This window comes from Pristiophorus japonicus, chromosome 25 (assembly GCF_044704955.1).
Source record: "Pristiophorus japonicus isolate sPriJap1 chromosome 25, sPriJap1.hap1, whole genome shotgun sequence".
NCBI classification, from domain to species: Eukaryota; Metazoa; Chordata; class Chondrichthyes; family Pristiophoridae; genus Pristiophorus; species Pristiophorus japonicus.
Genome location: NC_092001.1, coordinates 31029481 through 31101569, shown reverse-complemented (window position 1 = coordinate 31101569; position 72089 = coordinate 31029481).

The following is a 72089-nucleotide window of genomic DNA, read 5'->3' as shown; positions in this document are numbered from 1 at the left end:
TGATGTGTTGGATGATGTGTGAAATGATGTGTGCAATGTTGTGTTAATTATGTGTGGAATAAAGGGTGGAATGAGGTTTGGAATGATGTGTGGAATGATGATTGGAATGAGGTGTGGAATGATGTGTGGAATGACGGGTGGAATGTGTTGTGGAATGATGCGTGGAATGAATTGTGGAATGATGTGTGGAATGATGTTTGGAATAATGTTTAGAATGAGGTGTGGAATGATGTGTGGAATGATGCGTGGAATGATGTGTGGAATGATGTTTGGAAGAATGTTTAGAATGAGGTGTGGAATGAGATCTTGAAAGAAGTGTGGAATGGGAGGGGGAATGACGTGTGGAATGGTGTAAGGAATGAGATGTGGCATGAGGTGTGGAATGATGCGTGGAATGAGGTTTGGAATGATTTGTGGCATAATGTGTGGCATGATGTGTGGAATGCGGTGTGGAATGATGTGTGGAATAATGTGTGGAATGATGAGTGGAATGATGTGTGGAATGATGTGAATGATGTTTGGAATGATGTTTGGAATGAGGTGTGGAATGATGTGTGGAGTGATGTGTGGAATGATGTGTGGAATTATTTGTGGAATGATGTGTTAATGATATGTGGAATGATATGTGGAATGATGTCTAGAATGATGTGTGGAATGACGTTTGGAATGATGTGTGGAATGATGTGTGGAATGAGGTTTGGAATGATGTCGGAATGATGTGTGGAATGAAGTTTGGAATGAGTTGTGGAATGATGTGTGGAATGATGTGTGGAATGAGGTGTGTAATGACATGTGGAATGAAGTGTTGAGTGATGTGTGGAATGAGGTTGGAATGATGAGTGGAATGAAGTGTGGAATGATGTGTGGAATAATGTGTGGAATGAGGTTGGAATGATGTGTGGAATGATGTGTAGAATGACGCGTGGAATGAGTTGTGGAATGATGCGTGGAATGATGTGTGGAATGATGTGTGGAATGATGTGATAAATGATACGTGGAATGACTTGTGGAATGATATGTGTAAAGATGTGTGGAATGATGTGTTGAGTGATGTGTGGAATGATGTTTGGATAGATGTGTGGAATGATGTATGGAATGAGATTTGGAATAATGTGTGGAATGATGTGTGGAATGAAGTGTCGAATGATGTGTGAAATGATGTGTGGAATGATGTGTGGAATGAAGTTTGGAATGATGTGTGGAATGATGTGTCGAATGGTGTGTGGAATGATTTGTGGAATGAGGTGTTGAATGATGTCCGGATTAATGTGTAGAATGAGGTGTGGAATGATGTGTGGAATGATGTGTGGAATGATGTGTGAAATGATGTGTGGAATGATGTGTGTAATGAAGTCTGGAATGATGTGCGGAATGATGTGTGAAATGATGCATGGAATGTTGCGTGTAATGATGTGTGGTATGATGTGTGGAATGAGGTTTGGAATGATGTGCGGAATTATGTGTGGAATGACGTGTGGAATGACTTGTGGAATGAGTTGTGGAATGATTAGTGGAATGAGGTGTGGAATGAAGTAAGGAATGATGTGTGGAATGGTGTGTGGAATCATGTGTGGAATGACGTGTGGAATGGCGTGTGGAATGATGTGTGGAATGATGTGTGGAATGATATGTAGAATGAGGTGTGGAATGATGTGTGGGATGATGTGTGGAATGATGTGTGCAATGATGTTTGCAATGGTGTGTGGAATAAAGGCTGGAATGAGGTTTGGAATGATGTTTGGAATGATGATTGGAATGAGGTGTGGAATGATGTGTGGAATGACGTGTGGATTGTGTTGTGGAATGATGCTTGGAATGATGTGTGGAATGATGTGTGGAATGAGGTGTGGAATGATGTGTGGAATGATATATGGAATGCGGTTTGGAATTATGTGTGGAAAGATGTTTGGAATGTCGTGTGGAATGATGTGTAGAATGACGGGTGGAATGAGTTGTGGAATGATGCGTGGAATGATGTGTGGAATGATGCGTGGAATGATGTGTGGAATGATGTGTAGAATGACGGGGAGAATGAGTTGTTGAATGATGCGTGGAATGATGTGTGGAATGATGTGTGGAATGATGTGTGGAATGAGGTTGGAATGATGTGTGGAATGCAGTGTGCAATGATGTGTGGAATGATGTGCGGAATGATGTGTAGAATGACGGGTGGAATGAGTTGTTGAATGATGCGTGGAATGATGTGTGGAATGATGTGTGGAATAATTTGTGGAATGATGTGTGGAATGATGTGTGGAATGATCTATGGAATGATGTGATAAATGATACGTGGAATGACTTGTGGAATGATATGTGTAAAGATGTGTTGAATGATGTGTTGGGTGATGTGTGGAATGATGTTTGGATAGATGTGTGGAATGATGTATGGAATGAGATTTGGAATAATGTGTGGAATGATGTGTGGAATGAAGTGTCGAATGATGTGTGAAATGATGTGTGGAATGATGTGTGGAATGAGGTGTGGAATGATGTGAGGAATGAGGTGTGGAATGCTGTGTGGAATGATGTATGGAATGCGGTTTGGAATTATGTGTGGAAAGATGTTTGGAATGATGTGTGGAATGATGTGTAGAATGACGGGTGGAATGAGTTGTGGAATGATGCGTGGAATGATGTGTGGAATGAGGTTGAAATGATGAGTGGAATGAAGTGTGGAATGATGTGTGGAATAATTTGGGAATGATGTGTGGAATGGTGTGAGAGATGATGTTTGGAATGATGTTTTACATGATACGTGGAATGATTTGTGGAATGATATGTGTAATGATGTGTGGAATGATGTGTTGAGTGATGTGTGGAATGATGTTTGGATAGATGTGTGGAATGATGTGTGGAATGAGATTTGGAATAATGTGTGGAATGATGTGTGGAATGATGTGTCGAATGAGATTTGTAATAATGTGTGGAATGATGTGTGGAATGATGTTTGGAATGATGTGTGGAATGATGTGTGGAATGATGTGTGGAATGATGAGAGGAATGATGTGTGGAATGATGTTTGGATAGATGTGTGGAATGATGTATGGAATGAGGTTTGGAATGATGTGTAGAAAGCTGAGTAGAATGAGGTTTTGAATGATGGGTGGAATGCTGTGTGGAATGATGTGTGGAATGATGTGTGGAATGGTGTGAGGAATGAGTTGTGGAATGATGTTTGGAATGATGTGTGGAATGATGTGTAGAATGAGTAGTGGAATGATGTTCGGAATGATGTGTGGAATGAAGTGCAGAATAAAGTGTGGAATGAGGTTTCGAATGATGTATGGAATGATGTTTGGAATGATGTGTGGAATGATGTGTGGAATGCGGTGTGGAAAGTGGTGTGGAATGATTTGTGGAATGAGTTGCGGAATGAAGTGTGGAATGATGTGTGGAATGATGCGTGGAATGATGTGTGGAATGACGTGCGGAATGAGGTGTGGAATGATGTGTGGAATGATGTGTGGAATTATATGTAGAATGAGGTGTGGAATGATGTGTTGGATGATGTGTGGAATGATGTGTGCAATGTTGTGTTAATTATGTGTGGAATAAAGGGTGGAATGAGGTTTGGAATGATGTGTGGAATGATGATTGGAATGAGGTGTGGAATGATGTGTGGAATGACGGGTGGAATGTGTTGTGGAATGATGCGTGGAATGAATTGTGGAATGATGTGTGGAATGATGTTTGGAATAATGTTTAGAATGAGGTGTGGAATGATGTGTGGAATGATGCGTGGAATGATGTGTGGAATGATGTTTGGAAGAATGTTTAGAATGAGGTGTGGAATGAGATCTTGAAAGAAGTGTGGAATGGGAGGGGGAATGACGTGTGGAATGGTGTAAGGAATGAGATGTGGCATGAGGTGTGGAATGATGCGTGGAATGAGGTTTGGAATGATTTGTGGCATAATGTGTGGCATGATGTGTGGAATGCGGTGTGGAATGATGTGTGGAATAATGTGTGGAATGATGAGTGGAATGATGTGTGGAATGATGTGAATGATGTTTGGAATGATGTTTGGAATGAGGTGTGGAATGATGTGTGGAGTGATGTGTGGAATGATGTGTGGAATTATTTGTGGAATGATGTGTTAATGATATGTGGAATGATATGTGGAATGATGTCTGGAATGATGTGTGGAATGACGTTTGGAATGATGTGTGGAATGATGTGTGGAATGAGGTTTGGAATGATGTCGGAATGATGTGTGGAATGAAGTTTGGAATGAGTTGTGGAATGATGTGTGGAATGATGTGTGGAATGAGGTGTGTAATGACATGTGGAATGAAGTGTTGAGTGATGTGTGGAATGAGGTTGGAATGATGAGTGGAATGAAGTGTGGAATGATGTGTGGAATAATGTGTGGAATGAGGTTGGAATGATGTGTGGAATGATGTGTAGAATGACGCGTGGAATGAGTTGTGGAATGATGCGTGGAATGATGTGTGGAATGATGTGTGGAATGATGTGGGGAATGATGTGTAGAATGACGGGTGGAATGAGTTGTTGAATGATGCGTGGAATGATGTGTGGAATGATGTGTGGAATGATGTGTAGAATGATGTGTGGAATGATGTGTGGAATGATGTGTGGAATGATGTGTAGAATGAGGTGTGGAATGATGTGTGGAATGATGTGTGGAATGTTGTGTAGAATAATGTGTGGAATGAGGTTTCGAATGATGTATGGATTGATGTTTGTAATGATGTGTGGAACGATGTGTCGAATGATGTGTGGAATGATTTGTGGAATGCGGTGTTGAATAATATCCGGATTAATGTGTGGAATGAGGTGTGGAATGATGTTTGGAATGATGTCTGGTATGATGTGTGGAATGCAGTGTGGAAAGTGGTGTGGAATGATGTGTGGAATGATGTGTCGAATGGTGTGTGGAATAATTTATGGAATGAGGTGTTGAATGATGTCCGGATTAATGTGTGGAATGAGATGTGGAATGATTTTTGGAATGATGTCTGGAATGATGTGTGGAATGATGTGTGGAACGATGTGTGGAACGATGTGTGGAAAGCTGTGTGGAAAGAGGTGTGGAATGATGTTTGGAATGATGTATGGAATGAGGTTTAGAATGATGTGTGGAATGATGTGTGAAATGATGTGTGAAATGTCGTGTGGGATGAGTTGAGGAATGAGGTGTGAATTGAGGTGTGGAATGAGGTGTGAAATGAGGTGTGGAATGATGTGTTGACTGATGTGTGGAATGATGTGTGGAATGAGCTGTGCAATGATGTGTGGAATGAATTGTGAAATGATGTGTGGAATGATATGTGAAATGATGTGTGAAATGACGTGTGGAATGAGTTGTGGAATGAGGTGTGAATTGAGGCGGGGAATGAGTTGTGACATGAGGTGTTGAATGATGTGTGGAATGGTTTGCGGAATGATGTGTGGAATGAGGTGTGGAATGATGTGTGGAATGAAATGTGGAATGATGTGTGGAATGATGTGTGGAATGATGTTTGGAATGAGCTTTGGAATGATGTTTGGAATGATGTGTGGAATGATATGTGGAATGATGTGTGGAATGATGAGTGGTATGATGCGTGGAATGATGTGTGGAATGATGTGTGGAATCAGGTTTGCAATTATTTGTGGAATGATGCGGGGAATGATATGTGGAATGATGTGTTGAATGAGATTTGCAATTATTTGTGGAATGATTTTTGGAATGATGTGTGGAATGATGAATGATATTTTAAATGATACGTGTAATGATGTGTGGAATGATGTGTGGAATGAGGTTTGGAATGTGGTTTGGAATGATGTGTAGAATGATGTGTGGAATGATGTGGGGAATGATTTGTGGCATGATGTGTGGAATGATGTGGGAATGAGGTGTTGAATGACGTGTGGAATGGTGTGTGGAATGATGTGTGAAATGATGTGTGGAATAATGTGTGGAATGAAGTGTGGAATGAAGGGTGGAATGAAGTGAATGATGTTTGGAATGATGTGTGGAATGAGGTGTGGAATGATGTGTGGAATGATGTGTGGAATGATCTGTGGAATGATGTGTGGAATGATTTGTGGAATGATGTGTTAAATGATATGAAAAAGATATGTGGAATGATGTCTGGAATGATGTGTGGAATGACATGTGGTATGATGTGTGGAATGATGTGTGGAATGAGGTTTGGAATGATGTCTGGAATGATGTGTAGAATGAAGTTTGGAATGAGTTGTGGAATGATGTATGGAATGATGTGTGGAATGATGTGTGGAATGCGGTTTGGAATTATGTGTGGAAAGATGTTTGGAATGATGTGTGGAATGATGTGTCGAATGACGGGTGGAATGTGTTGTGGAATGATGCGTGGAATGATGTGTGGAATGATGTGTGGAATGATGTGTGGAATGATATGTAGAATGACGGGTGGAATGAGGTTGGAATGATGAGTGGAATTAAGTGTGGAATGATGTGAGGAATGAGATGTGGCATGAGGTGTGGAATGATGCGTGGAATGAGGTGTGGAATGATGCGTGGAATGAGGTGTGGAATGATGTGTGGAATAATGTGTGGAATGATGCGTGGAATGATGTGTGGAATGATGTGAATGATGTTTGGAATGATGTGTGGAATGAGGTGTGGAATGATGTGTGGAATGATATGTTGAATGATTTGTGGAATGATGTGTTAAATGATATGTGGAATGATATGTGGAATGATGTCTGGAATGATGTGTGGAATGACGTGTGGAATGATGTGTGGAATGATGTGTGGAATGACGTTTGGAATGATGTCTGGAATGATGTGTGGAATGAAGTTTGGAATGAGTTGTGGAATGATGTATGGAATGATGTGTGGAATGAGGCGTGGAATGATGTGTGGAATGATGTATGGAATGCGGTTTGGAATTATGTGTGGTAAGATGTTTGGAATGATGTGTGGAATGATGTGTAGAATGACGGGTGGAATGAGTTGTGGAATGATGCGTGGAATGATGTGTGGAATGAGGTTGGAATGATGAGTGGAATGAAGTGTGGAATGATGTGTGGAATATTCTGTGGAATGATGTGTGGAATGGTGTGAGGAATGATGTTTGAAATGATGTGTTAAATGATACGTGGAATGAATTGTGGAATGATATGTGTAATGATGTGTGGAATGATGTGTTGACTGATGTGTGGAATGATGTTTGCATAGATGTGTGGAATGATGTGTGGAATGAGATTTGGAATAATGTGTGGAATAATGTGTGGAATGCTGTGTCGAATGAGATTTGTAATAATGTGTGGAATGATGTGTGGAATGATGTTTGGAATGATGTGTGGAATGATGTGAGGAATGATGTGTGGAATGATGATAGGAATGAGGTGTGGAATGATGTTTGGATAGATGTGTGGAATGATGTGTGGAATGAGATTTGGAATAATAATGGAATGATATGTGGAATGATGTTTGGAATGATGTGTGGAATGATGTGTGGAATGAGGTTTGGAATGATGTGTAGAAAGCTGAGTAGAATGAGGTGTGGAATGATGGGTGGAATGATGTGTGGAATGATGTGTGGAATGATGTGTGGAATGGTGTGAGGAATGAGTTGTGGAATGATGTTTGGAATGATGTGTGGAATGATGTGTAGAATGAGGAGTGGAATGATGTTCGGAATGATGTGTGGAATGAGGTGCAGAATAAAGTGTGGAATGAGGTTTCGAATGAGGTATGGAATGATGTTTGGAATGATGTGTGGAATGATGTGTGGAATGCGGTGTGAAAAGTGGTGTGGAATGATGTGTGGAATGATATGTGGAATGATGTCTGGAATGATGTGTGGAATGACGTGTGGAATGATGTCAGGAATGAGGTGTGGAATGACGTGTGGAATTATGTATGGAAAGATGTTTGGAATGATGTGTGGAATGATGTGTAGAATGACCGGTGGAATGAGTTGTGGAATGATGCGTGGAATGTTGTGTGGAATGATGTGTGGAATGATGTGTGGAATGATGTGTAGAATGACGGGTGGAATGAATTGTTGAATGATTCGTGGAATGATGTGTGGAATGATGTGTGGAATGATGTGTGGAATGATGTATGGAATAATGTGTGGAATGAGGTTTGGAATAATGTGTGGAATGATATGTAGAATGATGGATGGAATGAGTTGTTGAATGATGCGTGGAATGATGCGTGGAATGAGGTTGGAATGATGAGTGAAATGAAGTGTGGAATGATGTGTGGAATAACTTGTGGAATGATGTGTGGAATAATGTGTGGAATTATGTATGGAATGATGTGTTAAATGATACGTGGAATGAATTGTGGAATGATATGTGGAATTATGTGTGGAATGATGTGTTGAGTGCTGTGTGGAATGATGTTTGGATAGATGTGTGGAATGATGTGTGGAATGAAATTTGGAATAATTTGTGGAATGATGTTTGGAATGATGTGTGGAATGATGTGTGGAATGAGGTTTGGAATGATGTGTAGAAAGCTGAGTAGAATGAGGTGTGGAATGATGGGTGGAATGACGTGTGGAATGATGTGTGGAATGATGTGTGGAATGATGTGAGGAATGAGGTGTGGAATGATGTTTGGAATCATGTGTAGAATGAGGTATGGAATGATGTGTGGAATGATGTGTGGAATGATGTGTAGAATAAAGTGTGGAATGAGGTTTCGAATGATGTATGGAATGATTTTTGGAATAATTTGTGCAATGAAGTGTGGAATGCGGTGTGGAAAGTGGTATGGAATGATATGTGGAATGATGTGTGGAATGGGGTGTGGAATGATGTGTGGAATGATGTGTGGAACGATGTGTGGAATGATGTGTGGAATGAGGTGTGGAATGAGGTGTGGAATGATGTTTGGAATGATGTGTGGAATGAAGTGTAGAATGAGGAGTGGAATGATGTTCGGAATGATGTGTGGAATGAGGTGCAGAATAAAGTGTGGAATGAGGTTTCGAATGATGTATGGAATGATGTTTGGAATGATGTGTGGAATGATGTGTGGAATGCGGTGTGGAAAGTGGTGTGGAATGATGTGTGGAATGATGTGTCGAATGATGTTTGGAATAATGTTTAGAATGAGGTGTGGAATGATATCTGGAATGAAGTGTGGAATGAGGTGTGGAATGATGTGTGGCATGATGTGCGGAATGAGGTGTGGAATGATGTGTGGAATGGTGTGTGGAATGATGTGAGGAATAATGTGTGGAATGATGCGTGGAATGATGAGTGGAATGATGTGTGGAATGATGTGAATGATGTTTGTAATGATGTGTGGAATGAGGTGTGGAATGATGTTTGGAATGATGTCAGGAATGAGGTGTGGAATGACGTGTGGAATTATGTATGGAAAGATGTTTGGAATGATGTGTGGAATGATGTGTAGAATGACCGGTGGAATGAGTTGTGGAATGATGCGTGGAATGATGTGTGGAATGATGTGTGGAATGATGTGTAGAATGACGGGTGGAATGAGTTGTTGAATGATGCGTGGAATGATGTGTGGAATGATGTGTGGAATGATGTGTGGAATGATGTATGGAATAATGTGTGGAATGAGGTTTGGAATAATGTGTGGAATGATATGTAGAATGATGGATGGAATGAGTTGTGGAATGATGCGTGGAATGATGCGTGGAATGAGGTTGGAATGATGAGTGAAATGAAGTGTGGAATGATGTGTGGAATAACTTGTGGCATGATGTGTGGAATAATGTGTGGAATTATGTGTGGAATGATGTGTTAAATGATACGTGGAATGAATTGTGGAATGATTTGTGGAATGATGTTTGGAATGATGTGTTGAGTGATGTGTGGAATGATGTTTGGATAGATGTGTGGAATGATGTGTGGAATGAAATTTGGAATAATGTGTGGAATGATGTTTGGAATGATGTGTGGAATGATGTCTGGAATGAGGTTTGGAATGATGTGTAGAAAGCTGTGTAGAATGAGGTGTGGAATGATGGGTGGAATGACATGTGGAATGATGTGTGGAATGATGTGTGGAATGATGTGAGGAATGAGGTGTGGAATGATGTTTGGAATCATGTGTGGAATCAAGTGTAGAATGAGGTATGGAATGATGTGTGGAATGATGTTTGGAATGATGTGTAGAATAAAGTGTGGAATGAGGTTTCGAATGATGTATGGAATGATTTTTGGAATAATGTGTGCAATGAAGTGTGGAATGCGGTGTGGAAAGTGGTATGGAATGATGTGTGGAATGATGTGTCGAATGGAGTGTGGAATGATGTGTGGAATGATGTGTGGAACGATGTGTGGAATGAGGTGTGGAATGAGGTGTGGAATGATGTTTGGAATGATGTGTGGAATGATGTCTGGAATGATGTGTGGAACGATGTGTGGAAAGATGTGTGGAATGAGGTGTGGAATGATATTTGGTATGATGTATGGAATGAGGTTTAGAATGATGTGTGGAATGATGTGTGGAATGATGTGTGGAATGATGTGTGAAATTTCGTTTGGGATGAATTGAGGAATGAGTTGTGAATTTAGGTGTGGAATGAGGTGTGAAATGATGTTTGGAATGATGTGTGGAATGATATGTGGAATGATGTGTGGAATGATATGTGGAATGAGCTGTGCAATGATGTTTGGATTAAATGTGAAATGATGTGCGGAATGATATTTGGAATGAAGTGTGAAATGACGTGTGGAATGAGTTGTGGAATGAGGTGTGAATTGAGGCGGGGAATGAGGTGTGAAATGCGGTGTTGAATGATGTGTGGAATGGTTTGTGGAATGATGTGTGGAATGAGGTGCGGAATGATGTGTGGAATGAAATGTGGAATGATGTGTGGAATGATATGTGGAATGATGTTTGGAATGAGCTTTGGAATGATGTTTGGAATGATGTGTGGATTGATATCTGGAATGGTGTGTGGAAAGATGTGTGGAATGATGCGTGGAATGAGGTGAGGAAAGAGGTGTGGAATGATGTGTGGAATGAGGTGTGGAATGACGTGTCGAATGGTGTGTGGAATGATGTGTGGAATGACGTGTGGAACAAGGCGTGGAATGATGTGTGGAATGATGTGTGGAATGCGGTTTGGAATTATGTGTGGAAAGATGTTTGGAATGATGTGTGGAATGATGTGTAAAATGACGGGTGGAATGAGTTGTGGAATGATGCGTGGAATGATGCGTGGAATGATGTGTGGAATGAGATTTGGAATAATGTGTGGAATGATGTGTGGAATGATGTGTCGAATGATGTGTGAAATGATGTGTGGAATGATGTGTGGAATGATGAGTGAAATGATGTTTGGAATGATGTGTGGAATGATGTGTGGAATGAGGTTTGGAATGATGTGCAGAAAGCTGAGTAGAATGAGGTGTGGAATAATGGGTGGAATGATGTCTGGAATGATGTGTGGAATGATGTGTGGAATGATGTGTGGAATGAGGTGTGGAATGATGTTTGGAATGATGTGTGGAATGATGTGTAGAATGATGTGTGGAATAATGTGTGGAATGAGGTTTCGTATGATGTGTGGAATGATGTTTGGAAGGATGTGTGGAATGATGTTTGGAATGATGTGTGGAATGATGTGTGGAATGCGGTGTGGAATGATGTGTGGAATGATGAGTCGAATGGTGTGTGGAATGATGTGTGGAATGATGTGTGGAATCATATTTGGAATTAGGTCTGGAATGATGTCCGGAATAATGAGTGGAATGAGATGTGGAATGATGTGAGGAATTATTTGTAGAATGATGTCTGGAATGACGTGTGAAATTTCGTGTGGGATGAGTTGAGGAATGAGGTGTGAATTGAGGTGTGGAAGGAGGTGTGAAATGATGTGTGGAATGATGTGTGGAATGAGCTGTGCAATGATGTGTGGAATGATATGTGAAATGACGTGTGAAATGACGTGTGGAATGAGTTGTGGAATAAGGTGTGAATTGAGGCGGGGAATGACGTGTGAAATGAGGTGTTGAATGATGTGTGGAATGGTTTGTGGAATGATGTGTGGAATGAGGTGTGGAATGATGTGTGGAATGAAATGTGGAATGATGTGTGGAATGATGTGTGGAATGATGTTTGGAATGAGCTTTGGAATGATGTTTGGAATGATGTGTGGAATGATATCTGGAATGATGTGTGGAATGATGTGTGGAATGATACGTGGAATGAGGTGTGGAATGAGGTGTGGAATGAGGTGTGGAATGAGGTGTGGAATGATGTATGGAATGATGTGTGTAATGAAGTCTGGAATGATGTGTAGAATGATGTGTGAAATGATGCATGGAATGATGCGTGGAATGATGTGTGGTATGATGTGTGGAATGAGGATTGGAATGATGTGTGGAATTATGTGTGGAATGACGTGTGGAATGACGTGTGGAATGAGTTGTGGAATGATTTGTGGAATGAGGTGCGGAATGAAGTGTGGAATGATGTGTGGAATGGTGCGTGGAATGATGTGTGGAATGACGTGTGGAATGAGGTGTGGAATGATGTGTGGAATGATGTGTGGAATTATATATAGAATGAGGTGTGGAATGATGTGTTGGATGATGTGTGGAATGATGTGTGCAATAATGTGTGTAATTATGTGTGAAATGATATGTGGAATAATGTGTGGAATGATGTGTGGAATTATTTGTGGAATGATGTGCTAAATGATGTGTGTGGAATGATGTGTGGAATGATGCGTGGAATGATGTGTGGAATGATGTTTGGAAGAATGTTTAGAATGAGGTGTGGAATGATATCTTGAATGATGTGTGGAATGGTGTGAGGAATGAGATGTGGCATGAGGTGTGGAATGATGCGTGGAATGAGGTTTGGAATGATTTGTGGCATGATGTGTGGAATGATGTGTGGAATGCGGTGTGGAATGATGTGTGGAATGGTGTGTGGAATGATGTGTGAAATGATATGTGGAATAATGTGTGGAATGATGTGTGGAATTATTTGTGGAATGATGTGCTAAATGATATGTCGAATGATATGTGGAATGTTGTCTGGAATGATGTGTGGAATGACGTGTGGAATGATGTGTGGAATGATGGGTGGAATGAGGTTTGGAATGATGTGTGGAATTATTTGTGGAATGATGTGCTAAACGATATGTGGAATGATATGTGGAATGTTGTCTGGAATGATGTGTGGAATGGCGTGTGGAATGATGTGTGGAATGATGTGTGGAATGAGGTTTGGAATGATGTCTGGAATGATGTGTGGAATGAAGTTTGGAATGAGTTGTGGAATGATGTGTGGAATGATGTGTGGAATGAGGTGTGTAATGACCTGTGGAATGATGTGTTGAGTGATGTGTGGAATGAGGTTGGAATGATGAGTGGAATGAAGTGTGGAATGATGTGTGGAATAATGTGTGGAATGAGGTTGGAATGATGTGTGGAATGATGTGTAGAATGACGGGTGGAATGAGTTGTTGAATGATGCGTAGAATGATGTGTGGAATCATGTGTGGAATCATGTGTGGAATGATGTGTGGAATGAGGTTGGAATGATGAGTGGAATGGTGTGTGGAATGATGTTTGGAATGTTGTGTGGAATGAGGTGTGGAATGATGTGTGGAATGATGCGTGGAATGATGTGTGGAATGATGTGTGGAATGATGTTTGGAATAATGTTTACAATGAGTTGTGGAATGATATCTGGAATGAAGTGTAGAATGAGATGTGGAATGATGTGTGGAATGATGTGAGGAATGAGATGTGGCATGAGGTGTGGAATGATGCGTGGAATGAGGTGTGGAATGATTTGTGGCATGATGTTTGGAATGATGCGTGGAATGATGTGTGGAATGATGTGTGGAACGATGTGTGGAATGATGCGTGGAATGAGGTGTGGAATAAGGTGTGGAATGAGGTGTGGAATGAGGTGTGGAATGATGTGTGAAATGATGTGTGTAATGAAGTCTGGAATGATGTGTGGAATGATGTGTGAAATGATGCATGGAATGATGCGTGGAATGATGTGTGGTATGATGTGTGGAATGAGGTTTGGAACGATGTGCGGAATTATGTGTGGAATGACGTGTGAAATGACGTGTGGAATGAGGTGTGGAATGATTTGTGGAATGAGGTGTGGAATGAAGTATGGAATGATGTGTGGAATGGTTTGTGGAATGATGTCTGGAATGACGTGTGGAATGAGGTGTGGAATGATGTGTGGAATGATGTGTGGAATTATATGTAGAATGAGGTGTGGAATGATGTGTGGGATGATGTGTGGAATGATGTGTAATGATGTGTGCAATGATGTGTTGAATAAACGGTGGTATGAGGTTTGGAATGATGTGTGGAATGATGATTGGAATGAGGTGTGGAATGATGTGTGGAATGACGGGTGAATTGTGTTGTGGAATGATGCGAGGAATGATGTGTGGAATGATGTGTGGAATGAGGTTTGGAATGATGTGCAGAAAGCTGAGTAGAATGAGGTGTGGAATAATGGGTGGAATGATGTCTGGAATGATGTGTGGAATGATGTGTGGAATGATGTGTGGAATGAGGTGTGGAATGATGTTTGGAATGATGTGTGGAATGATGTGTAGAATGATGTGTGGAATAATGTGTGGAATGAGGTTTCGTATGATGTGTGGAATGATGTTTGGAAGGATGTGTGGAATGATGTTTGGAATGATGTGTGGAATGATGTGTGGAATGCGGTGTGGAATGATGTGTGGAATGATGAGTCGAATGGTGTGTGGAATGATGTGTGGAATGATTTGTGGAATCATATTTGGAATTAGGTCTGGAATGATGTCCGGAATAATGAGTGGAATGAGATGTGGAATGATGTGAGGAATTATTTGTAGAATGATGTCTGGAATGACGTGTGAAATTTCGTGTGGGATGAGTTGAGGAATGAGGTGTGAATTGAGGTGTGGAAGGAGGTGTGAAATGAGGTGTGGAATGATGTGTGGAATGATGTGTGGAATGATGTGTGGAATGAGCTGTGCAATGATGTGTGGAATGATATGTGAAATGACGTGTGAAATGACGTGTGGAATGAGTTGTGGAATAAGGTGTGAATTGAGGCGGGGAATGACGTGTGAAATGAGGTGTTGAATGATGTGTGGAATGGTTTGTGGAATGATGTGTGGAATGAGGTGTGGAATGATGTGTGGAATGAAATGTGGAATGATGTGTGGAATGATGTGTGGAATGATGTTTGGAATGAGCTTTGGAATGATGTTTGGAATGATGTGTGGAATGATATCTGGAATGATGTGTGGAATGATGTGTGGAATGATACGTGGAATGAGGTGTGGAATGAGGTGTGGAATGAGGTGTGGAATGAGGTGTGGAATGATGTATGGAATGATGTGTGTAATGAAGTCTGGAATGATGTGTAGAATGATGTGTGAAATGATGCATGGAATGATGCGTGGAATGATGTGTGGTATGATGTGTGGAATGAGGATTGGAATGATGTGTGGAATTATGTGTGGAATGACGTGTGGAATGACGTGTGGAATGAGTTGTGGAATGATTTGTGGAATGAGGTGCGGAATGAAGTGTGGAATGATGTGTGGAATGGTGCGTGGAATGATGTGTGGAATGACGTGTGGAATGAGGTGTGGAATGATGTGTGGAATGATGTGTGGAATTATATATAGAATGAGGTGTGGAATGATGTGTTGGATGATGTGTGGAATGATGTGTGCAATAATGTGTGTAATTATGTGTGAAATGATATGTGGAATAATGTGTGGAATGATGTGTGGAATTATTTGTGGAATGATGTGCTAAATGATGTGTGTGGAATGATGTGTGGAATGATGCGTGGAATGATGTGTGGAATGATGTTTGGAAGAATGTTTAGAATGAGGTGTGGAATGATATCTTGAATGATGTGTGGAATGGTGTGAGGAATGAGATGTGGCATGAGGTGTGGAATGATGCGTGGAATGAGGTTTGGAATGATTTGTGGCATGATGTGTGGAATGATGTGTGGAATGCGGTGTGGAATGATGTGTGGAATGGTGTGTGGAATGATGTGTGAAATGATATGTGGAATAATGTGTGGAATGATGTGTGGAATTATTTGTGGAATGATGTGCTAAATGATATGTCGAATGATATGTGGAATGTTGTCTGGAATGATGTGTGGAATGACGTGTGGAATGATGTGTGGAATGATGGGTGGAATGAGGTTTGGAATGATGTGTGGAATTATTTGTGGAATGATGTGCTAAACGATATGTGGAATGATATGTGGAATGTTGTCTGGAATGATGTGTGGAATGACGTGTGGAATGATGTGTTGGATGATGTGTGGAATGATGTGTGCAATGATGTGTGTAATTATGTGTGAAATGATATGTGGAATAATGTGTGGAATGATGTGTGGAATTATTTGTGGAATGATGTGCTAAATGATGTGTGTGGAATGATGTGTGGAATGATGCGTGGAATGATGTGTGGAATGATGTTTGGAAGAATGTTTAGAATGAGGTGTGGAATGATATCTTGAATGATGTGTGGAATGGTGTGAGGAATGAGATGTGGCATGAGGTGTGGAATGATGCGTGGAATGAGGTTTGGAATGATTTGTGGCATGATGTGTGGAATGATGTGTGGAATGCGGTGTGGAATGATGTGTGGAATGGTGTGTGGAATGATGTGTGAAATGATATGTGGATTAATGTGTGGAATGATGTGTGGAATTATTTGTGGAATGATGTGCTAAATGATATGTCGAATGATATGTGGAATGTTGTCTGGAATGATGTGTGGAATGACGTGTGGAATGATGTGTGGAATGATGGGTGGAATGAGGTTTGGAATGATGTGTGGAATTATTTGTGGAATGATGTGCTAAACGATATGTGGAATGATATGTGGTATTTTGTCTGGAATGATGTGTGGAATGACGTGTGGAATGATGTGTGGAATGATGTGTGGAATGAGGTTTGGAATGATGTCTGGAATGATGTGTGGAATGAAGTTTGGAATGAGTTGTGGAATGATGTGTGGAATTATGTGTGGAATGAGGTGTGTAATGACCTGTGGAATGATGTGTTGAGTGATGTGTGGAATGAGGTTGGAATGATGAGTGGAATGAAGTGTGGAATGATGTGTGGAATAATGTGTGGAATGAGGTTGGGATGATGTGTGGAATGATGTGTAGAATGACGGGTGGAATGAGTTGTTGAATGATGCGTAGAATGATGTGTGGAATCATGTGTGGAATGATGTGTGGAATGATGTGTGGAATGAGGTTGGAATGATGAGTGGAATGGTGTGTGGAATGATGTTTGGAATGTTGTGTGGAATGAGGTGTGGAATGATGTGTGGAATGATGCGTGGAATGATGTGTGGAATGATGTGTGGAATGATGTTTGGAATAATGTTTACAATGAGTTGTGGAATGATATCTGGAATGAAGTGTAGAATGAGATGTGGAATGATGTGTGGAATGATGTGAGGAATGAGATGTGGCATGAGGTGTGGAATGATGCGTGGAATGAGGTGTGGAATGATTTGTGGCATGATGTTTGGAATGATGCGTGGAATGATGTGTGGAATGATGTGTGGAACGATGTGTGGAATGATGCGTGGAATGAGGTGTGGAATGAGGTGTGGAATGAGGTGTGGAATGAGGTGTGGAATGATGTGTGAAATGATGTGTGTAATGAAGTCTGGAATGATGTGTGGAAATGTGTGAAATGATGCATGGAATGATGCGTGGAATGATGTGTGGTATGATGTGTGGAATGAGGTTTGGAACGATGTGCGGAATTATGTGTGGAATGACGTGTGAAATGACGTGTGGAATGAGTTGTGGAATGATTTGTGGAATGAGGTGTGGAATGAAGTATGGAATGATGTGTGGAATGGTTTGTGGAATGATGTCTGGAATGACGTGTGGAATGAGGTGTGGAATGATGTGTGGAATGATGTGTGGAATGATATGTAGAATGAGGTGTGGAATGATGTGTGGGATGATGTGTGGAATGATGTGTAATGATGTGTGCAATGATGTGTTGAATAAACGGTGGAATGAGGTTTGGAATGATGTGTGGAATGATGATTGGAATGAGGTGTGGAATGATGTGTGGAATGACGGGTGAATTGTGTTGTGGAATGATGCGAGGAATGATGTGTGGAATGATGTGTGGAATGATGTTTGGAATAAAGTTTTGAATGAGGTGTGGAATGATATCTGGAATGAAGTGTGGAATGAGGTGTGGAATGACATGTGGAATGATATGTGGAATGATGTGAGGAATGAGATGTGGCATGAGGTGTGGAATGATGCGTGGAATGATGTGTGGAATGATGTGTGGAATGATGTGTGGAATAATGTGTGGAATGAGGTGTGGAATTATTTGTGGCATGATGTGTGGAATGATGTGTGGAATGAGGTGTGGAATGATGTGTGGAATGGTGTGTGGAATGATGTTTGGAATGATGTGTGGAATGATGTGTGGAATGATGTGTGGAATGATGCGTGGAATGATGTGTGGAATGATGTGTGGAATGATGTTTGTAATAATGTTTACAATGAGTTGTGGAATGATATCTGGAATGAAGTGTGGAATGAGATGTGGAATGATGTGAGGAGTGAGATGTGGCATGAGGTTTGGAATGATGCGTGGAATGAGGTGTGGAATGATTTGTGGCATGATGTGTGGAATGATGCGTGGAATGATGTGTGGAATGATGTGAATGATGTTTGGAATTACGTTTGGAATGAGGTGTGGAATGATGTGTGGAAAGATTTTTGGAATGATGTGTGGCATGATTTGTGGAATGATGTGTTAAATGATATGTGGAATGATATTTGGAATGATGTCTGGAATGATGTGTGGAATGACGTGTGGAATGATGTGTGGAATGATGTGTGGAATGAGGCTTGGAATGGTGTCGGGAATGATGAGTGGAATGAAGTTTGGAATGAGTTGTGGAATGATGTATGGAATGATGTGTGGAATGAGGTGTGGAATGATGTGTGGAATGATGTGTGGAATGATGTGTAGAATGACGGGTGGAAGGAGTTGTTGAATGATGCGTGGAATGATGTGTGGAATGATGTATGGAATGCGGTTTGGAATTATGTGTGGAAAGATGTTTGGAATGATGTGTGGAATGATGTGTAGAATGACGGGTGGAATGAGATGTGGAATGATGCGTGGAATGATGTGTGGAATGATGTGTGGAATGATGTGTGGAATGATGTGTGGAATGATGTGTAGAATGAAGGGTGTAATGAGTTGTTGAATGATGCGTGGAATGATGTGTGGAATGATGTGTAGAATAATGTGTGTAATGAGGTTTGGAATGATGTGTGGAATGATGTGTGGAATGATGGATGGAATGAGTTGTGGAATGATGCGTGTAATGAAGTATGGAATGAGGTTGGAATGATGAGTGGAATGAATTGTGGAATGATGTGTGGAATAATTTGTGAAATGATGTGTGGAATGATGTGTGGAATGATGTGTGAAATGATGTGTTAAATGATACGTGGAATGATTTGTGGAATGATATGTGTAATGATGTGAGGAACGATGTGTTGAGTGATGTGTGGAATGGTGATTGGATAGATGTGTGGAATGATGTGTGGAATGTGATTTAGAATAATGTGTGGAATGATGTGTGGAATGATGTGTCGAATGATATGTAGAATGAGGTGTGGAATGATGTGTGGGATGATGTGTGGAATGATGTGTAATGATGTGTGCAATGATGTGTTGAATAAACGGTGGAATGAGGTTTGGAATGATGTGTGGAATGATGATTGGAATGAGGTGTGGAATGATGTGTGGAATGACGGGTGAATTGTGTTGTGGAATGATGCGAGGAATGATGTGTGGAATGATGTGTGGAATGATGTTTGGAATAAAGTTTTGAATGAGGTGTGGAATGATATCTGGAATGAAGTGTGGAATGAGGTGTGGAATGACATGTGGAATGATATGTGGAATGATGTGAGGAATGAGATGTGGCATGAGGTGTGGAATGATGCGTGGAATGATGTGTGGAATGATGTGTGGAATGATGTGTGGAATAATGTGTGGAATGAGGTGTGGAATTATTTGTGGCATGATGTGTGGAATGATGTGTGGAATGAGGTGTGGAATGATGTGTGGAATGGTGTGTGGAATGATGTTTGGAATGATGTGTGGAATGATGTGTGGAATGATGTGTGGAATGATGCGTGGAATGATGTGTGGAATGATGTGTGGAATGATGTTTGTAATAATGTTTACAATGAGTTGTGGAATGATATCTGGAATGAAGTGTGGAATGAGATGTGGAATGATGTGAGGAGTGAGATGTGGCATGAGGTTTGGAATGATGCGTGGAATGAGGTGTGGAATGATTTGTGGCATGATGTGTGGAATGATGCGTGGAATGATGTGTGGAATGATGTGAATGATGTTTGGAATTATGTTTGGAATGAGGTGTGGAATGATGTGTGGAAAGATTTTTGGAATGATGTGTGGCATGATTTGTGGAATGATGTGTAAATGATATGTGGAATGATATTTGGAATGATGTCTGGAATGATGTGTGGAATGACGTGTGGAATGATGTGTGGAATGATGTGTGGAATGAGGCTTGGAATGGTGTCGGGAATGATGAGTGGAATGAAGTTTGGAATGAGTTGTGGAATGATGTATGGAATGATGTGTGGAATGAGGTGTGGAATGATGTGTGGAATGATGTGTGGAATGATGTGTAGAATGACGGGTGGAAGGAGTTGTTGAATGATGCGTGGAATGATGTGTGGAATGATGTATGGAATGCGGTTTGGAATTATGTGTGGAAAGATGTTTGGAATGATGTGTGGAATGATGTGTAGAATGACGGGTGGAATGAGTTGTGGAATGATGCGTGGAATGATGTGTGGAATGATGTGTGGAATGATGTGTGGAATGATGTGTGGAATGATGTGTAGAATGAAGGGTGTAATGAGTTGTTGAATGATGCGTGGAATGATGTGTGGAATGATGTGTAGAATAATGTGTGTAATGAGGTTTGGAATGATGTGTGGAATGATGTGTGGAATGATGGATGGAATGAGTTGTGGAATGATGCGTGGAATGAAGTATGGAATGAGGTTGGAATGATGAGTGGAATGAATTGTGGAATGATGTGTGGAATAATTTGTGGAATGATGTGTGGAATGATGTGTGGAATGATGTGTGAAATGATGTGTTAAATGATACGTGGAATGATTTGTGGAATGATATGTGTAATGATGTGAGGAACGATGTGTTGAGTGATGTGTGGAATGGTGATTGGATAGATGTGTGGAATGATGTGTGGAATGATGTGTCGAATGATGTGTGAAATGAAGTGTGGAATGATGTATGGAATGATGTTTGGAATGATGTGTGGAATGATGTGTGGAGTGATGTGTGGAATGAGGTTTGGAATGATGTGTAGAAAGCTGAGTAGAATGAGGTGTGGAATGATGCGTGGAATGATGTGTGGAATGATGTGTGGAATGATGTGTGGAATGATGTGAGGAATGAGGTGTGGAATGATGTTTGGAATGTTGTGTGGAATGATGTGTCGAATGAGGTGTGGAATGATGTGTGGAATGATGTGTGGAATGATGTGTAGAATAAAGTGTGGAATGAGGTTTTGAATGATGTAAAGAATGATGTTTGAAATGATGTGTGGAATGATGTGTGGAATGCGGTGTGGAAAGTGTTGTGGAATGATGTGTTGAATGATGTGTGGAATGAGGTTTGGAATGAGGTGTGGAATTATGTGTGGAATGCCGTGTGGAATGATGTGTGGAATGACGTGTGGAATAAGGTTTGGAATGATGTTTGGAATGATGTGTGGAATGCGGTTTGGAATTATGTGTGGAAAGATGTTTGGAATGATGTGTGGAATGATGTGTAGAATGACGGGTGGAATGAGTTACGGAATGATGCGTGGAAGAATGTGTGGAATGATGTGTGGAATGATGTGTGGAATGATGTGTAGAATGACGGGTGGAATGAGTTGTTGAATGATGTGTGGAATGAGATTTGGAATAATGTATGGGATGATGTATGGAATGATGTGGCGAATGATGTGTGAAATGCTGTGTGGAATCATGTGTGGAGTGACGTTTGGAATGATCTGTGGAATGATGTGTGGAATGAGGTTTGGATGATGTGTAGAATGCTGAGTAGAATGAGGTGTAGAATGATGGGTGGAATGATGTGTGGAATGATGTGTGGAAAGATGTGTGGAATGATACGTGGAATGAGGTGTGGAATGATGTCCGGAGTAATGTGTGGAATGAGGTGTGGAATGATGTTTGAAATGATGTTTGGAATGATGTGTGGAACGATGTGTGGAAAGATTTGTGGAATGAGGTGTGGAATGATGTTTGGAATGATGTATGGAATGAGGTTTAGAATGATGTGTGGAATGATATGTAGAATGAGGTGTGGAATGATGTGTGGAATGATGTGTGCAATGATGTGTGCAATGATGTGTTTAATGATGTGTGGAATGAAGGGTGAAATTTCGTGTGGGATGAGTTGAGGAATGAGGTGTGAATTGACGTGTGGAATATGGTGTGAAATGAGGTGTGGAATGATGTGTGGAATGAAGTGTGGAATGATGTGTGGAATGAGCTGTGCAAAGATGTGTGGAATGATATGTGAAAAGATGTGTGGAATGATATGTGGAATGATGTGTGAAATGACGTGTGGAATGAGTTGTGGAATGAGGTGTGAATTGAGGCAGGGAATGACGTGTGAAATGAGGTGTTGAATGATGTGTGGAATGGTGTGTTGAATGATGTGTGGAATGAGGTGTGGAATGATGTCTGTAATGAAATGTGGAATGATGTGTGGAATGATGTGTTGAATGATGTTTGGAATGAGCTTTGGAATTATGTTTGGAATGATGTGTGGAATGATGTGTGGAATGATGCGTGGAATGAGGTGTGGAATGAGGTGTGGAATGAGGTGTGGAATGAGGTGTGGAATGATGTGTGGAATGATGTGTGGAATGATGTGTAGAATAAAGTGTGGAATGAGGTTTTGAATGATGTAAAGAATGATGTTTGAAATGATGTGTGGAATGATGTGTGTATTGCGGTGTGGAAAGTGTTGTGGAATGATGTGTTGAATGATGTGTGGAATGAGGTTTGGAATGAGGTGTGGAATTATGTGTGGAATGACGTGTGGAATGATGTGTGGAATGACGTGTGGAATAAGGTGTGGAATGATATTTGGAATGATGTGTGGAATGCGTTTTGGAATTATGTGTGGAAAGATGTTTGGAATGATGTGTGGAATGATGTGTAAAATGACGGGTGGAATGAGTTACGGAATGTTGCGTGGAAGGATGTGTGGAATGATGTGTGGAATGATGTGTGGAATGATGTGTAGAATGACGGGTGGAATGAGTTGTTGAATGATGTGTGGAATGAGATTTGGAATAATGTATGGGATGATGTATGGAATGATGTGGCGAATGATGTGTGAAATGCTGTGTGGAATGATGTGTGGAATGACGTTTGGAATGATGTGTGGAATGATGTGTGGAATGAGGTTTGGATGATGTGTAGAATGCTGAGTAGAATGAGGTGTGGAATGATGGGTGGAATGATGTGTGGAATGATGTGTGGAATGAGGTGTGGAATGATTTGTGGCATGATGTGTGGAATGATGTGTGGATTGATGTGTGGAATGATGTGTGGAATGGTGTGTGGAATGATGTGTGAAATGATGTGTGGAATAATGTGTTGAATGAAGTGTGGAATGACGGGTGGAATGATGTAAATGATGTTTTGAATAATGTTTAGAATGAGGTGTGGAATGATATATGGAATGAAGTGTGGAATGATGTGTGGAATGATATGTGGAATGATGTGAGGAATGAAATGTGGAATGATGTGTGGAATGCTGTGTGGAATGAGGTGTGGAATGATTTGTGGCATGATGTGTGGAAGGATGTGTGGAATGAGGTGTGGAATGATGTGTGGAATGGTGTGTGGAATGATGTGTGAAATGATTTGTGGTATAATGTGTGGAATGATGCGTGGAATGATGTGTGGTATGATGTGTGGAATGAGGTTTGGAATGGTGTCTGGAATGATGTGTGGAATGTAGTTTGGAATGATTTGTGGAATGATGTATGGAGTGATGTGTGGAATGATGTATGGAATGATGTGTCGAATGATGTGAATGATGTTTGGAATGATGTGTGGAATGAGGTGTGGAATGATGTGTGGAATAATGTGAATGATGTTTGGAATGATGTGTGGAATGAGGTGTGGAATGATATGTGGAATGATGTGTGGAATGATTTGAGGAATGATGTCTTAAATTACATGTGGAATGATATGTGGATTGATGTCTGGAATGATGTGTGGAATGACGTGTGGAATGATGTGTGGAATGTTGTGTGAAATGATGTGTGGAATGATGTGTTGAATGATGCGTGGAATTTTGCGTGGAATGATGTATGGAATGATGTGTGGAATCAGGTTGGCAAGTATTTGTGGAATGATGTGTGGAATGTTGTGTTGAATGATGCGTGGAATGATGCGTGGAATGATGTATGGAATGATGTGTGGAATCAGGTTTGCAAGTATTTGTGGAATGATGCGTGGAATATTGTGTGGAATGATGTGTGGAATGAGGTTTGCAATGATTTGTCGAATTATGTTTAGAATGATGTGTGGAATAATGAATGATATTTTAAATGATATGTGGAATGATGTGTGGAATGATGTGTGGAATGATGTGTGGAATGATGTATGGAATGAGGTTTGGAATGATGTGTGGAATGAGGTATGGAATGATGTGTGGAATGAGTTTTGGAATAATTTGTGGAATGAGGTTTGGAATGATGTGTGGAATGACGTGTGGATGATGTGAGGAATGATGAGTGTAATGGATTCTGGAATGAAGTGTGGAATTATGTGAGGAATGTTGTGTGGAATGAGGTGTGAAATGAGGTGTGGAATGAGGTGTGGAATGAGGTGTGGAATGAGGTGTGGAATGAGGTGTGGAATGAGGTGTGGAATGAGGTGTGGAATGATGTGTGGAATGAGGTGTGGAATGATGTGTGGAATGATGTTTGGAATGATGTGTGGAATGATGTGTGGAGTGAGGTTTGGATGATGTGTAGAATGCTGAGTAGAATGAGGTGTGGAATGATGGGTGGAATGATGTGTGGAATGATGTGTGGAATGAGGTGTGGAATGATTTGTGGCATGATGTGTGGAATGATGTGTGGATTGATGTGTGGAATGATGTGTGGAATGGTGTGTGGAATGATGTGTGAAATGATGTGTGGAATAATGTGTTGAATGAAGTGTGGAATGACGGGTGGAATGATGTGAATGATGTTTTGAATAATGTTTAGAATGAGGTGTGGAATGATATATGGAATGAAGTGTGGAATGATGTGTGGAATGATATGTGGAATGATGTGAGGAATGTGATGTGGAATGATGTGTGGAATGCTGTGTGGAATGAGGTGTGGAATGATTTGTGGCATGATGTGTGGAAGGATGTGTGGAATGAGGTGTGGAATGATGTGTGGAATGGTGTGTGGAATGATGTGTGAAATGATTTGTGGTATAATGTGTGGAATGATGCGTGGAATGATGTGTGGTATGATGTGTGGAATGAGGTTTGGAATGGTGTCTGGAATGATGTGTGGAATGTAGTTTGGAATGATTTGTGGAATGATGTATGGAGTGATGTGTGGAATGATGTATGGAATGATGTGTGGAATGATGTGAATGATGTTTGGAATGATGTGTGGAATGAGGTGTGGAATGATGTGTGGAATAATGTGAATGATGTTTGGAATGATGTGTGGAATGAGGTGTGGAATGATATGCGGAATGATGTGTGGAATGATTTGAGGAATGATGTCTTAAATTACATGTGGAATGATATGTGGAATGATGTCTGGAATGATGTGTGGAATGACGTGTGGAATGATGTGTGGAATGTTGTGTGAAATGATGTGTGGAATGATGTGTTGAATGATGCGTGGAATGATGCGTGGAATGATGTATGGAATGATGTGTGGAATCAGGTTGGCAAGTATTTGTGGAATGATGTGTGGAATGTTGTGTTGAATGATGCGTGGAATGATGCGTGGAATGATGTATGGAATGATGTGTGGAATCAGGTTTGCAAGTATTTGTGGAATGATGCGTGGAATATTGTGTGGAATGATGTGTGGAATGAGGTTTGCAATGATTTGTCGAATTATGTTTAGAATGATGTGTGGAATAATGAATGATATTTTAAATGATATGTGGAATGATGTGTGGAATGATGTGTGGAATGATGTGTGGAATGATGTATGGAATGAGGTTTGGAATGATGTGTGGAATGAGGTATGGAATGATGTGTGGAATGAGTTTTGGAATAATTTGTGGAATGAGGTTTGGAATGATGTGTGGAATGACGTGTGGATGATGTGAGGAATGATGAGTGTAATGGATTCTGGAATGAAGTGTGGAATTATGTGAGGAATGTTGTGTGGAATGAGGTGTGAAATGAGGTGTGGAATGAGGTGTGGAATGAGGTGTGGAATGAGGTGTGGAATGAGGTGTGGAATGAGGTGTGGAATGAGGTGTGGAATGATGTGTGGAATGAGGTGTGGAATGATGTGTGGAATGATGTTTGGAATGATGTGTGGAATGATGTGTGGAGTGATGGGTGGAATGATGGGGCCCCAGCTGTTTACATTGTACATTCATGATTTAGACGAGGGGATTAAATGTAGTATCTCCAAATTTGCGGCTGACTCTAAGTTGGGTGGTCGTGTGAGCTGCGGGGAGGATGCTATGAGGCTGAGGAGCGACTTCGATAGGTTAGGTGAGTGGGCAAATGCATGGCAGATGAAGTATAATTTTGATAAATCTGGGGTTATCCACTTTTGTGGTAAAAACAGAGAGACAGACTATGATCTGAATGGTGATAGTTTAGGAAAAGGGGAGGTGCAACGAGACCTGGGTGTCACAGTACATCAGTCATTGAAGGTACAGCAGGCCGCTAAGAAAGCAAATGGCATGTTGGCCTTCATAGCGAGGAGATTTGACTACAGGGGCAGGGAGGTATTGCTACAGTTGTACAGCGCCTTGGTGAGGCCACACCTGGAGTATTGTGTCCAGTTTTTTTACTCCTCACCTGAGGATGGACCTTCTTGCTATACAGGGAGTGCAGCGCTGGTTCACCAGACTGATTCCCGGGATGGCGGGACTGACCTATCAAGAAAGACTGGATCAACTGGGCTTGTATTCACTAGAGTTCAGAAGAATGGGAGGGGACCTCATATAAACTTTTAAAATTCTGACGGAGATCGACAGGTTAGATGCAGGAAGAATGTTCCCAATGTTGGGGAAGTCCAGAACCAGGGGACATAGTCTCAGGATAAGGAGTAAGTCATTTAGGACCGAGATGAGGAGAAACTTCTTCACCCAGAGAGAGGCGAACCTTTGGAATTCTCTACCACAGAAATTTGTTGAGGCCAATTCACTAAATATATTCAAAAAGGAGTTAGATGAAGTCCTTAATACTAGGGGGATCAAGGGGTATGGCGAGAAAGCAGGAATAGGTACAGAAGCTGCATGTTCAGCCATGAACTCATTGAATGGCGGTGCAGGCTAGAAGGGCCGAATGGCCTACTCCTGCACCTATTTTCTATGTTTCTATGTTACCCCCGAAGCTCTCCCACCAACACAAGCTCTCCTACCTCCCCAAGCACTCATACGCTGGCAAGCTCTCCTACACCCCCCCACAAGCTCTCCTACCCCCCGAGCTCTCCTCAGCCCATTATCTCCTCCACCACATTCTCTCCTTCCCCCCTATTCTCTCCTATATCCAAAGATCTCGCACCACCCCAAGCGCTCCTATCCTACCTAGCTCTGCTAGCCCTCCACGCTCTCCTACACCCACAAACTCTCCTACAATCCAATCAATCCTAACCCGCAAAGCTCTGCTACCGACCGACGCACTCCTGCCCTGCCCAACAAGCTCTCCTCCCCAGCCCGCCACAAGCTCTCCTACCCGACAAAAGCTCTCCCACCCACCCAAGCTCTCCTACCCCCCAAGTTCTCTTCCCCCCAAACTTTCCTACTCCCCCCCCCAGCGTTCGTACACCCACAAGATTTCCAACCCTCCACCCAATCTTTTCTCCCCCCACAAGCTCTGCTACCCTCCATGTTCAGCTATCACCAAGCACTGCCCTCCCCAGTTCCCTTCTATCCCCAGCAAGTTCCCTTCGACCACGCCCCATGTTCTCTTCAACCCACCCAAGCACTCTTCTACATCTTCGCCATAGCTCTATTCACCGCCCCCACCCACCGACCAGCTCTCATAATCCAACACCGCACAGTAATCCCCTACCCCCCGAGCTCTTCAAGCCTTCCGCCCAAGCTCTTCAACCCTCCCGCCCAAACTCTACTATCCCTCCCAAGTTCTCCTATCCCACCAACCTCTTTTATCCCGCCAAGCTCTCATAACCCCACAAGCTCCCTTACTCCATCAAGCTATCCAACCCGCAAAGGCACTCCTCGCCCGCAAGCTCTCCGATTCCCCAAGCTTTCAGACCACTCTCCCGCAAGCACTCCTTCGCACCAATCTTTCCTAATCCCTGAAGCTCTCTAACCCACCCCGAAGATCTCTCCTACACCCCAGGCTCCTACCATCCCGCCAAGATCTTTTACCCCCCCCCCAATCACTCCAACAACCCACGCTTTCCTACCCCCATGCTCTCCTACAGCCACAAGCTCTCCTACCCAACAAAGCATTCCTAGCGCCCCCCAAGCTCTGTTACACCGCCCAAGCACTCCTAACCCCTCCAAGCTCTCCCACCACCAAACCCCGCCCCCAAACATTCCTACACGCAAAAGCTCTGCTACATCTGAAAGTTCTCCAATCCTCCCGAGCTCTCCTACCCCTACAACCTCTCCTATCCCCGGAAGCTCAATCCTACCCTCCCAAGCTCTCCTACACCGCTAAGCACTCCTGCCCCCGCAAGCTCTCATTCTCCCCCAATCTCTGCTAACCCCGTCAAGCTCTCCTAACCATGCCAAACTCTCCTACCCCAACAAGCTCTCCGGCATCCCCCAAGCTGTTCTTTTCCACCAAGCTCTGCTCCACCCCAAGCACTCACCCCGCTCACGATCTCTTTTCAGCCCTCCAGCGCTCTTCTACCGTCCCCAAGGCTCTTCTACCCCGTCAAATCAATCGTCTTTCCCCCTAAAGCTCTCTTCTACAGACCCTAGCTTTCAACTACAAACCTTAGCTCTTGTACCGTCCCCCCTACCCCCCGCCCGCCCCCACGCTTTCCTTTCCACAGGCGGGAAATTGTCTTGGGGAAATTGATGGGATTGAAGTCTGAAAAATGGGAGCTGATTGGCTGAATCGCACAGTACTTAAGGAGGTGTCGGTCGAAATAGTGGCTCTGGATCAGTTCCTATGGACTGAAGGGTAGCTAATGTAACATCACTTTTTAAAAAAGGAGGGAGAGAGAAAACGCTTAATTATCGACCGGTTAACCTGACATCAGTAGTGGGGAAAGGGTTGGAATCAATTATTATGGATGAAACAGCTGTGCATTTGGAAAGCAGTGACAGGATCATTCCAAGTCAGCATGGATTTGTGAAAGGGAAATCACGGTTGACAAATCTTCTGGAATTGTTTGAGGATGTAACTACTAGTTTGGACAAGGGACTACCACTTATCCTGAAACTGTGACCCTTGGTTCTGGACTTCCCCAACCTCGGGAATATTCTTCCTGCATCTAACCTGTACAATCTGGAAATAATTTTATATGTTTCTATGAGGTCCCCTCTCATTCAGTATCCCGCGGATTAAAGCTGCATTCGCCACTTTCTGTCGGCAGCTGATTGGATTTTGTGTGGGCAACAATGTTGCTGCTTGTCCCGGCCTCACTCACACTAGAGCTGGTGTAGGGCGATTAGTTCACGAGTTGTTTCCGGCTTTCATCTGCTGATTTGAAGCGAGTTAACGCTGCAAATTGATAAATTAATCTTTCACAACTCAACTGAAAGCAGCCGGACCGTGCAGATTTGTAGGGGCTTTCTGCACTGTCAGGGCTGGAAATAAGAGTGGCAAGAGACACTGTTTCGAGTATGCATGTGTACAGAAACGTACAGAGAAATAATCAAATAGAGCAAGGTTGTGAGACATTTCAGCTTGTAAATATTGAACCACTAATGTGTATTATTAAATTTTTTCTAATATTTAAATGAACACATTTTCGAAATGTTTCCTCCGCGTTTGGGACCTGGGACTTTTAATGAGTTAGGAGAAAGTGATAACCGCTACACTACAGAAACGCTGAGGTTAAAGTTCCGCTTGGAATATACCAGTGATTTAACCTGTACAGCTGGCCGACAAATCAGGAGCTTGTTTCACGAGAATAGAATATTTTGAAGGCTGTGTTGAGTGACAGGAATTCCTCTATTGTTTCGCAGACTTTTCACATATGAAAATAGAACAGCAAAAGGTCATTTAGCAGCGAGTGGTTAGGTTCTGAAAAGCACAGATTGAAATGGCGGTGGAGGAAGAATTAATCGTCTCTTTCGTAAGTGAGTTCCATAAAAGTCTGAAGAAAAAACAATTGCAGGGCAACTGATAAAGGGCGGGGCAATGGGAAAATCTGCACCGGCTCGACGGGCCTAAAATCGTATTTCCGTGCCGAAACCATTCCATGATTCTAGAGCGGCAGTCGGGAGAGCAGCTCAATGTAGGGATTGTAAGGTCCATAAAAGGGCAGCAGTAGAGAGAGCAGCTCAACAGGGGGAGAGCGAGGCCCATACAAGGTCTGCAGTCGGGAGAGCAGCTCAACAGCGGGAGACAATGTTCAGGTTCAAAAGGCAAAGAAGACGTAGAAAAAAAACGAGTGTGACATCACAGCCAAGCTGTTAAGTGATTTGATTGTCGATTGGTGATTATTTTTTTCTCTTTTCTTTCTCTTTTTCTTTTATTAACAGTATGAAACGTTTGGCGTGTTACCAATTAGGCTAATTTAAGGGTTCAATTATGGCCGGACAGACCAGACCCGTGTTATGCTACTCCTGTGCATTGTGGGCCATCAGGGACACTGGAGGTGTCCTTGCCAACTACATGTGCCGGAAGTGTATCCAACTGCAGCTCCAGACAAAACGCATTGCGGCACTGGAGGCTCAGATGGATTCACAGTGGAGCATCCGCGATGCTGAGGATGTCGGGAATGTCACGTTTAGTGAGCTGGTCACACCGCAGGTAATGTTTACACAGCTGGATAGGGAATGTGTTATCAACAGGCAGAGCAGTGGAAGAAAGATAGCACATGGTTGCCCTGCGGGCATCTCCCTCCAAAACAGATACACCATCTTAGGTACTGTTGGCGGAGATGGCTCATCATGGAAGGCAGTACAAACCAAGTCGATGGCACCAGGGGTGGCTCTGCTGCACAGGAGCAGCAAAAAGAGTGGGAGAACTATGCTGATAGGGGAATCGATTGTAAGGGAAATAGATGGGCTTTTCAGCGGCCGCAAACGAGACTCCAGGATGATATGTTGCCTCCATGGTGCAAGTGTCAAGGATGATTCAGAGCGGCTGCAGCACGGTCTGGAGGCGGAGGGTGAACAGCCAGCTGTCTTGGTACACATAGGTCCCAACGGGATGAGGTGCTACAAGCTGACTTTAGGGAGCTAGGAGTTAAATTAAAAATTCGGACTCAAAGGTAATAATCTCAGTATTTGACCAGTGCCAGTCAGAGTATGAATTGCTGGATAACTCAGATAAATACGTTAGTGAGAAATGTTGCAAGGGGAGGGCTTGAAATTCCTGGGACATTGGAACCGGATCTGGGGTTGGTGGGATTAGTACAAACCGGACAGTCTGCGCCTGGGGAGGACCGGAACCGATGTCCTCGGCAGAGACTTTGCTAGTGCTGTTGGGGAGGGTTGAAATATAATGGCAGGGGGATGAGAATCTATAAGGGAGGCAGAGGGAAGTAAAAAGGTGACAGAAGCAAAAGGTAGGAAGGAGAAAATCAAGAGTGGAGGCCAGAGAAATCAAGGCCAGAAATCAAAAAGGGCCACATTACAACATGATTCTAAATGGACAAAGTTTTGAAAAAACAAGCCTGAAGGCTCAGACAATGCGGGGAACCTTCCTAATAAGAATGATGAATTGACTGCGCATTAAGCTTTTAACCAATATGAGGTAATTGTGATTACGGAGAAATGGCCCCAGGATAACCAAGGCTGGGAACTCAACATGCAGGGGTATTCAATATTCAGGAAAGACAGACAGGAAGGAAAAAGGAAGTTGGGGAGCGTTTCTGGTTAAAGAGGAGATTAACACAATAGAAAGCAAGGATATTAGCGTGGAAAATGTAGAATCTATATGGGTAGAGATGCGAACAACCAAAGATCAGAAAACCATAGTGGGAGTTGTGTACAGACCACCAAACAGTAGTACGGAGGTTGGGGATGTCATCAAACACGAAATTAGGGACGCGTGCAAAAAGGTTACAGCAGTTAGCATGGGTGATTTAAATCTACATATTGATTGGGCTAACCAAACTGGTAGCAATAATGTGGAGGAGGATTCTGGAGTGTACAACGGATGGTTTTCTAGAACAATATGTCGAGGAACAAACTAGAGAGACTGGGCCTTGTGTAAAGAGAGAATGAATTAGCAATCGTGTCATTCGGGGCCCCGTGGGGAAGAGTGACCATAATATGGTAGAAACCTTCATTCAGATGGAGAGTGATACCATTAATTTAGAAATTGGTATCTGAAGTTAAAGAAAGGAAAATCGACCTTATGAGACGTGAATTGACTAGCGTAGACTGGAGAATGATACTTACTCTTTTGATGGTAGATAGGCAATGGCAGACATTTAAATATCACATGGATTATGTACAACGATTGTACATCGCTGTGTTGCGTAAGAATAAAAAAGTGAATGGAGCTCAACCGTAGTGAACAAGGGAAATAAGAAAGATTTTAAATTCAAGGAAGAGGCATAACATTTCGCCAGAAAAAACAGCAAACCTTAGGACTGGGTGAAATTGAGAATTAGGCAGAGGAGGACTAAAGGTTTAATTAGGAGGGGTAAAATAGAGCATGAGAGTAAGCTTGCAGGGAAAATAAAAACTGACTACAAGCAGTTCTATAGATATCTGAAGATAAAAGGTGTAGGGACGACTAATGAAGGTCCCTTGCAGTCAGAATCAGGTGAATTCATAATGGGCAACAAGGAAATGGGCTTTCAATTGAAATTTGGTCCTGTTTTCAATATAGAACAAAAGAATAACCTCCCGAAAATGCTAGGGGACCGAGGGACTAGCGAGAAGGTGGAACTGAGGGAAATCCATATTAATCAGGAAATGTGTTAGAGAAATTGAAGGGACTGATGGCCGATAAATCCCCAGGGCGTGATAGTCTGCATCCCAGAGTCTTTCACAAAGTGGACTTGAAATAGTACATGCATTGGTGGTCAGTTTCCCACATTGCATGGAATCTGGTTCAGTTCCTATTGCTTCGAGGGTAGCTAAAGAAACCACACTTTTTAAAAACGGCTGGAGGGAGAAAATACACCGGTAAGCCTAAAATCGATAGTGGGGAAAATTATTGAATCAATTATAAAATATATAATCGCAGCGCATTTGGAAAGCAGTGACAGGATCGGTCCAAGTCAGTATGGATTTATGAAAGGGAAATCAAGCTCGAAAAATCTTATAGCGTTTTTTGAGAATGTAACTAGTGGAGTGGATAAAGGGTAAGCAGTGGATGTGGTGTATTTGGAATGACAAAAGGGTTTCGACATGCTCCCACACAAATGTTAGTTTGCAAAAGTAAGGCACATGCTATTGGGGTTCATGTATTGACGTGCATAGAGAACAGGTTGGCAAACAGGAAGCAAAGAGTGGGAATAAACGGGTCCTTTTCAGAATTGTAGGCAGTGACTAGTGGTGTGCCGTCGCATTCAGTGCTGGGAGCCGAGCTATTTACAATATACTTCAATGATTTAGACGAACGAATTGAATGTAATATCACGAAGATTGCAGATAACACTAAGCTGGCTGTCAGTGCGAGCAGCGAGGTGGACACTCAGAGGCTGCAGTGGGATTTGGACAGGTTAGGTGAATGGACAAATTCATGACAGATGCAATATAATCTAGCTAAATGTGAGGATATCCACTTTGGTTGCAAATACAGGAAGGCAGATTATTATCTGAATGCTGACAGATTAGTAAAAGGGGAGGTGCAACAAGACCTGAGTTTCATGGTACATCAGTCATTGATGGTATGCATGCAGGTACTGCATGAAGTAATAAAGCAAATGGCATGTTCTCCTTCGTAGCGAGGGTTTTGAGTAAAGGAGCAGGGAGATCTTACTGCAGTTGTGCAGGGCCTTGATTATACCACACCTTCAGTATTGTGTGCAGTTTTGGTCTCCTAATCTGAGGAAGGACATTCTTGCTATTGAGCGAGTGCAGCCAAGGATCACCAGACTGAATCCCCGAATGGCAGGACTTACATATGAGAATAGACTGGATCAGCAAGTATTATACTCACTGGAATTTAGAAGAATGAGAGTGGAGCACAGACAAACTTATAAAATTCTGATGGCACTTGACAGGTTAGATGCAGGAAGAATTTTCCTGATTTTGGGGAAGTACAGAACAAGGGATAACAACTAACGATAAGGGGGAAGCCATAAAAGACCGAGATGAGGAGAAATATTTTCACCCAGAGAGTTGTAAGGCAGTGTAATTCTCGCCCACAGAAAGCTGTTCAGTCCAGTTCGTTGGACATTTGCAAATGCGAATTCGATGTTGCCCTTCCGGCTAAAGGAATTAGGTGATATGGAGAGATTGCAGGGTTGGGGTACAGAGGATGCATGTTGAATCATTACCATATTGAATGGCGTTGCAGACTCAAAGGGTCAAATGGCCTGCTCCTGCACCTTTTTTCTATGCTTCTTTGTTTCTATGTCTTTGGCCAGGAATTCTCTGGTGTTGCTGGGGATGTTGCATTTTATCAAAGTGGCATTGAGGGTGTCCTTGAAACGTTTTGTCTGCCCACCCGGAGCTCGCTTGCCGTGTAGGAGTTCCGAGTACAGCGATTGATTTGCGAGTCATGTGTCAGGCATGTAGACAATGTGGTACGCCAAACAGAACTGGTCGAGTGTGGTCAGTTATTCGAAGCTGGGGATGTTGGCATGATCGAGAACACTGACCGGGTGCGTGTATCCTCCCAGGGTATTTGCAGCATCTTCCGAATACATTGCTGTTTGCATTTCTCAAGCGATTTTAGATGTTTGCTGTATGTGGTCCACGACTCTTTGTCATACAGTAGACAATATGCTTGGTGATCTTCCATCTTACGCTGTCCAAACTGTGCTATTCCGGCTCCATTGATCCTGAAATTTACCATAATTATAGGAAGAGAGAATCATAGAGGTTATTTGCCCTCCTAATCAGAATTTTCTCAGTCTAATGGATTTTAAACCACATCGGACCTTCATCACAGCTGAGCACCTGTCGATAGAGAATGATTCTACCCTTAACCTTGTCGTAATGTTACAGTTACTGCCAGGATATGCTAGATTCAGAATATATTCTTGTATATTAATTATTTTGGAGCAGAGGGACAGATGGGATGTGCTGTTCCATCAGCAAGTTAACATCCACTTCGCAGACGATTCCCAAAGAAGATTTCGTGAAATTTCGTGGTTGGTTCCTTCCGATTGCGAGCCCTGCTTTCCGGCTGCTTGCCTCTCGAACTGTCACGCACATTTGGGAACTAATGAATCAAGGGATGTGGGGATAAGGCGGGAAAGAAGTGCAGATGATCAGCGATGGTATTCTGTGGATGTGTAAGATCGATGGGCCGCATGATCTACTCCGGCTGCTATTTTTTATGTACTGGTGATCATATGATGGATCAATGTAGAACAATATCGATACCATCTGCAGTAAAGTAGCGCAGGAAGTCACTGTAATGACGCATGTTCAGGTACCATGCCCCAATATCATCCAGATTATTTTCTAGGCAGTAATAATTTCAAGGTTGTAATACTGAATGTGACATTTGACTATACTCATGGCAGAGGCGAAATATTAATAACTTAACTGGACTATTGCAGGAACGGATAAAATATATTCTACTGTTCTTGGTTTCGCGGCACACTGAGTAGAAATCGGTACAATCTTTAAATGAATGACTAGGCATGAACATGGTCAATACAATTACATAAAAAATGTAACTGAAGCTGCTCATTATTTTTGAATCTGGCAAGTATGAATACAGATTAAAGTCTCATTCCCGAGAGATGTCTGATTAGGGTAATGTTGTGGATTTGAGATGTTTGTGTTTCATCCGCCACGTTATTTACATCAGAGTCAAAGCTGCTGATGTAATGTGTTTGTTCTCGTAACTCGAACTAATTGCCGTGATCCAGCGAGTATAACCGTGTCTGTGGAGGCATATCCTCGTATAAATCAGGGCCCATTGCAATGTATAAGCTTAGAATGCCTGCCGGAGCTGTGGGTCCCACTCTGAAAGAAGTCACTGCTTCTCACATACATGGGATATCCTGTCATCCTTCAGATACAAAATATTTACTGTCTTTTTCTTGCAGCCGTTGGATTTCCTGGTAAATCATTACCACAAATTTAAAGTGTAAATCGATGTTAACTGCGACTTGAACCTGACACAAATTTCTACTCCTACCAGATATAAAAAGCCGCCTGTTTTGTTCTATTGTTTGCTGAAACGATTACTTTAAGTGTCTGCTCCTTACTTCTTGGATGAGTAGTTATAACTGTAATAAGCTTCCTATATCCAAACCAGATATTTTTGCTGGAATATTTTCTGTATGGGATGCATTGGCATCAAGTGTATGGGTTAAGAGCAGGTATATTTTCATCATAGGATCCTTACAGTTTGCAGAACTAAGATTCCTGGAATATTATTTCATTAATGTGTTTCAATGATTAATATTAAGAGAGCTCACGTGCTCAGTGTTAAGAGGAGGCAGCGAAATGTACTCTCTCCGAAACAATGTTTAAGTACACTGAGATTTCAATGTAGTTATTACTTATCACTTTTTGGAAACATTATTTCACTGTGTCTGTATCTGGTGCCACCTCAGTGTTCTGGCGAATGAACTACATTTGCTGCTGAGTCTTTCTCATCTCCTTCTCTGGTTCGGTGTGAGTGAATTATCTGACTGTCACTGGACTTCATTGTAAAATGTAATGTTTATGGTTATGGTGTATCAGTTTGCACTGTATCTGTTGGAAACAGGAGTCATTGTATCAAATTGGAGATTATACATAGCAGCGTTGATGTTGGTGCTACGTTAATTGCAAAATTGCACCATCTCATGCTTTATGTATAATTAAGTGTAAGGAACTTCAATCATCGTGAGGTTTTACTGGAAGAGACATTTGATGCTCTTTACTCCATGCATTGTAGATGAAGTGAACAGGGTAGTGGAACAGTTTGGAGATATAAATGATGTCTGGAAGGAATACAACCTTCCACACAGATTAACACTGAGAATAGGATAGTTTGAACACTGGTTGGTGAACTCTAGCAGCTCAGGATATTGAAATGAAATCGGATGTGAAAAGGGACATTTCGAGTAAAGAGAGTAAAAAAATGACATAGAGAAGAGTGGCAACATCTGAGGGAAGCAAAATGTTACAATGTTAATAAATTAGCATGAACAGCTTCTTAAACCAATACAGTATTAATGGAAAATGCAACTTAAAGATGTTTTTGTGAGTGCTTGATTGCTTGAGCCTTTTATTGTTGAACAACCTTCTCATGTTTATTTACCTATCATTTTTTTTGTCCTTTTTGTTCATTCTTAGATTTTATTACTCTATATGTTACAACTAAGCACAATTAATTAATTTGAAATTAAGGCATGAGTATCTTAGGATCATAGGAACAGTAATAGGCAAATTAGCCCCTCGAGCCTGTTCCGTCATTCAAGACATATTGGTAAATCTGCTATCGGAAGGCGTCTACCCGGCTTTGGCCCATAACCACTAATGCCTTTGGTTCACCGATATTTTTCTAACTTAGAATGAAAATTAGCAATTGACCGAGTACCAATTGCTGTTGGCAGAAGATAATTGCAAAGGTCGTCAATCCTTCCTGTGTAGAAGTGTTTCATAATCTCACTCATTAAATTTTTGGCTCTAAGTTTTAGACGACGACCCTTGGCTGCACTCCCCAACAGGTGGAAATATTTTTTCTCTCTCTACCCTATCTGTTTACCTTCATATCTGGAAAACGTTGATAAAATTATGCCTTTAACATCGAAATATCACGGAATACAATCACAATTTGTGTAAGCTGTATTCGGAATGTAAAAACAGGGGTCCGATTATCAATCTGGTAACGCTATGCTGCACTCCCTCCAGGATTAATCGATCCTTCCTCGGGTGTGCTGACCAGAACTGCTTAAGTACGGCAGCTGTGCTCTTGCCAATAGCTGCAGATTATCTTCTAATCCTTGAATTCCAGTCCGCTAGATCTAAAGACCATTAGGCTTGTTGATTATTTCCTGTAACTGTTCGTGACATTTTAATGAATTATGAGAGGCTGTGAAATTGCGTGGGAGCAGCAGCGGGACCTGATGCAGGGTGGTGCACATAAAAGTAGCGCAGAAAGTGCACTCGACAGAGATAGTGGAACTGCATAGCAGCAGCAGTGGAAGCTCACGCAGTGTGGAGCACATAAAAGTAGCGTGGCAAGCGCAGGTTCCACAGAGGCAGTGGACCTTGTGTGCGAGTAGCACGGCGAGCTGAAGCAAGGCAGAGCACGTAAAAGCAAGGTTCAATAGGACCCATTCGAAAGGAACGTCAGAGATTCAAAGTGACGTTGGCATAAGGGAACGAGCTGATTGAAGACGAGTGGGAGAGTGCTCTATTTTTCCTTTAAATTATTTTTCGTCTTTAAATAAAAGTTTGTTTTTAGTCTTTTACTAAAGGGTGAGGCTTAGTCTTTTCAATAAATGTTCGCTCTTAGTCTGTAAAATTAAGGGATAGCAGGAATGGCATGGCCGCGCAATCTAGCGGAGTGCACATCCTGTGATTAGTGGAAAGTAATGGACGCTTCGTGCAGCATGTATGACTACAGTTGTCGTAAGTGTACCCAGCTGCAACAAATCGAGTGATGGATTACCGAGCATGAGTGGCGGCAGGAATCACGTTGTGGATCCACGAGTGTGAGACCGAAGTTCATAGAATTGTTAAAGAGGTGGTCACGCCGAAGCCTCAGAGAGAGTGGACAGAGAGCAAGTGGTCACCAACACACAATAGAAGACGAGGCAGACAGTGCAGGAGGCCCTGGAGGGCATTATGCTCACCAACCGGTATTCAACCCTGAGTACTGGTGGATGCGATTGTTCATCTGATCAGTGCAGTCAGAGCCAAGTCCACGGCAGCAAGGCCGGCTCAGCTACACAGGAGGAGAGGAAATAGTGTAAGGGTTGTAGGGGATGCAATAGTGAAGGGAGCAGACAGACGTTTCAGTAGACGCAGAATTGACTCCAGGATGTATGTTGCCTCCAAATGCCACGATCAAGGCGATCAACGAAAGGTGGCTTGGCATTTTTGGGGGAGAGCGTGAACAGCCAGAGGTCTTGGTGCATATTTTTACTCGAGACATAGGTAGAAATAGGGATGAGACCCTGGAGGCAGATTTTAGGGAGCTTGCAGAGAGAAAAAAAACAGCACCTCGAGGGTAGTAATCTCCAGATTACTCCCGATGCCATGTGCTAATGTGTAAAGAAATAGAAGGATAGAGCAGATGAATGCGTGTCTGGACCGTTGGTGCTGGAGGGAGGGCTTTGGTTTCCTGAGGCATTGGGACTGTTTCTGCGGAAGCAGGACCTGCAAAAATCGGACTGATTCCCCCTCAACAGAGCTGGGACCAATATCCACGCCGGGAGCTTGCTAATGCTACTGGACAGGGTTTATACTAGCTTGGCAGTGGGATGAGAAACCGAGAATGGAGTCAGTGGAGAGGGAGGAAAAACTTCAATTGGAAAACAAAAACGTAGAAGATAAATTAGAGGACAGAGAAAACAAAAGTGAGATTGCAGTCAACAAGGATGTCTGCCTGTATCAAATGGTATATACTTCAAAGGAAGGAGTATAGCGAATAATGCAGATGAGCTGAGAGCACAGGAAGACACGATGTACGATATCATAGCTAGTACAGAGACATGGCTCAAATAGTGGCCGGTATGACAGGTCCACATTCCTGGTTACAGGAATTTGAGACGGGATAGAGAGGGAAGAAAAATAGAAGGCGGTTCGTGGTACAGATTAATTAAACTACTACGTCTATGAGGAGGGATGATATGTTGGAGGGAACATCCAATGAGGTATGTGGGTCGAACTGAAAAACAAAACAGGGACAATCGCACTGCTGTGAGCATATTCTACACGCTGCAAACAGTGAGTGGGAGATCGAAGAGCAAATATGTAGGCAGATTTCTGAGAAGTGTAAAATCTATAGGGCTGCAATAGTAGCGAATTACAACTATCCTAATATTAACAGGCATAAAATTTGTGTGAAGTGCATAGAGCGTGCTGAATTCCTAAAATGCTTTCTGGAGATCATTTGTAGCCTGCACGTAGAGAAATCAACTCGGGAGGGGGATGTTCGGGATTGAGTTATAGGGAATGAAGCTCAGCATGAGGAATGGGTATCAATGGGAGAGCATTCAGGCGCCAGTGACCATAATTCTCTTAGATTTAATGTAGTTATGGAAAAGGACAATGATAGACCAGGAAGGAAAATTCAAATTCGGGAACAGCCACATTTGCTAAGCTGAGAGTTGATTTGGCCACAATGGACTGGAAACAGCGACTTGAAGGCAAATGCATGCCTGAGCAGTGGGAGGCCTTCATGGAGGAGATCTGGAGGGTTCAAGCACCTTTGTGCCGTTAAAGATAATGGTTGGGACGAACACATCCGATGTCGCCTGGATACCCAGGGCATATGAGGTAGAATCAAGAAAAAATGGAGACTTATGATTGATTCCAGGGTCGAAATCTGCAGAATTTCTGGAGGAGCACAGAAACATAGAAACATAGAAAATAGGTGCAGGAATAGGCCATTCGTCCCTTCGAGCCTACACAACCATCCAATATGATCATGGTACACCATTTTTGCCATTTTAGTACCCCATTCCTGCTTTTTCTCCACACCCCTTGATCCGTTTAGCCGTAAAGGCCACATCTAACACCATTTTGTATATATCTAGCGAATTGGCCTCAACAACTTTCAGTGGTTCAGAATTCCACAGGTTCACAATTCTCTGAGTGAAGAAGTTTCTACTCGTGTCGGTTCTAAATGGCTTAACCCTTACCCTTAGACTGTGACCCGTGGTTCTGCATTTGTCCAAAATCGGGAACATTCTTCCTGCAACTAAACTGCCCAATCAGATCAGAATTTTATATATTACTATGAGATGCCAACTCATTCTTCAAATTACTGTGATTATAAGCCTAGTCGATCCAGTCTTTCCTCATATAGCAGTCCTGCCATCCGGGGAAACAGTCTGGCGAACTTTCGCTGCACTCCCGCAATAGCAAGAATGTCCTTCTTCAGATTAGGAGATCGAAACTGTACACATCATTCAAAGTGTGGCCTCACCAAGGCCCTGTACAACTGCAGTGAGACCTCCCTGCTCCTATACTCAAATCCACGCGCTATGAAGATTAACATGCCATTCGCCTTCTTCACCACCTACTGTACCTGCATGCCAACTTTCAATGACTGATGTACCATGACACCCAGGTCTCGTTGCACCTCCACTTTACCTAATCCTTTACCATTCAAACAAAATTCTCTCTTCCTGTTTTTGCCACCAAAGTGGGAAACCTCACATTTATTTTCGTTATACCACATCTGCCATGTATTTGCCCACTCACCTAACTTGTCGAAGTCACTATGCAGCCTCTTATCATCCGCCTCACAGCTCACACTGCCACCCAGCTTAGTGTCATCTGGAAACTTAGAGATATTACATGCAATTCATTCGTCTAAATCATTAATGTATATTTTAAAAAGCTGTGGTCCCAGCATTGAACCTTGCGGTACCCGACTAGCCACAGCCTGCCATTCTGAAAAGGAGCCGTTTATTCATAATCTTTGCGTCCTGTCTGCCAACCAATTCTTTATCCACGTCAAGACATTACTCCCAATACCATGTGCTTTATTTCGCACACTAATCTCTTGTGTGGGACCTTATTCACAGTCCAAATACACAGCATCCACTGGTTCTCCTTTGGCCACTGTAACTTATAAATCCTCAAAAAATTCTCCAAGATTTGTAATGCGTCATTTCCCTTTCATAAATGCATGCTGTCTTGGACCGATCCTGTCACTGCCTTTCAAATGCGCTGCATTACATCTTGAATAATTCATTCCAAAATGTTTCCCACTACCAATGTCAAGCTTACTGGTCTATAAATCGCTGTTTTCTCTCTCCCTTCTTTTTAAAAAGGTGGGCTTACATGAGCTACCATCTAATGCATAGGAACTGATCCAGAGACTATAGAACCAAAGCATTTGTTCAATTGGTCTGACATTTCGTTTGTCGCCATTATTAATTCACCTGATTCTGCAAAACAGTGACCTACATTTGTCTTCACTAATTATTTTCTCTTAACAGAAGTTTTTGTAGTCAGTTTTCTGTTCTCTCCAAATTCAATCCTTTGTCCTCCTCGGCTGAATTCTAATGGTCTACCAGTCCTCAGGTTTGCTGTTTTTCTGGCCAATTTATATGCCTCTTCCTTGGATTTAATACTATCTGTAATGTCCCTTGTTTGCCACGGTTGAACCACCTTCCACATTGTATCTGTACGCCAGACAGGGCTGTACAATTTTTGAAGTTCATTCTTGTGTTGTTTAAATGTCTGCCATTGCTTATCCTACATCAACACTTTAAGTAACATTAGCCAGTCTATCCTACCAATTCACATCTCATACCATCGAAGTTACCTTTCTTTAAGTTCAGCACTCTAGTCTCTGAATTAACTGTGTCACTCTCCATCTTAATGATGAAATCTACCATATTATGGTCACTCTTTCCCAAATGGCTGCGCACAACAAAATTGCTAATGAATCATCTCTCATCACACAACACACAGTCTAGGATGGCCAGCTCCCTAGTTGTTTCCTCGATGTATTGTTCTCGAAAACCATCTCTTATACACCCCAGCCTATCCTCCTCCAACGTATTGCTAACAGTTTGGTTTGCCCAATCTATATGCAGATTAAAGTCACCCAAGATAACTACTGTACCGTTATTGCACGCATCCCTAATTTCCTGTTGATTCCATCCCCAATCTCACTACTACTGGTTTGTATCCTGTACACAAATCCCACGAGCGTTTTCTGCTCTGAGGTTTTCCGTAGCTGTAACCATACAGATTCAACATTATCAAAGCTAATTTACTTCCTTACCATTGCATCAGTCACCTTTTTAACCAGCAACGCTACCCCACCTCCTTTTCCTTTCTGTCGATCCTTGCTGAATATTGAATACCCCTTGATTTTGAGTTCGCCGCCTTGGTCACGCTGGAGCCATATCTTCATAATCCAAAATACATCATGTCCATTAACAGCTATCTGTGCAGTTATTTCATTCATCGTATTACGAATGCTCCTCGCATTGAGACACAGAGCCTTCAGGCTTGTATCTTTAACAATCTTTGTCCTTTTAAAATTGTGTTGTTATGTGGCACTTTTTGATTTTGCCAGTGATTTCTCTGCCCTGCACTTTTCCTTATCTCCTTTCTACCTTTACTTGTGCCACTATTTTACTTCCCTCTGTCTCCCTGCATAGATTCCCACCCTCCTGCATATAAGTTTAAACCCTACCGACCAGCACTAACAAACACACCACCTTGGACACTGGTTCTGCTCCTGCCCAGATGCAGAACGTCCGGTTTGTACTGGTCCCACCTTACCCCAAAACGGTTCCAATGGCCCAGGAATTTGAATCCTCCCTCTTGCACCATTCCTCAAGCCACGTATTCGTTGCAACTATCCTGCTATTTCGAGTCTGATTAAACCGTGGCACTGTAGTAATCCTGAGAACAATCTTTGAGGATCTACATTTTAATTTAAACCCCTGGACTTCCTAAATTCAGCTTATCGGATCTCATTCAGGTTTTTACCTATATCGTTGGTACCTATATGTCCCACGACAACTGGCTGTTCACCCTACCCCTACAGAATGCTGTGCAGCTGCTCTGAGACCTCCTTAACACTTGCACAAGGGAGGCAACATACCATCCTGCTGTCTAGATTGCCTTCGTAGAGCCTATCGCTTCCTCCTAAAATATAATTCCCAACCGCTAAAGCTCTCCCACTCTTTTTCCTGCCCTCTTCTGCAGCACAGCCATCCATGGTGCCATGAATTTAGCTGCTGCTGCCTTCCGCTGATGGGTCATCTCCCCCAACATTACCCAAAACGGTATATCTATTTTGGAGGGGATGACCGCAGGGGACCCCTGGACTACCTTCCTTCCACTGCTCTGCGTGATGGTCACCCATTCCCTATCTGCCTATGTAACCTTTACCTGCGGTGTGACCAACGCACTAAACGTGCTATTCACGACATCCTCAGCATTGCAGAAGCTCCAAAGTGAGTCAATGCGGAACTCCCGTGCCACAATGCAGTCTGTCAGGAGCTGACGCATGGAAACACTTCCTGCTCACATAGTAGTCAGGGACATTGGAAGCGTCCCTGCTTTCCTGCATTGCACATGAGAAGCACGACACGCGTCTGGGCTCTCTTCCCATGATGTAATCCTTAAATTAACATAATTTGACAAAATTGCAAAAATGTTACCTCCAAGTATGAAAAGAAAACGAAAATGTTTTAATACTCACCAATCCACCAGCCAATCACTTACCCTCTTGGTTGTGACGTCAAACTTCGATTTCTTATTTCTTCTTTGTTTACTTTTGTCCCTGCACCAGCTCCTGTTCCCGAACTGCCGCTCCCGAACTGCTGCTGGCCTTTTAAAATCCTCAATCCTCGAACTCCCGCTACACCCGACTGCTGCTCCATCTACCCAAGTTTCAGGCCTTTTGTAGGCCACGATTCTCGACCTCACGCTGCTCCAGATTACTGCGTGTAGGGGTGAAATTAAAAAGGATATTAGCGCAGTAAAGGAAGAGCATGGAAACTTCTAGGCAGTTAAAATCAAGGAAAAGACAAAGATTATTTATAAATATATTAAGAGCAGAATTACAACTAAGAAAAGTGGGTAAATTAGATAACATGAAGGTGATCTGTGTTTGGAGACGGAAGATGTGGGTGTGGTTTTTCTTGAAAGCTTTGTGTCTCTTTTCACAAAGAAGCGGGGCGATGCAGACACTGCTATCGGCGGGGGCGGGGTGGGCGGGATGAGACGTTTGCAAAAATAGATTAATAAAAATTGTGAGAGAAAAGGTATTAACTTGTTGAGCACAAATGCATGTGGATAATTCCCTTGACCCGGATGTAATGTATCCCAGGCAATTAAGTGAAGCAAGAGAGGAAAGAGCATCGGCTTTGACCATGATTTTCCTGTTCTCTCGGCTATGGTTTCAGAGGACTGGAGGACTGCTAATGTGGTACGAATATTTAAGAAGCGAACAAGGGAAACGCTGAGTATTTGGAGGCCAGTCAGCCTAAACTCGGCGATGAGAACCGTATTTGAAATAATTCTGAAGGACAGGTTAAATCATAATTGATAGAGGCATGGATTAATCAAGGACAATCAGCACGGATTTGTTAAGTGAAGGTCATGTCTGACTAAGCTGATTGAATATTTTGAGGATTTAACAAGCAGCGTCGATGATGGCAGTGACTTTGACATATTGTATATGGATTTCACCAAGGCTTTTGATAAGGCTCTACATAGCAGAGTGATCTCGAAGGTATAAGCCTATGGGAACCAGTGCGAAGTGGCAAGTTGGATCCAAAATGACTCAAAGGCAGGAAACAATAATGGTTGATGTGTGTTTTTGTGACTGGAAAACTGATTCCAGTGGGATTCCACAGGGCTCAGTACTAGGTCCCTTGATTTTTATGCAATACATCAATGATCTAGACCTGAATATAGGGGATATGATTAAGAAGTGTGCTGATGGCACGAACTTCGGCTGTGTGTTCGACAATGAACAAGAAAGCTATAGACTGCAGGAAGATATCAGTCAACTAGTGAGGGTGAAAAATTGGCAGATAGAGTATAATGTTGGAACATGTGAGGTCATAAACTATGGCAAAAAAAAATCAGAGTGCAAGTAATTTTTAAAATGGAGAAAGATTGGAAATTGGCGCATTACAGTGGAACCAGGGGGTACTTGTACATGAAACACAAAACGATAGTATGCTGGTACAGCAATTGATCAGGTAGGCCAATGGTATCTTGGCCTTTAATGCAAAGGGGCTGGAGTATAAAAGCAGGGGAATTAATAAAGCTACATAAAATATTTGTGAGGTCACACCTGAAATGCTGCGTGCAGTTTTAATTTCCATAATTATGAAAGGACATACTTGCTTTGGAGGCAGTTCTGTGAAGGTTCACTAGGTTGATTCCGTGGATGACGGGGTTGAATTATGAGGAAAGTTTGACAAGGTTGGGTCTCTACTCATTGGAATTCAGACTAATGTGAGGTGATCTTATCGAAACGTAAATGATTATGAGGGGGCTGGACAAGGTGGATGCAGAGAGTATTTGGAATATTTGGCCTCCAAATACTCAGCGTTTCCCTTGTTCGCTTCTTAAATATTGGTACCACATTAGCAGTCCTCCAGTCGTCTGAAACCATAGGCGAGAGAACAGGAAAATCATGGTCAAAGCCTCTGCTGCTTTCCTCCAACTGATGGGGGAGACTAGCACTAGAGGGCACTATCTTTGCATAAGGGGCCGCACATTTAAATCAGAGATGAGGAGAAATTTCATCTCTCAGAAGACTGGAAATCTGTGGAATTCGCTGCGTCGGAGAGCTGTGGAAGCGGTGACATTGAATACATTTAAAAGAGAAATAGACAGCTTCTTAAAAAACAAGAGGAGAATTGGTTATGGGGAGTGGGCTGGCTAGTGCTGCTGAGTTCATGATCAGGCAAGCAATGAACATATTGATTGGAGGAGCAGGCTCGAAGGGCCGTATGGCCGAATCCTGTTCCTATTTCTTCTTTTCTTATGTTCTTATTACAGTGGCAAATGGAAGGTAGTCTGGAGATGTGTGTATTAATGCATTTGTGGAGAGCTAACAAGTAACACAATATACCTTAAAATGTAGGAAACTGAGAAGTGTTGAGGAACAAAGGGATCTTGAAGTGCAGGTACACAGATCTCTGAAGGTATCAGGCCATGTAGTAATGTGGTTAGGAAGGTATACGGAATGCTTGGATTGATTAGCCGAGGCGTAGAATAAAAGAGCAGGGGGTTATGCTTGAACTGTCTAAAGCAATGGTTGGTCACAGATGGAGTACTGCCCATAGTTCTGGTCACCGCAATACAGGCAATATGTGATTGCTCTGGAAAGAGGCACAGAGGAGATTTACGAGGATGTTGCCGGGAGTGGAGAATCTTAGTTACCTGGAGAGACTGGATAGATTGGATTTGTTTTCCTTGGAACAGATGAGGCTGTGGATGCTTCATGGAGCTATATATAATTAAGAGGGGGCTGGATATATTGGATAAAAATGACCTATTTCCCTGAGCAGTTTGTTCAACAAGCAGAGATAATACATTTTAAGTCATTGTTAGAAGATTTAGAGAGGATTTCAGGGGAAATTTCTTCACCCAGAGGGCTGTGTTGGTTTATGCCTCAGTTCCTGAAACGGCGTTAGAGGCAGAAACATTCAACACGTTAAAGATGCATTTGAAGCGCTGCAAACTGCAGGGCTTTGCACTCAGAGACGGAAACTGGGAATAGGCTGGATCGCATCTTGTTGGCTGCCACGGACACGATGGGCCAGAGTGGCCTCCTTCCATGCTGTAAATATTGAAGATTCTTTCATTCTATGTACGTGGAGCCTGAACACTATTATTAACTTCATTGTTTTTAGCGTTTCATTATTTAGAAAGTAGGCTATGCCCAAATTTCAATTCCAAAATAAACGACCTTACAGTTGCCAACATTGAAACCTATTTGCAACAGTTTTGCTGACACACTTAATCAATCAATGCATTTTTGTAATTGTATGCACTGACCACTATTCCATCAATCTTTGTGCCCGCGGCAAATATTGATGTTTTTCTTTCTATCACATAATTTACTTCGCTAATCAATAGGGAATAGTTCAGGACCCAACTGAGATCCTGCAGATCACCATTAGTCACCTCCTGCCATTTGGAAAATCTTCCCATTGTCCCCGTCTCCGTCTGCTCGGCCAATTTCCTAACCTACTCAATAATTTGCCTTCATTTCCATGGGATTCAATCTTAGTTAACAGTCAATTATAACGGACATAATCAAGTGACTGCTGGAAGTTCACATAAATAACATCCATTGACATTCCCTTATCCACTACCTAACACACCTCTTTAAAAAATTCATTAAGCTTTGTCAGGCTTGATCTATATTTTTCAAATGCACGCTGGATCTCTCTGATCAGCTCAAATTGTTCATAGTGTTCAGTCACCCCATCCTTATTTCTGAGCAATTTCCCGCTACGAAGTGTTTCAAACATTTCCTGGTTTCACTTGCTGAACATTGCAAAATAACGGAGAGACCTGCGCATTTTTTACAACAAAATAAACATTTGTTCATTGAGAGAATTGACAAAGGTTACAGTTAGAGCATTTTCAATGTGCTCACTTAATGTATTTAAATCACTTGGAAAGAAACCATCTGTTCCTGCAGATCTGTTGCTCCATAGTGCCACTAGTTTCTACATTACAGCTATTTTGCTCTGTTAATTAGATTGAGTCCTTAGTTCAATACAGGATTGCTTGTGACTTCCGACATGCTATCCTATTCCTCTACTGCAAATGCTGAAGCAAAGTCGTTATTCAACATGTCGGCCATCTTAAATGATGATTGACATAACACCATTATCAATTTTCGAAATGCCAACATTGCTCACGAGCAGCCTTTTTTGCACATTATCATTGTTGTAATAACGTATTTGTTTAAATTGGTAAATAGTGAGTAAACACTATAGGTAGTGTTATTTTATCTGGCTGAAAGTGAACATACTTTTCTTACTTTAATCATTTAAACTTTTATATTAAAACTGAAAGACAGTGGCAGTTAACATTTAACAGACAATCACCTGTAATTAGGCTCCGGTTAGGGAGTTAGTTATTGTGCAAGCTGATGACAGACAAGTTGTAACTCGCATCGTTTTTGCAAGTAAATATTGAAGTGATATCTGCCAGACACTGAGCTACGTGCGCAGAGCAATAAACATTTTCGAAACGGTGTGGCACGCTCCACAATATGGTAGCATAAATTTGGTTAGACAGGAAATTCGGTACAACAAAACCAACATTAATATATATCATTATCATCATAGGCAGTCCTTCGGAATCGAGGAATACTTGCTTACGCTCCTGAGGTGAGTTATTTGGTGGTTGAACCGTCCAATATGAGAGTCACAGACTCTGTCGCAGGTGGGATCTTCACTCGTCGAGGGAAGCGGTTGTGGCATTGGTTTGCCTCACGCTTCTTCCACTGCCTGCGGTTGACGTCTGCAGGCTTTCGACGTTGAGATTCAAAGAGCTCAACGTCCTCGTGGATGCATTTTCTCCACCTAGGGTCGTCTTCCGCCAGGCACTCCCATGTGTCAGTGGTGAAGTCGTACTTTACCAGGGAGGAATCGAGCGTGTGCCTCTAACGGTTCTGCTGCCCACCTTTAGTTCATTTACCATGAAGGAACTCCATATAGAGTATTTGCTTGGGGCGTCTCGTGGCTGGCATGCGACCTATGTGGCCTGGAGCGAAGCTGATCGAGTGTGGCCAGTGCTTCAATCCTGGGGATGTTAGCCTGGACGAGGATACTAATGTTGTTAGCCTGGACAGTTGTCAAGACGAAATATATATATATAGTGCCTTTAAAATAGGAAAACATTCCAAGGCGCTTCACACCATTGCTGTAAAAAACATTTCAAAGCTGAACCATCTAAGGAGAAATTAGTTCAGCTGACCAAGACTTGGCAGGGGAGGTATGTTTGGATGAGTGGTTTAAAGGAGGAAAGAGAGATTGAGAGGCAGTGAGGTTTGGGAAGCACACCAGTATTCAGGGCCATGCCTGCTGATGGCTAGGCCATCAATAGTTGAGCAATTAAAATCAGGAAGCTCAAGAGGCCAGAATTAGAGGAGCTCAAATAGCTCGGGAGGGGCAGCGGTGATGTGGGACTGCAGCAGATTACAGAAATAGGGAGGGGCAATGTGATGGAAGGATTAGAAAAAAAAATGAGAATATTAAAATTGAGGCGTTGCTTGATCGTGGGGCAATGTATTTCAGGGAGAACACTGGTGATGAATGAACCGAACGGTGCGAGTGAGAACACGGGCAGCAGACTTCTGGATGACCTCAAGCTTATGTAGGGTAGGACGTGGGAGGTCAACCAAGAGTGCTTTGTAGCAGTCAAGCCCAGAAGTTAAAAAACGCATGGATGAGGGTTTCACTAGCAGATGAGCTGAGGCAGGGATGAATTTGGCGATGGAAATTTCGAAGTTGGTGTCCAATATGGCACCAAAGTTGCAAACAATCTGGTTCAGCCTCAGCCGGATATAAACGAGAGGAATGCAGTCCGTGGAATATAGGGATAGCAGTCTTTTGGCACTGATCCTTCCCTAATGATGTAATATATATGTATATATATATTTGTGCAATAGTGCCTCTGATATCCCTTCGATAACTTGATTCATTACTCAGCTTTTATAAATTGATTCGTTTATTAATTATCTGCACCTTTTTGTCTTCACTATCTTTGGGCTGCAGTGGATCTGACAACAAGGTACTGCGCATAACGGGCGTCCGATTTGATACCGCCCAATTTGCGCCACTGCCCGAGATTTATTTTCGTCCCAGTATATTCTATAATATATTATACCAGTTTTCATGTTTACATGTTTAGAAATGAAGGAAGCTTAGCAGGTGAAATATTGAATGTTGAAACAACAACGCACCTCAAGCCATGTTAAATTTGTTAACGTTAGTGAATGAGCATCAGTAGCCACATTTAGGCAGTTTGGTATGTGCAAAAAATGTTGGTATGAAGAACATGTGATCTCCACAGTTGCAAGTAGGTGCAAGACTTGAGATACAGCAAGGGACTTAGGACATAATGGGTTATGAAATGAACAGGACTGCGTCGAAAAGTCTGGCGCAGGTGAAAATAGTCATATTGTAACGCCCTATGTGATGATTATTGTTCCTGTAGGGTGGCCAGCCCAGCGACACCTTGTTCCAAATTGTTTTCCGTGCAGCTTACATTTAACTGAATCATCGAAATGTACAGGCCAATAAATCCGTCTCGGTCAGTGGTTCAAAATGGGCGGTAGAGGATCGGGTGCCCGTTGGAGGCAGCATCAGCTATTCGGTCCCACGTGCAGTCAAAGTTACTGAATGACAGGCGCTGTCTATAACGGGTGGACGATCCGTTACCGCCCATTTTGCGATTCGCCCTAGAGCCATTTTTAGAATCAAATGCACTTCTTTGTCGAAAGGTTAACGTTTGTTGAGTATTTGGCAGAAGCTATATTGCCGAATTAGCCTAATATCATGTGCATTGTGGAATTTTCTTTCTAAAATAGACATGGGCATCTGATCAGGAATAGTACAGATACGCTTTGGGACATGTTGGTTTACTGTAATGATTCTAATTATGTTGCACATGCGAGGACGATTGGGGACAAGGGGGTAGCAATTAACATTGCAGCTGAAAGTAGGTTCCAGTTTCCTAACTCATAAGTTCACTTTGTTCATCAGTTAATTTGTCTCTGCATAAAAGTGCGATGTTACATATATTCGCTATAGTCGCACCTGCTCTTCACTTACTCAGTTAAACTATTTGAAGGTGAAATTGTCACCAATATTCATGTTGCACTGAATCATATCACAATGAAACAAATCTGATTCTAGAACTTGATGCAAGAATAACCATATAGACCCCATTCCAGTTGTGTTCACATATTTCTTCATTCACATGACAGCTTGTTATATTATCAGTTGTGTTGCCCCCTGCTGAAAATGCCAGTCCCTTGTTTCTGCCCTGAGGTACCATGGAACGACTGAGTCGCCCTGCCGCGAGTACTGCGTGTAATATGTGGTATTGGCCTGGAATTTGCGGTGGTTAAGATGGCGAACTAACATCATTCACAGTTATTATCCCTTTGAACCTGACCACTTGATCATGATTAAGGGCCTATGCATCAAACATGGAAATCCTGAATTTGTAGTCACATATTCACTATTTGACACAGGCTTTGCTGAACACCGCCCCTCCTCCGCCTCCATTAGCCTGGTTTCACTGTAAGCAGGGAAAGTCCAACGAACCAAGACTTGTCTTTTCTGTCTAACCTCGCTGTTAAATGAAAGATTAACATACAGCCTTGTTGCATTAATGTAACTGGGGTGTAATAGCCTATTTCCAGCTAAAGAAAAGTTATGCTCTTGAAAAATTAACTTGGATATGTGGCGTGCCAAAGTTTTGCATAACAATGAAAATAAAATTTATTATTAAACTTAAAAATATATATTTTTTAAATTATCGCTCGTATTTATATCAGTTTTACCTTGTCCCATGCGAGAACCTCAATATTTATTCTGCTGCCAACAACACTTTTAAACAGTCTGAATAAAAGCAAAATCGCACATCCTGTTTGCTGGTCGTTGATAATTATGGATTTTGATTGTCTGCTCAGACAGATTGTTGATGTCACGACAGTTCACATTTGGGTGTTCCCAGCATTCTGCACTGCTCTGACTTGCACGTCGTCAGAGAGATCGCAAGATGGTTTCGTGCAGCTGTCTTCGGGACCAACAATGATTGCCTCTGCGTCGGTGTTGACTGTATATCCCAGACCAATTCTTTACCTGAAGACGAAGTAGTGCAGCTTAACCATATAGATGCACGTAAAGTTACAACACAAAATTCCACGAAAATAATGTTATTTAAGTTAATTCAGCTGGAAAAGCGATAGGTTAGCGCCTCCTGTCAGGAAGCTAAGTGTTCAGTGATTGGTTGCGGTGAATGCAGTAACACCCGCAAACCTCGATGCCGAAATAGCACTGGCGCTAACTCATCGTACCTGGGCCTCTGGTAATTCGCAGATTGTGATGTCATAAAGTGCGCAGTACTCCATTAGTGCCCTGGATAGAACATTGACTCGCGCACCCTGCAGTATCAGTGCACTCCGAAGTTTACAGCGAGAAGATGCGTTACAAATCCGGCAGGCCAATTGGCGAGCGGTAATTAAAGGATCTGCTGTTCAGCTAGTCAACACTTTATTATTTGCACTCGTCTGGTGCCTGTGCAAAGTTTTTCCTGTTTAAGTCGTGCAAGGTGTCCAAGCCCTTCACTTTGTACAAGTGTTCATGAGGATAATGTGAGTCACGCCAATCGCCTTCAAAACAGAGCTGGCGGACATCTAGCTGATGCAACATCATTGGGCTTTCCATTATACGTTGGACGCAGTTTCACATGCCGTTAGCATTGTGCTCGTCATGGTTTAGTGCCCTTTGCTGCCTCCCCTCTCTCGCACGTTATAACCCTGAGAGAAGAATGAGAAGAATGGTGCTTGAATTAGCACTCCACTTTCCACTTGGTCTGCCAAAACTAAATATAGCTTAGAGCGATTGATTTGCATCTAGTACAACTTTTTCCACTTTTTAATATTTAACGCCCAACTGCGGCATTACCGAATTTCTAGAGTATTAATAACTCCGCAGATTTGCATATTTTGCCTTGCACACGATTATTGCTTCGGGGCTGAAATGTAAAGTCGGCTGCCGTGGAAATCAGATGATGCAGATCGGAAACCCGATATTCGCACGGCTGATCTTCCTTTTTATTAGTACTGCTATTATTTCACTTTTAACGTGACATCTCAACTCATTATTTCATGATAATATTTTATTTCCGTTTTGCTATAATGTCTTAAATCAATAGTTGATGTTTCAATAATTTCATCATTCTATTTTCTAATTTTTTGTATTACCTGTTGCTTTTATATTTCTATTTCATTGCAATCTCTCAAGTCAATGTGCTACTTCTGTTTTACTGTGTATGTTACTTTAATGAATGAATCCCTGAATTTACTGCATATATTTGTGACATGTATGGTACTTTCCAAAACCATTACTGGTATTCGTTTTTCAGTTATCTCCTTGATGTGAGCTGCTAAATCTTTCTTGGATTTATTTATTTTAGTGTTCTTCACTGTCCTCTCAATTCAATGACGTTTGAATACACTTCATAAAATCTCTCTTATCGTCAACGATCTGAGCCAGGGTCTGCAGTCCAGACTTTGTCTCCTCTCCTGTCCATGAACGGGCACGCCCGACTGATTTTTTGCTGCACTTTATCCTGGATTCTTCCTAATTTGCACTTTTTAAACTTGCCGGTATATAATCTTACAATTCCACGTTATCTGTCTTGCTTTTAACAGAACTCCTTTTCTCAAATTAGCATTTGTTACAGCTGTTTTATTTCACACTGTACATGCAACTTCCAAAATCATTATCATTTCATTCCTAGCATAAATATTCAATTTGTCATTGATTCTCTACAGTTGACTCTTACATTATGTTCATCACTGAATCCCTTCTTGGATTGTGATACTTTATATCTTCCATTTAGAGTAATCTCATAAACCATAATGATTGTCCTACTGCTAAAGGAGATGTCTTTCTTGAAACCTGGCGATTCGTTATTCATTTATATTGTCATTTCATCCTCCAACAAGATTATTTTAGACGTCATTATTGATTTGTGGCTTTACTTTAATTCACATAGCTAGTCATGGAAAAAATATTGTATAAGCCACTCAAATTATTATGCTCTCTAAATTTTATTGCATAGCTCATCACTGTGAACTTTCCATTCTTTACATGTTTTATTTATTTTTAAATATTTCAATCCATTTGAATCCAACCTTTCTTAGTCTCCAATGAATTTCACCATGCTCTTCTATGCGGCTCATTGAAAAATGCATTATATCAATTTCTCTATTTTGTGGTTGTCCAAATTTGCTCATTACTTTCATAATATGAAACATGCGTGGGCTACGAGTGAAATACTCATTTAGCAACGGCACAGACCAAAAACCTAGCAGCAATTGACACAAGATTGTGGTAAACAGAACATATTGGCAGAGTCTAAACTAAATTTTGTATTCCTATTTCTTCAAGTTAACATGGTGGCGATTGTGATACTGTCCCGCGGAAAGTGTAGTCTCTCCAAATGCATCACTCGCTACCTGGTGGGAATGGCAGCGGCCGATCTATTTGTTGTTGTCGCTGATGTAATTCTGAATCGTATTAATATTATGTATTTTCCTGTTAACTTCTTATTCATCACTCCTGTATGCTCTGTGTTAGTTGTGCTGTGCATTGCATCCATTGATTGTTCGGTATGGTTTACAGTTGCTTTCACCTTTGATCGCTTTGTAGCCATTTGCTGTCAGAAACTTAGAGCGAAATATTGCACACAGAGAAATGCGACTGTGGTTTTAGGAGACGTGTGCGTAGTTAGCCCTATTAGATGTATCCCCTTTTACTTTATATTCCAGCCTATAATTATAAATGTTCGAATTAAAGCTTATTTAATTCGTCTACTTGGAGCGCCTATGAGTGGATTGATAGTATTATAACCCCTTTAGTATCGATCTGTTAAATTGTTTCATTAAATGCACTAACGGTGAGACACATTATAGCGGCAAATAGAATCCTCAGGGGTCTCCGGAACAATGATCAGGATCAGAATGACCAAAAGATGGAGAACCGGAAAAAATCCATGATATTGCTGTTCACTCTATCTGATAATTTCATACTTTTGTCGATGTAGTGCATTCGCTAAGTTGGTTAGTGGAAAACTATAATTATATCGACAAATACATCAATACTCCGCTGTATAGGGTTCAGCAGATTGGATTCATTCTGCTTGTGCAAACACGTGTATCTATGGATTAACCCAGACTAAATTCAGAGAGGAGTTGAAGAGTGGGATGAAATATCGGTTTACTCTAAATGGAAAATTACTTAAATAAAAGCATCAAAAGCAATATCTCTATCTTTTCAATCAAGGTCACTTTTATTTTATTTGGAATGGCTGCTTGGGTAAGTAATAGGCCCGAGGATGAATGAACGATATGAGCTTTTTTTAAATTCAAGCACACTGGTGGATTTCAATCGATAGTCTCTTCCTCCCACCAACATTACTGCTCCCATTGGTGTTGCCAGAAACCAGCTAATCTGAATGTTGATTGGTCTACTGTAATATGTGGACAGGAGTTCTGGGTTTACTGAATGTGAACTGGGAGAATTTGACAAGGAAAAAGAGAGAAATACGTATGTCTACGAAGAAATTGCTGACACAGGAAACAGAATAAGAATATTTTAGTATGCTGGATGTGGCGTGCGTTCGTGCCACATCCTTCAAGTCGACATGGTACTACAGTCTCAAAACGCATTTAATCAGCTGATTAAATTGACAAGGCAGATCGTGATGTAGCACTCTGTCAGGAAAGCTCCAGGGCCCCACTGAACTAACTGAAGATCCGCCTTATGACAGAGGACCTGAAATGTGTATGTAAACGTTCCTGGTCCCGATACATGTACTGGCGTCTTCACTTCGAACACTGGTATGCATAGCTTCAGTATCAGTGGAATGCCCACATCAAGCGGGACTCCAGAAAAGGCAACGTTTGTTTGGTCACTAAACAGAGCGGATTCTCATCAAGAGAGTATCCACATGCGAATCTCCCTCACACTGGCTGCATTGACACTGCAACATTATCACCATGAAAAAATGACTAACTCTGCAGGAGCATAGTCCTTACAATACGAAAGTCTTTGCATGTGGGCTTTCAATACACTCTTCTGCACCCTTTCCCATCAAGAGGATATAATTCAAATCATGGCGACACATTTCCCAGACATCGCTGTTGATGGGTAAGTGGAAGCACCATGGGAGGACCAGGTTATATATTCTATTCTGAAAAAATAAATGTTGCATTCAATGTTTACATCATGGGTAGATTATGAACCTTTTATCCCCTTAGAATGGAATTTGCTTAATTTATATAAGGACCGACAGAACCGCAAACATAGGAACAGGGTTAATTTCATGAGCCCCTCGAGACTGTTTCACCATCCATCATCATAGGCAGTCCCTCGGAATCGAGGAAGACTTGCTTCCACTCTAAACATGAGTCCTTAGGCAACTGAGGCCCCGCCTCCATGCTGAAGTGGCTGGAAAATATCGAATAAGTGCAGGGGACATATTCCCGGAGTTCTGACCAATATTAATCACTCTACCAGCTTCATTAAAAAAAACTGATGATCTGGTCATTATCATGTTGCTGTTTCTGGGAGCTTGCTGTTTGCAAATTAGTTGCCGCGTTTCCTACATTACATCAGTGACTGCACTTCAAATAACACATCATTGCCTGTAAAGCACGTTGGGACTTCTTAAGGGTTTGAACGGTGCGATGTAAATACAAATCTTACTGTTTTTCCCCCGACATGACATTTTGCTCTTCATTTTGTTTTGGAAATAAATCCCCAGCTGATTTATGGTGGTGCCGATGCAAACCTGAAACCTCCGTTCAAAGTAACTGTTTAGATTCCCAGCTCAGCGAGCAGGAGATGGTCACAATCGCGGGTTAATGCAGGAGAGCAGCGATTGTTAAGTTATATATTCATCGCTCTTGGTATATGCAAAAAATCCCCCTTCTTTCAACGAAAATGTATTTAATCGTGGACACGTAGGCTGGCCCTTTACTGCCAACTTCACCACTGATCGTATAATCGTAGAGCGATACAACACAGAGGATGACTGTTCGGGCCCGTTTTACTTGTGCATGATCTTAGAAAAGCTTTCATATTCATCTCATTAAACTGCCATTGATCCGTAAACTTTCACTTATTTGCCTTGAGTATTTATCCAATTACATTTTCAAGGTTACACTACGCTTTCATAGCAGTACATTACAGACCAAAACAACTTACTGTTAAAACCTCACCTTCTCTCCTCTGGTTCTGTTGCTAGTTACCTTAAATCTGTATTGTCCAGTTACCAACTATTTGGCACAGAAAGCAGTTTCTCTATTTTTGCTCAATCGCAGCCATTCGTGATTTTATTCGCTTCTATTAAATCTCCGACCATCCTTCTCTGATCTGAGGAGAAAAGAACAACTTCTCCCGTCTCGCCACAGAATTGAAATCTCACATCCCTCTTACAATTCTTGTCAATCTCCGTGGTACAATCTCTTTGTCCATGACATGCTTCCTGAAGTATGACGACCTGCGCTGGACACAAAGCTCAATCAGGGTTAAAACAAGTGATTTGTGAAAAGATTTAGCATGTCTTGCTTGCTTTTATATTCCATCCCTTCATTTACAAATTTTACATAACAGCCTTCTGAACTTTTCCAGCCATCTTAGAAGACATGTGCATGTCTCCCTGAGCATGCACCCCGTGTAAAATTGGTTTATATTTATTTTAGTTTATTGGTCCTCATCCTGCCCACTAAAACCCCTCACTTCACACTTTTCTCTGTGACATTTAATTATCCATATCTCTGCCCAATTTTCTAATCTGTGCATGTTCTCCCCCTGCATGTTACTCATCATCACTGGCTGTCTCTCGAACGAGGTTGACATGGTTCCACACCAAAGGGAAGGAATTCTCAGATATTTCAATGAAGGTTCCGATATTCCAGACCTGAAGTCCACGAGTGGAAGATGCCTGTGCGTGGAATTTTTTTATGTCTGCTGACCGTTGCACATCAGCGACGGCACGAGCTTGACAGAGCTGGTGCTTTATTCTTTTGCAAGGGTCAGGCAACTAGCTCTGCCACACCGACCTCGTACAGCAGGAGTATAAGAGCTGGAGCTCTGGCCCCTGCAAAATAATGGGCTATCCCGACCTGCGGGAGGACACCACTGCAGTCCCGGTGTGTAAGGCTTTCAGTATGTAACTAACCTCCAATTTGTCTTTGCTGTTATCTACATATTGATGCCCTGTACACCGAAGCCTAGATCATTCATATTATAGTTCACAAAGTAAGTCTGTGTTGCATTTGAAGTCGATTGTCGCGACTATTTATTTCCATTTACAGGCCGACACAAAACAATTATTTCTGTGGATTACAGTGTAATATCCCCCGGGACATTCCTGCCCTCACATGTTGCTCTTACAGACAAGGAGAAGCAAATTACATGGATTGCCAGCTTGCGGCTGCAGGGAGCAAATCTGCCACCATCACCATCAGGAATATAGATCGCGCCAAAGCAGGAAGTTATACCAGTCTGCATGAAGCGGATGTGCGGGGAAAGCGGTAACATCAGATCGGAGTTATCTTGCAAATATAGCTGTACGAGGTAACTGCGATTCAAAGTGTTATTTCGTTCATCCAATCCCAGGTAAATGTGTTTCTGTTTCATTTGTAGGCTGCATCAGCTATTTTATTTAAGGACAGAGAAGGAAGTATTTTAAACGGTAGGAAGGGGTTGACCCAGCCATTATATGACAGTCAGAATAATCTCGGTTCTGGCAATATTATTGTAAAAAATTCACTCAATTTAGAAATACATTGTTTAATGAAGGGCATTTAATACGTAATATTAAGGCTAGGTCGCATCTGACTAACGTGATTGAATCTTTTGAGAAGCTATCGAGTAGTTTCAATCAGCGTAGTGCATTTGATGTAGTACACATGTTTTCAGTAAGGCTTTTGACAAGGATATACATGATAAACTGGTCAGAAAATTAAAAGACCACGGGATGAAAGGAAACGTATGTTGGATCCAACATTCACTCAGTGGCAGGAAGCCAAGGGTAATGATCGGCGCGTGTTGTTGCGAATGCAAGGCTGTTTCCAATGTGGTTCCGCCAGGATGAATACTACGTTCCTTCTGTCGCATATATCAGTGATTTAGATTTCGAAGTAGTAGGCATAATCAAGTTTGCAAATGATGCAGAATTTGGCTTTGCGGTTAATATTGAGGAAGAAAGCTGTGGACTGCAGGAAGATACAGTGGAATGATGAGCTAGGCAGAAACGTTGTAAATGAAATGAAATCCGGAGAAGTTTGCGTTAATGCATTTGGGGAAGGCTGACAAGGAAATACACAAAAACTGGTGCGATACTGAGAAGTGCAGAGGAACGCAGAGACCTTGGAGTTCATGTCCATATACACCTGAATGTAGCAGGACAGTGGAAAATTACATAAGAAGGCACATGTGATATATATATGTTTATTAATTAGCCGAGTCATAGATTTAAAGAGCAGGGAGGTTATGCTTGAATGGTTTAACACAATACAGCTAGAGCATCTCGCTACGTTTTGGTTTCCACATTACAGGAAAGATATGATTGCGTGAGAGACGTTACAGAGATTATAAATGATTTGCCAGGACTGTAAATATTTTGCGATGATTCGATAGGCTGTGTTTCTTTTATTTGGAACAGAGCAGTCCGGAAAGGTTTGTTGATATGTAAAAAGTTATGAGTAGTCTAGACACAATGGATAGAGATGACATTTTTCCCGTAGCAGAGAGGTCAATAACCAGGTACATAGATTTAGTGTCATTTGTAGAATGTTTGGAGCGGAGTGGAAGGGAATATTTTTCGCCTGTAGTTTGACGGGGTCTGGAACTCACTGCTTGAAAAGTGGTAGAGGCAGAAAACCTAATCAGTTAAAACGAGTGCTTGTATAGGCATTTAAACTTCTGTAACGCACAGGGCTATAGACAAAGTGCTTGGAAGTACGTTTAGCCTGGATAGGGTTTTCTGCGGCCTGCGCAGTAAACATAGGCCGAATGGCCTCCTTCTGTGCCACAAATTTCTATGTTTCTATGATTAGAACAGGTGCAAAAATGACATTCAGATGTATCAAATCGCCATGGATGGAACGCGTCAGCCGTCCGGTTTACACCTCGCCCAATATTCAGGTGCATTGGCTTTGAAATTCGTCTCAGCTGGTGGCCCAAATCGGACGATATCGGATCGGTCCCCCGGTACATGAAACGCATGATATTCATCGCCATTGTCTGAAATAGAGCTGACTATCAGGCAAGGCATAAAAGAGGCAGCTGATGTTGCCACGGACACATATCGCTACCAGTCAAAGAGTTTCTAAACAATTGTTTGCTATTTATTCATGTACTGAAGGAAGAACGAATGCAGTAAACGTCGAATGAGTTAACTTTTACAATACCGATTAAAGGTTCGAATCACTAGTTTTGTCCCATACTTCTTCACGGATCACCTCAACATCTAGGGTAAAGGAGACACTGTGAAGCAATAGCATTTCAGCCGACTATATTTTGTAACAGGTAATTTTAACCCTGCAAGCGAAAAGCACAGAAGGGTCAGATGTTGGGAACAAACAGGAAGTGTGTCGACGTCTGGGTAGCGAGCCGAATGTTCTGACCAAGACCCGCCTAAAACTTTAGCTCATCTGTTTCTCTCCACATTTGACTCAGTGATCATTCAGAATGATACTAACATAATCGAACTGATTAATTTCCACACTGTCTCTAATATTTTTGCTGCCAACTAGAATTATTAAACATTCGACAGGTTCCAGAACCATGGTTAAAATCCAATGACGGTATCAATTAATGAGGCAATTAATACATCGACCAAACTCAATTAATAAATTGAGTTTGCACTACACCTTATTTATCAAGGTGCACTGTGACCTCACCTGCATGATAAACCCCTGCCAACTTACTGATAGCTTTCTTCTGTGGCACTGCATTACTGTATTGCATTGGGAATACACTGTGAGACATAGTGTCAGTAACTGAGCAATGTTTTCGTAAATGCGAAAAACTAAATAATCGCTGAACAATGATCGTGAATTTTGGAAACGCTCCATGATGTTATATGGAATGGTACACCTTCGAGCAGAGAAGGATATGGGGGGAATTAATAGTACAGTTCAAAATTATGAAAGGTCTTCAAAGGCTAGATAAGGAGAAACTGTTTCCATCGGCAGGATTGTGAGTAACCAATGGATACAGATTAAAGTCTTTTGGCAACAGAACCACGGCGAAGATGAGATGTTCTTTGATATAGCGAGTTGAATCGAGTTGCTACGATCTGGAATGTGCTGCCTGAAAGGATTGCGAAGGCAGATTCAAGAGGAACTTTCAACCGTTACTGAAAGGCTACAACAAAATCGAAATTGCAGAGCAAATGGGAAGGGACAGGAGTATGGGAAAAATTGGATAGCTCTTTCAGAGAGCCGGCTCGGGCACCATGTGCCGTTTCAGCTACGTCTGTGCTGCAACATTCTGTGATGCCCCCTCAATCATTCAAATTACACCATTTATTCTGGAGCTCACTTTAGATAGGCTAGTTGTCCAGTGACATTTGTTGTCCTCCCTCAAGCGGCATATTCTTGATTCTTTGTAGAAGCTGTTTGATAGCTTTGTTCCAACGTGAACATTCATGACATTTAGAAAAATCCATGGCGCTGGAAACTGGTTTTGGCTCTGCTGTGGGTCTGATTTTGATTCTTGCTCTGTAGGGTGTGTGCTTCTGGAAAGATAGAAAATAGGAGCAGTAGTAGGCCATTCGGCCCTTCTTGCCTGCACCGCCATTCAAAATATCATAGCTCATCCTCTGCCACAAAACCGCTTTTTCGAGAAACCCCTTGATGCCTTTTGTTTCTAGAAATCTATCCAGCTCACTCGTAAATATATTCAGTGACTTGACATCCACAGCCTTCTTTGGTAGAGAATTCCAGAGGTTCATCATCATCTGAGTGATTTATTTTTATCGTCTCGGTGCAAAAGTTCCTAACCCATATCCTGAGTCTGTGAACCCTTGTCTTGACTACCCAGCCAGCGGAAACATACTCTCCGCATCCAGTTTATCCAAACCAGTAATAATGATATACGTTTCAATGAGATCCCCTCTCATTCTTTAAACTCTAGTCGAATATTGGCCCAGTCAACCCAATCTCTCCTCATATGACAGTCCTGCCATCCCAGGAATCATGCTGGTGAACCTTCGTTGCACTCCCTCTATAGCAACTATATCCTTTCTTAGGTAAGGAGACGAAAACTTCATACAATAATCCAGAAGCAGTCTCACGAAGGCCCTGTATAACTGCAGTAAAACATCAATGTTCCTGCGCTCAAATCCTCTTGCAATGAAGGCCAACATACCATTTGCCTTCTTAAGTGCTGGCTGCACCTGCATGTTTGCTTTCGATTACTCGTGTACAAGGACACCCAGGCCTCTCTGTACATCGACACTTCCCAAGCCATCAGCATTTAACTGATATTTGTCCTAATGTTTTTCCTAACAAAGTGGATAACTTTTATTTTATCCACATTATATTGCATCTGCCATGTGTTTGCCCACGCACTAAACCTAACTAAATCGATTTGCAACGTCTTTGCATGTTCCTCACAACTCAAAATCCTACGTAGTTTTATGTCGTCAGCAAACTTTAAAATAATGCATTTGGTTCCCTCATCGAAGTCATTGATATATATTGTGAATAGCTGGAGCACAAGCTCTGATCTCTGTGTTACCCAACTAGTCACTGCCCGCCCCCCTGAAAAAGACCCGTTTACTCCTACTCTCTGTTTCCTGTCAGTTGACCAATTTACAATCCATGCCAAAACATTGTCATCAATCCTATGTGATTTAATGTTGCACACTAATCACTTACGTGGGAGTTTTTCAAAGACCATCTGAAATTCCAAATACACTATATCCTTTGGTTTTCCCTTATCTATTCTATTTGTTACATTCCCAAATAACTCCAGTAGGTTTATGAAACATGATTTTCATTTCATAAATCCATGTTGACTTTGTTTAATCCCGTTGATATTATCTAAGTATGCAATTATTACATCCTTTATTTAGACTCCAGCATTTTTCCGACTACCGATGTCATGCTAACCGGTCTGTAGTTGCCCGTTTTCTTCTCCCACATTTTTAAAATAGTGGGGTTACTTTTGCCACCCTCCAATCTGCAGGAACTGTTCCACAAACTGCAGAATGTTGGAAGATGACAAACAATGCATCGATGATTTCCATAGGTACCTCTTTTATTACTCTGGGATGCTGATCATCAGGCTCTGGATATTTATCAGCCTTTAATCCCATTATTTTCCCCAGCAATATTTTCTTAGCAATAAGCTTTACTTTTATTCCTCTTGTTCACTAGTCTCTTGGTTCCCCAACATTTCTGGGCCGTTATTTATGTCCATTTCCATGAAGACAGTATCGAAGTATTCATTTAATAGTTCTGCCATTTCTTTATTCAGTTTCTGGCTGTAATGGATTTATATTTGACTTCTGAAAGAAAGGTGGGTTCAATAATATGTAGCAGCTGTTCCATACAGACACACTGTCTAGCGTAACTTTCACCTGTTCTTCACTAGTAGTAACCATCTCCCCCAACCATCTGTTCCCTTTCACCTAACAACTGGCAGTCGGTGTATAGCGATCTCAGCCTCAAAGATGAAATAGTAAATGTCGAAGCGGAGAGAGACTGTAGTAAAAGTTCGATCTGGGTGTCAGCAGAACATGGGCAATATCGTGTCAGCCGCTTGTTAACTCTCCTCTTCCTCCTGAACCTCTTCTCTCGTTTTAAACGTTGGTAATTGCAAAGTTATTTCTGGTTCTTCATAGACAGCGTCCCTGCATCCATTATCTGCCATTTGCACAGCAAGCTGCAGCAGCCTAGTCATAACATTACATCCGATGACATCTTTAGCCTTTGCTGGGGAGTCACAATTGCTGTGTCCATGATTCTGCACTTTGAACCACCCATTTACATCAACTATATCCTGCACATTAATTATTTGGCTGATATGTCTGTGGCAATCTTTACTCGCTACCTTCACTGCACTCAGTTATAATTCTCAACCTCCACAATAGGAAAAATGCGTCATATGGCCCAGAAAATCCTTTCTGACGGTGGCGCAAAATCGCCTCTCTTTATATGCAGCGCGTGATATTCAGTTACTTTGCAGTAAATTATCTGATACCGCACTTTTTGCGCCCCAGGCCAAGACGAAATTATAGGCCGGGGTCTGACATAAGAAAGCTAGAACTTAAGATTTTGGTGCAGGGGCAGGCCATTCGGCCCGACGAACCTGTCCGTCATTGAATAAGATCATGGCTGCTTTGACCATGGGTTCTGCTCCAATTCCTTGCCCGGTGCTAATAATCCTTCAATCCATTATGGAACAGAAATTGTCTATCTCTACCTTAACTATGTTCAATGACCCATTCTCCACAGCTCTCTGCGGCAGATAATTCCACATATTTCCTACTCTTTCAGAAAATAACTTCCTCCTCATCTCAGTTTTAAATGGGTGACCCATAATTCTTAAACAATAGCGCCTCGTTCTGGATTCCACATCGAGTGGAAACATCCTCTCTGCATCCATCTTGTCGAGCCTCACCAGGACGTTATATGATTCAATAAGATCTGCTCTCGTTCTTCAAAACTCTAATGACCATATGCCCAAACAATTTATTCGTTTTTCAGATCTGCTTATTTCCGGAATCATTCTAGTGAACCTTCCCTGAACTGCAAGCATATCCTCCCATAAATAAGGAGAGAAAATTTGCACCCAGTGCTCTAGGTGTGGCCGCACCAATACCCTGTGCAGTTGTTCCAGGACTTCCCTGCCTTTATACTCACCCCCTTGTAATAAAAAAATAGCAATCTATTTGCCTTCTTGATTATTTTCTGGAACTGCCAACGAACATTTTCTTTATCATGCACAAGGACTCCCAGATTCTTCTGAATTGCAAATTTAATTTAGGTTCACTGATTTAAATAATAATTAACTTTTTGTGTCATGCAAAAATGCATAACTCAGTCATTCCCACATTATACTCCATCTGCCAAATTTTTGCCCACTTGCTTATCTTGTTTATCTCGCTTTGCTGATTTTTGTTTCCTCCTCACAATTTGCTTTCCCACCCTCTTTGTATCATCGCCAAAATTGGCTAGATTCCACTCAATTCTCAAAGAACTCCAGCAAATTTGTCAAACGTGATTTATTGTTCACAAAGCAATGCTGACTCTGGTTGACAATATTATACACTTTTCCAATTACCATGGTTTCAGGGTGGCCAAGACTGGGAATTAAACATACAGGGTATCTGACGATTCGAAAAGATTGACAAGGAGGTGGGGTAGCTCTGTTAATAAAGGATGATATCAGGGCTGTTGTGAGAGACGATATTGGCACTAATGAACAAAATGTTGAATCATTGTGGGTGGAGATTAGAGATAGTAAGGGGAAAAAGTCACTGTTGGGTGTAGTTTAAAGGACCCCAAATAATAGCTTCACTGTGGGGCGGGCAATAATCAAGGGAATAAAGGAGGCATGTGAAAAATGAACGGCAGTAGTCATGGGGGATTTTAATCTACATATCGATTGGTCAAATCAAAACGTACGGAGTAGCCTGGAGGAGGAATTCATAGAATGCATACGGGATTGTTTCTTAGAACAGCATGTTAAAGAACCTAGAAGAGAGCAAGCTATCTTAGATATGGTTCTGTGTAATGACACCTGAAAAATAAACGATCTCTGTGTAAAAGATCCTCTCGGAATGAGTGATCACAGTATAGTTGAATTTGTAATCCAGCTTGAGGGGGAGGAAGTTGTGTCAAAAACGAGCGTACTATGCTTAAACAAAGAGGACTACAGTGGGATGAGGGCAGAGTTGACGAAAGTAGACTGGAAACACAGACTAAACGATGGCACAATTGAGGAACAGTGGAGGACTTTTAAAGAGCTCTTTCATAGTGTGCAACAAAAATATATTCCAGTGGAAAAGGAGGGCGGTAAGAGAAGGGATAACCAGCCGTGGATAACCAAGGAAATAAAGGAGAGTATCAAATTAAAGACCAATGCGTATAAGGTGGCCAAGGTTAGTAGGAAACTAGAAGATTGGGAAAATTTAAAACAACAGCAAAGAATGACTAAACAAGCTATAAAGAAAGGAAAGGAAAGATAGATTAACTTAGAAGGTAAACTTGCGCAAGACATAAAAGCAGACAGTTAAAGCTTTTACAGATATATAAAACGGAAAAGAATAACTAAAATAAATGTTGTTCCCTTAGAAGAGGAGAAGGGGGATTTAATAATGGTAAATGTGGAAATGTCTGAGACATTAAACAATTATTTTTCTTCGGTCTTCACAGTGGAAACCATGCCAAAAATGTCTGGTCAGGGGAAAGTGGGAAGGGAGGACCTTGAGACAATCACTATCACTCGGGGGGTAGTGCTGGACAGGCTAATGGGACTCAAGGTAGACAAGTCCCCTGGTCCTGATGAAATGCATCCCATGGTATTAATATAGATAGCGGAAGTTATAGCAGATGCATTGGGTATAATCTACCAAAATTCTCTGGACTCTGGGGAGGTACCAGCGGATTGGAATGCAACTAATGTAAGGACTCTGTTTAAAAAAGGGGGCAGACAAACGGCAGGGAATAATAGGCTAGTTAGTTTAACATCTGTAGTGGGGAAAATGCTTGAAACTATCATTAAGGAAGAAATAGCGGAACATCTAGATAGGAAAAGTGCCATCAAGCAGACGCAGCATGGGTTCATGAAGGGGAAATCATGTGTAACTAATTTACTGGAATTATTTGAGGATATAAGAGTATGGTGGATAGAGGTGTACCGACGGATGTGGTGTATTTATATTTTCAAAAGGCAATCGATAAGGTGCCACACAAAAGGTTACTGCAGAAGGTAAATGTACGTGAAGTCAGAGGAAATGTATTAGCATGGATAGAGAATTGCCAGGCGAACAGAAAGCAGAGAGTCGGGATAAATGGGTCCTTTACGGGTTGGAAATCAGTGTTTAGTGGTGTGCCACAGGAATCGGTGCTGGGACCACAACTGTTTACAATATACATAGATGACCTGGAAGAGGGGACAGAGTGTATTGTAACAAAATTTGCAGATGACACAATAATTAGTGGGAAAGCGGACTGTGCAGAGGACACAGAAATGCTGCAAAGAGATTTAGATTGGTTAAACGAATGGGCTAAGGTTTGGCAGATGGAAAACAATGTCGGAAAGTGTGAGGTCATCTACCTTGAGAAAAAAAAAACAGTAAAAGGGAATATTATTTGAATGGGGAATAATTACAACATGCTGCCGTGCAGAGAGACCTGGGGGTCCTTGTGCATGAATCCAAAAAGTTAGTTTGCAGTTGCAGCAAGTAATCAGGAAGGCGAATGGATTGTTGGCCATCATTGTGAGAGGGATAGAGTACAAAAGCAGGGAGGTCCTGCTGCATCTGTGTAGGGTATTGGTAAGGCCGCACCTGGAGTACTGCGTGCAGTTTTGTTCACCTTACTTAAGGAAGGATATACTGGCTTTGGAGGTGGTGCAGAGACGATTCACTCGGCTGATTTCGGTGATGAGGGGGTTACCTTAGATTGAGCAGACTATATCTTTACTCGTTGGAGTTCAGAATGATGAGGGGTGATCTTATAGAAACATTTAAAATAATGAAAGAGATAGACAAGATAGAGGTAGGGAGGTTGTTTCCACTGGTAGTGGAGACTAGAACTAGGGCTCACAGCCTCAAAATACGGGGGAGCCAATTTAAAACCGAGTTGAGAAGGAATTTATTTTTCAAGAGGGTTGTGAATCTGTGGATTTATCTGCCCAAGGAATCAGTTGAGGCTAGCTCATTGAATGTATTCAAGTCACAGATAGATACATTTATAACCAATAAGGGAATTAAAGGTTACGGGGAGCGGGCGGGTAAGTGAAGCTGAGTCCACGGGCTGATCTTATTGAATGGCGGAGCAGGCTCGAGAGGGCAGATGACCTACTCCTGTTCCTAATTCTTATGTTATGTTCTTATCTTCTTATGACTTTCAGTCGGTAGGTCATTACGATATTTTAAGAAAATTTAAAGATTACAGATTTTATCAACAAGAAGAGCAACTGGAAACAAATAGGCAGCGTGCAGTGGAGAGAGAGAGATAGAGGGGCGTGGGATCAGGAGATAGAGGGTGAGAGAGAAAGAGAAGAGAGAAAGAGAGAGAGAGAGAGGGAGAGAAAGAGAAAAAGAGAGATGGAGCAGGAAAGAGAGAGAAGAGAGAGCGTGAGAGAGATGGAGAGAGAGAGAGAGAGAGGAGAAAGAGAGAGAAAGAGCGATAGCGAGCTAATTTACCTGTTTTTGAGCAAACACTCCTCTTTCTAAATGTAATTCCTTTGTTTCTGGAACTACTTCCTCTGTATTGAACACATTTCCTTGTTTCTGGAGTACATAATCCCCCAGTTTCTGCAGCGCCCAATTCGACAGTTTCTGTACCTCCTATTTCTCAACTTTCTAGATATAATTCCCCTGTTCCTGCAGTTAATACCCCTGTTTCTGGAGCTCATGTTTTTTCTCGAGTTCCGAATCTCGAGATTGTGGATATCATAATGCATCTGTTTCTGGAGGTAACTCCTCTGTTTCTGGTCCTAAATCAACGGTTTCCGGATCTAATATGTTTTTTCTGAGGAAGATTCCTGTGGAGCTACTAATTTCCTTTTTTTGGTGCTCCAAATTGTGCAGGTTATGACGCGCATAATTGTCTTTTTTACGGATCTAGTAATTTGCTGATATATATGGCTCCGAATTGTCCTGTATATCGTGCGCTCTCCTAATGACCCGTTAACATGAACAGAAAATTCCCCTTTTCTGGAGGTAACTCTCCTCTTTCTAAACGCAATTGGCCTGTATCTGGAGATCATTGCTCTGTACTTTGATCATTCCTGTGTTCCTGGAGCTCGCTTCCTCTGTTTCTGCAGCTCCTCATTGCCATGTTTCTGGAGCTAATTCACTGTTTCTGGCGATTTTAATTTACCAGTTTCTGAAACTCCAACTTTTCATCTTTCAAGACCTAATTCCACAGTTTCTCGACTTCATTCCCTTGTTTCTGGCGCTAATTACCTTATTTCTTCGCTAATTCTCGTGTTCCTGGAGCTCCTACTTCCCCACTTTCTGTGGCTCCTAATTCCGCTGCTCTTGGGGGGAATTCTCCTGTTTCTGTAGCTAATTCAGCTGTATCTGGAGCTAATATCTTTGTTGCCGGGGAAAATCCCATAGTTTCTGGAGATACACGTCCCCCTCTTTCTGGAGATTTTTTATTGTTTGCGGAGCTAATTTTTGACCTTTTTCTGAAGCAACTAATTATCATATTTAAGTGTCTCCTGGTTTTATGTATATATATCTATATATCTCCGAAATGTCTTGTTGATGGTGCGCTCTCCTAACTCACCTGCTGCAAGGACCTCCTTCTAGAGCTAACTCTGCTCTTTGTAAACACAATTCCCTTGTTCCAGGGCCTAATGACCTCGCAACTGTAGCTGAAATATTCTCTGTTTTTGGAGCACCTGATTCTCTCACTTTCTATAGCAAATCGCGACATAATTGCCCGCTTTCTGGAACTCCTCAATCTTCTGTTTCAGGTGCACTTAATTACCCAGTGTGTGTTTACTCCAATATTTCCGGAGGTAGTTCCCTGGTTTACGGAATTAAATCCTGTAATTAAGGATATCCCACTCCCTCTGTTTCTCGAAATATTTCCATTATTCCGGGGTTAGTTTCAATGCTGTTGGAGCTGCTAAATGCCATCGTACGGGAGCTCCCAGTGTGGCTGTTGCTGAAGTTCCTACTACCCCAGGTTATGCTCGTCTTATTTCCCCTGTTTCTGGAGCTATTCCAGTTGTTTGTGGCGTTCATAATTCCCCTGTCTCTGGGGCTTCAAATTGCGCTGTTTATGAAACACCTAATTGTGCTTTTTATGTTGCTAGCATTTCCCGATATATTTGGCCCCGAATTATTCTGCTTATGATGCGCTCTCCTAATTCCACTGCTACAGGAATAGCTAGTTTACCTATTTTCATAAGCCAACATTTCTCTTTCTAAATGTTATTCCTTTCTTTCTAGAGCTAGTTCCGCTGTGTTAGAAAAATTCCTGTGTTTCTGGAGCTCATAATTCCTCAGTTTCTGCAGCGCTCAATCCGGCAGTTTCTGTAACTCCTAATGCTCATCTTTCGAGTTCTATTTCGCCTGCTTCTGGAGCTAATACTCTTGTTTCTGAACTAATTCCAGTATTCCTGGAACTCCTAATTCCCCATTTTCCAGGAGCTACTTCCCCTGCTTCTGGAGCACATCTTTTTCTGCAGCTCCGAATATCCCGCATTGTGGATCTCCTAATGCATTTGTTTCTGGAGCTCAATCCACTGTTTCTGTTGCAAATTCACTGTTTCTGGAGCTACCGATTTTTCTGGGGACAATTCCTCTGGATCTCCTAATTTCCCTTTTGTCTGGAGCTCCAACATGTGCTGTTTATGAAGCACATCATTGTCCTTTTTACGTGTCTAGTATTATGGCTCTGAATTGATCTGTTTATGGTGCGCTCTCCTAATTACCCTATAACATGAACAGAAAAGTCATCTTTTCTGGAAGTAACTCTCCTCTTTCTAAACGTAATTCCCCTGTTTCTGGAGCTAATTGCGCTGTACTGTGATTATTCCTGAGTTCCTGGAGCTCGCTTCTCTTGTTTCTGCAGTTTCCCATTGCCCTGACTCTCCCGCGAATTCCACTGTTTCTGGACCAGCAAATTTACCAGATCTATAACTCCTACGTTCATCTTTCAAGACTTAATCCACAGTTTCTAGACCTAATTCCCCTGTTTCTGGCGATAATTCCAGTATTCCTGGAGCAGCTACTTCCCCTCTTTCTGCGACTCCTAATTTCGCTCTTCCTGCAGGGAATTCTCCTGTTTCTTTGGTAATTCAACTGTTTCTTGTGCTAAAAAAAAGGAGGGAACGAGAAAACAGGTAATTATTGACCGCTTAGCCTGACATCAGTAGTGGGGAAAAAGTTGGAATCAATTATTAAA